The sequence below is a fragment of the Nerophis ophidion genome, linkage group LG02, assembly GCF_033978795.1.
Source record: "Nerophis ophidion isolate RoL-2023_Sa linkage group LG02, RoL_Noph_v1.0, whole genome shotgun sequence".
NCBI lineage: Eukaryota > Metazoa > Chordata > Actinopteri > Syngnathiformes > Syngnathidae > Nerophis > Nerophis ophidion.
The window spans coordinates 31,327,577-31,399,665 of record NC_084612.1 but is presented as its reverse complement, the minus strand read 5'-3'; the positions used below and the strand labels follow the sequence as shown (position 1 = coordinate 31,399,665).

At 41.3% G+C, this 72,089-nt stretch overlaps 1 protein-coding gene across 1 annotated transcript; it reads left to right on the top strand.

The window, feature by feature from the left end:
• The first annotated feature begins 15,720 nt into the window (after positions 1-15,720).
• LOC133548234 (stereocilin) lies at positions 15,721-69,164 on the top strand. Its single transcript, XM_061893553.1, has 29 exons — positions 15,721-15,793; positions 15,872-16,990; positions 19,683-19,707; positions 19,789-20,341; positions 24,601-25,485; positions 25,557-25,619; positions 25,696-25,821; positions 30,526-30,692; positions 30,764-30,950; positions 31,032-31,147; positions 31,379-31,511; positions 31,586-31,768; positions 42,555-42,593; positions 42,677-42,853; positions 46,478-46,627; positions 49,091-49,149; positions 51,567-51,687; positions 51,794-51,881; positions 51,974-52,107; positions 52,417-52,622; positions 54,467-54,557; positions 54,644-54,815; positions 56,290-56,453; positions 61,608-61,763; positions 61,844-61,986; positions 64,549-64,697; positions 64,908-65,005; positions 66,853-67,000; positions 68,643-69,164. Exons 1-29 carry the CDS (start codon positions 15,721-15,723, stop codon positions 68,717-68,719), a joined length of 5,802 nt encoding a protein of 1,933 aa, XP_061749537.1. The 3' UTR covers positions 68,720-69,164.
• The last annotated feature ends 2,925 nt before the right edge of the window (positions 69,165-72,089 follow it).

Here is a 72,089-nt window from a genome sequence, read left to right as displayed (position 1 = left end):
GGACTATAATTGTTGGACTTAATCAGCTGTACACAATGTATTATTAGAAATGTATTTAAAAATGTATTTAATTCGAAGGTTGCAGAAGGAGTGCATATTTTTTTCCATAAGTTTTTTTATACAGTATTCAGATAACGCAGGTGCAAGAATATCATTTGTGGATGTTGCCATCGTGAATTCCCGAATTCGTAACTGGAAGGCTTATATCTCGGCTGTGATGTCATTCCCAGCTCCGACTTCCAACTTCCAAGGTTAATGGAATGCACCACTAAGTCATAATACATGTAAAATTGAATATAAAAATGTTCTATTTTAACTATGTTGAGTTTCTAAGGAGATGATCAAAGACACTTTAGATGCCTACAGGAAGTCGCTTGTTATGTGTTTGTTGTGCTATAATTTTTGTGTCTGCACCGTTCCAGTGGTATTTAGTGTTCTTTCTCATGGGAAACTAGGGAATTAAGTAAAGGGCCACTAAATATCAGCCCGGTGGCCGCGAGTTTCATACAACTGTATTGTACCTAAAATATGTCTGAATATAAGAAAGTAGACACATGTCTATATGAGGTTCTTAGTGATTATATTCCCATTAAATATATGTATGTAATATCCATTAAAGTGCATGTTTCTGAATACATCACATTCATCGATTACAATTACATTAAATTTCCTTTAGAATTTAAATTGCAATTTGACTTCCCGTTTTAAAATTCAATTGAAATTAATGGAATTTAATTGGAATTTAATAAACAGTCTCAATTCAATTTTGTTTTTTAAATTCTTGCCATAGCTTCAAAATGAGGCTGATTGGCCTAATTTCACCCCTGTAGATGTCACGAATGAAGTATTTCTTCAGTAGCAGTTGGCTATTCATGTTTTAATAAAACTGCATGTTTCCTAAGTCATTTAGTGACTCCAAGGATATGGTACACGTTAGATGACAGCAGTCACAAATCCTTTGAAGATGCTTCAATTAGTCATGTGTCATAAATAGAGTGACAATCAGGTTGACATCACTGGGACCAAAAACCTTGGAATGAACCCCAGGATTCCAATCTCAACATCTCGTTGCTAGTGGAGCTCAGTGGAGGGTGGATCTAGTTGCACATTGAATATTCCTGCAGTCAAATGAGCTCGGTTGCATTGAGCGATTGCTGTTCCTTTTAGTATTAATAATAAAGGAGGAAGTTATTGTCCCTGAGCATCACAGTATCATGCAGCTACAGCAAGTAGAACAGGGGGGAGGGGGTCTGGGGTCCTTTTACTCAGGCCTCTTGTGTTTCGGGGGCCTGCGGGGTTTCGGACTCAGGGGAGTCGGCTGCTCTTACCTTTTGCACAGGCCTCAATTGTAAGGCTGTCTGAGCAAGTGAGAACTGAGTCCAAGCGGTGACAGCCTGCTCAGTACTGCTGGCCAGGGACCACTCAGTAAGTCTACACCCCCAACAAAGCCCAACTCTCACGGAGAGCCACTGCCGACAGACAGCCCAATAAAGAATTAGTCGCTGGGAGACTTCAGACAACGATGGATGTCCTGAGTCAGATTAAATCCATCCAGATTTAACCTGTGCTGTGATCTTCTTATAAACTGACCTTCTTATAATCTTTATTCAGCATAGACTAACCAAACAAAATTCACGTTTTGAAGACATGTTTATGTACATTCTACAAAATCCATCATGCCGTGGGAATAAAGAAGTCAACCAAGATGGCTACCTGCAATTAACACCTGCACCAGTGGGAGGGAGTTGGAGGGAAGACGAAAGAAAGCGAGTCTGGTGGTGTAACAGAGAAGGTGTACTCAGACAGAGGCCAGCTCCTAGATGTTGTTACCTCCATGGAACAATCTTTTCACTTCAAGAAACCAAGACGTGGGTGAGTTCTTTCTATTCCAAATATTTCTAACATACAACACAAACAAGGCTTGCCGATTTTTAAACTTCATTGCTTGTGTCGGCAGTTGAAATGTTTTGATATTCCAACATGATTGTTTATCCAAATATTTACCTGTGTTAATAGATTTGACTTGATCATAATTAATACAAGGATCTACGGATAAAAAAATATTCAAGGTGCTTTCACACATATTTAGAAAACATCAACGCAAAAATAAGAACAGAAAATTAATGCCTTTTAGAGGAGCCTGGTTAACCCCCTGTGTAGAAACTAAGCATGGCCACAATAACTAACTGTATGGAATCTGTTTGATTGTGTGGAACTGTTTAATCATGTCTTGCAATCAGCAGCCAATTAGTGCACAACGAGACATAGAACTACACGATTACTTTATAAATCCCCGGGGGATATTCGGGTGTTATTGATTTTCACGTATACAATATTAGGAAATTTAAAAAAAAATAGTAAAATGAGCAATACAATGAACAAAAAATACAAAGTACTATGGTATGTACAAGAGAGACTATATATATATATTTTTTTCTAAATACTTTTATTGAATTTTGCAGACAGTACAGTATAGTGAGGCATTTGCACATTTTAAGATATGAAACATAATAAACTCAAGATATATAACAAACCTTCATCAACCTTTCAGTACCCACCCACTCAGTTTCCCAGGTAATTGTCCCCTAGTGCCGATATCAGATTTAAACACAAAAGAATATATGCAAACCTAGATTTAATCTAACAAAGTCCAGTATATGAAAAATAAATGAATTCATAAATAAGGTAAAAAAATAAAAATAAATTAAAAAATAATAATAATACAAATATATAAAACAAAATATGTAAAACACAAGGAAAAGGGGGTCGGCACCGTCAGGGGGTCTTTCTCCAACGGTTAACTCTGTCGAAATTGTGCCACTCACATCATTTGGGGTAATAACAAGCTTGTCTCTACAAAGATTGAAGAGATGACTCCAAATTTTATGGAAAGATGTCACAGATCCTTTCTGCGAGAACTTAAGCTTCTCCAATTGTAGACATCGCAAAACATCTTGTATCTAACTGGTACGACTCGGTGGAGCCGCAAGTTTCCATTAAAAAAAATTGTGCGCCCAGCCAGTAGAGTTGTTAACGCAATGACATGGAGAGCGGTTGCAGGCAAACAGTTCATAGCCCCACTCCACCCTGTCGAACGCCTTCTCCGCATCTGCATCCATACAAGCTAAGGAGTATCAGACGGTGAAGAGAGAACTATATTTAACAATCTTCTGGTATTAAAAAAGGGATGCCTCCCCAGTGTGAAACCTGTCTGATCAGCCCAATTTATTGAGGGCATAACATCTTTTATATATATATATATATATATATATATATATATATATATATAGAGCGAGAGAGAGAGAGAGAGAGAGAGAGAGAGAGAGAGAGAGAGAGAGAGAGAACTTTCGCCAGAATCTTACAGTCTACATTTAAAAGTGAAACCGATCTGTAGCTACCACAGGAGGTAGCATCCCTGCCCTTCTTAAGAAGAAATGAAATAGAGGTTTCCGACAGAGTCCTTGGTAAGCGGCTGGCTTTAAAGGAATCATTGAACAATTTTTCTAAAATGGGGGCTAACAGTATTGAGTAAGAATTGTAAAATTCAATCGTGAAGCCATCAAGGCCAGGCCAATTTCTATTTTGCATGGATCAAATTGCTTCCCGTATCTCTGGGGAAGATTCTACTTAGTTCCCTGGCAATGTTTATATCAATGCAAGGATATGTTAATGAATCAAAGGGGTTGGGGAAAATTGTGGGAACATGGGAGAGCTCAGAAGTGTACAATTTTGTAAAAAATCTGGAAAAACACCAGTCAATGTCAACTGGGTCGGAAGTGTAACTACCAGTGGATAGTCTAATTTTGAGAATCGACCGCGAGGTGCTCCCAGCCTGTTGTGCTATTAGTCGGCCGGCCTTATCTCCATGTTCATAGAAGCATTGTTTGGATTGCTGTAGTTGTCTACCTACTGTGTACGTCATAAGCAAGTCAGGCTCCAAATGTAACAAAGGATGCTTCTTATACAGGGAGGGCAATGGACAGTTGGTGTATACACTATAGAGGTTGAGGAGTTGTTTTGCAATTTCCCCCAGCCTTGCCCCCTCAGTCCTTCTCACCTGGTAAATATAGGATATCACCTGTCCTCGGATAGTAGCCTTGAGTGCCTCCCACAAAGTGCTATTCCCAATGTCAGAAGTGTCATTAAACTCATATAAGCACACATTTCTGCTTCAACAAAATCGTTGAACTTAATATCTGAAAGCAAGTGAAAGCTGAACCACCACATTGTGTGGCCGGTTATACTCTGCGGAAATTTAATTATCGACTGAGATTGGCACGGTTTTTGGGTGGTAATTGCATGCATTAACACAACATGAGAGATTGTTATCTATTGAAAATGAACAAATACAAGAAAACGAATGATGCACGTGCGAGAAGAATGATATTCCCTTCCCATGCGGGTTTCTGAATCTCCAGGGATCCGAAAGTCCTACTTGGTTTGCATAAGTTGACACAAGCTTTGCTGCTTTGGATAGTGTGTTTAGGCGGTGGGAGGATCTATCAAGAACTGCATCCTGGACCAAGTTAAAATCCCCACCCATGATTATGCGGTTGCTATCAACGTTAGGGATTTTGGCAAAAAGTCTTGTGAAAAATGTGTCATCATGATCCCAGTTCGGTGCGTACACAGAGACTAAAATCACTGGTGTGTTATGTAACATGCCCGAAACCACAACATTATCATTATCTTAAAAAATCATCATTTTTTACATGATGATTTAAGCAGATGAGCTGTGTGAAACAGGTATTAAACATAAAAGTGTAGTGGAAAGATTGCACAGTTAATAAATATGTCCAGCTTAATAGACTAGTGTCTAAGACTCTTAAAGTGATATGTTGTAAAGTTTGATGGCCACAGGCAAGATTGACCTTCTGTGGCGTTCTGTTTTGCATCGTGGTGGCACTAAGAGTGCTTTTGTGTTGACTAGCACTTGGTAGATTGGGTTTGGGACATTGTCCAAGATGCTACGCACCGTCGACAGCATCTCTCTCTTTGACACTGTCATCAGAGAGTCCAGCTCCCCCGCAACAATGTCACTTGCACATCAGTTGGCGTCTGTTTAAGTCCGCAACCTTCAGCCTGCTGCCACAGCAAACAGGATTCCACTGACCACCACAGACTGATAAAACATATTCAGCATCGTCCTGCAGATGTTAAAGGACTCAACCACCTCAGGCCCCTTCTTGTAGACGGCTTCTGTCTACAAGGCTGGTCCAGTTTATTGTCAGTGTGAACTCCCAGGTATTTATAATCTTCAACAATGTTCACATCGACCCCTCCTCCCAAATAGAACCAGGAGCTGGTGCCTCCCTCATTCTCAGATCCACCATTATTTCGGTTGTGTAGTTGAAGTATTTGTGGCAAAAATAATAGTCCCCATTATATTTTACCAATAATGAAATCCCAATTATTAATCCCGATTATTTATTGTTTGCAGTAGTTGGATCTCATGAGTGAGAGTGCCGGGGGGTTTTGAAGGTGACGTCGTCATGTAATTTGTTATGAAATAGTCTAATATATAAATAAACCAAACACCAAATAAATATTATTCATCCAAAATGTAATCTTTGTGTTTTTGTTCATTATTAGTATTTTATATATATATATATATATATATATATATATATATATATATATATATATATATATATATATATATATATATATATATATATATATACATATATATATATGCATATATATATGCATATACAGCTCTTTTAGCTGATACCTTATCGTGGTAGGGGAGTTTGCGTGTCCCAATGATCCTAGGAGCTATGTTATCCAGGGTCTTTCATGCCCTTTGGTAGGGTCTCCCAAGACAAACAGGTCCTAGGTGAGGGATCAGACAAAGATCCGCTCAAAGACTTCTATGGATATACAGCAAAGTGGACTCAGATTTCCCTCGCCCAGACGCGGGTCACCAGGGCCCTGCTCTGGAGCCAGGCCCGGAGTTGGGGCACGATGGCGAGCGCCTCGTGGCCGGGCCTGTCCCCATGGGGCCTGGCTGGGCACGGCCCGAAGAGGCAACGTGGGTCATCCCTCCAATGGGCTCACCACTCATAGGAGGGGCCGTAGAGGTCGGGTGCATTGTGAGCTGTGCGGCAGCCGAAGGCAGGCCACTTGGCAGTCTGATCCTCGGCTACATAAGCTAGCTTTTTGGACGTGGAACGTCACCTCACTGGGGGGGGGAAGGAGCCTGAGCTAGTTGCACGCAGTGAGAGGCGACGAGCTGGGGTGGGAATTCTTGTTGCCCCCCGGCTCAAAGCCTGTACGTTGGAGTTCAACCCAGTGGACGAAAGGGTAGCCTCCCTCCGCCTTCGGGTGCTGGGACGGGTCATGACCGTGTTTGTGCTTACGCACCAAACAACAGTTCAGAGTACCCACCCTTTTGGGCACACTTGAGGGAGTACTGGTGAGTGCTCCACCGGGTGATTCCCTTGTTCTGCTGGGGGACTTCAACGCTCATTTTGGCAACGACAGTGAAACCTGGAGAGAAGTGATTGGGAAGGATGGCCGCCCGGATCTGAACCCGAGTGGTGTTTTGTTATTGGACTTTTGGGCTCGTCACAGATTGTCCATAACAAACACCATGTTGGCAACGACAGTGAAACCTGGAGAGGCTTGATTGGGAAGAATGGCCGCCTGGATCTGAACCCGAATGGTGTTTTGCCATTGGAATGTTGTGCTCGTCACAGATTATCCATAACAAACACCATGTTCAAACATAAGGGTGTCCATATGTGCACTTGGCACCAGGACACCATAGGCCGCGGTTCCATAATCGACTTTGTAGTTGTGTCATCCGATTTGCGGCCTCAGGTTTTGGACACTTGGGTGAAGAGAGGGTAGAGCTTTCTACTGATCACCACTTGGTGGTGAGTTGGCTGCGATGGTGGGGGAAGATGCTGGACAGACCTGGCAGGCCCAAACGCATTGGGAGGGTTTGCTGGGTAGGGCTGGCAGAGTCTCCTGTCGTGGCGGTAATCCGAGAACCCGTTGGTGAACACCAGCGGGAAGGGATTCCGTCAAGCTGAAGAAGGAGGCCTATCGGGTCTTTTGGCTTATAGGACTCCGGAGGCCGTGTACACAGGTACCGACAGGCCAAGCGGTAAAAACTCGGACATGGGAGGAGTTCGGGGAAGCCATGGAAAATGACTTCCGGACGGCTTCGAAGCGATTCTGTACCACCATCCGTCGCCTCAGGAAGGCGAAGCAGTGCACTGTCAACACCATGTATGGTGAGGATGGTGATCTGCTGACCTCGACTGCGGATGTTGTGGATCGGTGGAAATAATACTTCAAAGACCTCCTCAATCCCGCCAACACGTCTTCCTATGAGGAAGCAGTGTCTGGGGAATTTCTGGTGGGCTCCGCCATGTCTGGGGCTGATGTTGCCGAGGTAGATGAAAAGCTCCTCGGTGGCAAGGCCTCGGGGGTGGATGAGACCCGCCCGGAGTTCCTTAAGGCTCTGGATGCTGTGGGGCGGTCTTGGTTGACAAGATTCTGCAGCATCGCGTGGACATCGGGGGCGGTACCTCTGGATTCGCAGACCAGGGTGGTGGTCCCTCTCTTTAAGAAGGGGGAGCGGAGGGTGTGTTCCTACTATTGTGGGATCACACTCCTCAGCCTTCCCGGTAAGATTTTTCAGGTGTACTGGAGAGGAGGCTACGTCAGATAGTCAAACCTCGGATTCAGGAGGAACAGTGTGGTTTTCATCCTAGTCGTGGAACTGTGGACCAGCTCTATACTCTCGGCAGGGTTCTTTGTGGACTTGGAGAAGGCATTCGACCGTGTCCCTCAGGAAGTCCTATAGGGAGTGCTCAGAGAGTATGGGGTATCGGACTTTCTGATTGTGACGGTTCGCTCCCTGTACGATCAGTGTCAGAGCTTGGTCCGCATTGCCAGCAGTAAGTCGGGCACGTTTCCAGTGAGGGTTGGACTCCGCCAAGGCTGTCCATTGTCACCGATTCTGTTCGTAACTTTTATGGACAGAATTCCTAGGCGCAGTCAATGCGTTGAGGGGTTACGGTTTGGTGGCCGCGGGAATAGGTCTCTGCTATTTGCAGACGATGTGGTCTTGATGGCTTCATCTGGCCGGGATCTTCAGCTCTCACTGGATCGGTTCGCAGCCGAGTGTGAAGCGACCGGAATGAGAATCAGCACCTCCAAGTCCCAGTCCATGGTTCTCGCCCGGAAAAGGGTGGAGTGCCATCTCCGGGTTGGGGAGGAGACCCTGCCCCAAATGGAGGAGTTCAAGTACCTAGGAGTCTTGTTCACAAGCGAGGCAAGAGTGGATTGTGAGATCGACAGGTGGATCAGTGCGGCGTCTTCAATAATGCGGACTTTGTATCGATCCATTGTGGTGAAGAAGGAGCTGAACCGGAAGGCAAAGCTCTCAATTTACCAGTCAATCTACGTTACCACCCTCACCTATGGTCATAAGCTTTGGGTCATAACCGAAAGGACAAAAACACTGGTACAAGCGGCCAAAATTATTTTCCTCCGCCGGTTGGCGGGGCTCTCCCTTAGGGATAGGGTGAGAAGCATAGCCATCCGAGAGGAGCTCAAAGTAAAGCTGCTGCTCCTCCACATCGAGAGAAGCCAGATGAGGTGTTTCGGGCATCTGGTCAGGATGTCACCCGAACGCCACCTTAGGGAGGTGTTTAGGGCACGTCCAACCGGTAGGGGGCCACGGGAAAGACCCAGGACACTTTGGGAAGACTATGTCTCCCGGCTGGCCTGGGAACGCCTCGGGATCCCCCGGGAAGAGCTGGACGAAGTGGCTGGGGAGAGGGAAGTCTGGGCTTCCCTGCTTAGGCTGCTGCCCCCGCGACCCCACCTCGGATAAGCGGAAGATTATGGATGGATGGATGGATATATACTCAATTTATATATCAATCAATGTTTATTTATGTAGCCCTAAATCACAAACGTCTCAAAGGACTGTACAAACCATTACGACTACGACATCCTCGGAAGAAACCACAAAAGGGCAAGGAAAACTCACACCCGGTGGGTAGGGAGAATTCACATCCAGTGGGACGCCAGTGACAATGCTGACTATGAGAAACCTTGGAGAGGACCTCAAATTATGGGCAACCCCCCCCCTCTAGGGGACCGAAAGCAATGGATGTCGAGCGCGTCTAACATGATACTGTGAAAGTTCAATCCATAGTGGCTCCAACACAGCCATGAGAGTTCAGTTCAAGCGGATCCAAGACAGCAGCGAGAGTCCCGTCCACAGGAAACCATCCCAAGCGGAGGCGGATCAGCAGCGTAGAGATGTCCCCAACCAAAAATCAGGCGAGCGGTCCATCCTGGGTCCCGACGAGCGGTCCATCCTGGGTCTCGACTCTGAACAGCCAGTACTTCATCCATGGTCATCGGACCGGACCCCCTCCCTGTGGAGGGGGGCACATAGGAGAAAAAAGAAAAGAAGCGGCAGATCAACTGGTCTAAAAAGGAGGTCTATTTAAAGGCTAGAGTATACAGATGGGTTTTAATGTGAGACTTAAATGCTTCTACTGAGGTAGAATCTCGAACTGTTGCCGGGAGGGCATTCCAGAGTACTGGAGCCCGAACGGAAAACGCTCTATAGCCCACAGACTTTTTTTGGGCTCTAGGAATCACTAATAAGCCTGAGTCTTTTGAATGCAGATTTGTTGCCGGGACATATGGTACAATACAATCGGCAAGATAGGATGGAGCTAGACCGTGTAGTATTTTATACGTAAGTAGTAAAACCTTAAAGTCACATCTTAAGTGCACAGGAAGTCAGTGCAGGTGAGCCAGTACAGGCGTAATATGATCAAACTTCCTTGTTCTTGTCAAAAGTCTAGCAGCCGCATTTTGTACCAACTGTAATCTTTTAATGCTAGACATGGGGAGACCCGAAAATAATACGTTACAGTAATCGAGACGAGACGTAACAAACACATGGATAATGATCTCGGCGTCTTTAGTGGACAAAATGGAGCGAATTTTAGCGATATTACGGAGATGAAAGAAGGCCGTTTTAGTAACGCTTTTAATGTGTGACTCAAAGGAGAGAGTTGGGTCGAAGATAATACCCAGATTTTTTACCGAGTCACCTTGTTTTATTATTTGGTTGTCAAATGTTAAAGTTGTATTATTAAATAGAGGTCGGTGTCTAGCAGGACCGATAATCAGCATTTCCGTTTTTTTGGCGTTAAGTTGCAAAAAATTAGCGGACATCCATTGTTTAATTTCATTAAGACACGCTTCCAACTGACTACAGTCCGGCGTGTTGGTCAGCTTTAGGGGCATGTAGAGTTGGGTGTCATCAGCATAACAGTGAAAGCTAACACCGTATTTGCGTATGATGTCACCTAGCGGCAGCATGTAGATGCTGAAGAGTGCAGGGCCAAGGACCGAACCCTGGAGAACTCCACATGTTACCTTAACATAGTCCGAGGTCATACTGTTATGGGAGACGCACTGCACCATGTCAGTAAGATAAGAGTTAAACCAAGACAGGGCTAAGTCCGACATACCAATTCGTGTTTTGATACGCTCTAATAAAATATTATGATCGACGGTATCGAAAGGAGCGCTAAGATCGAGGAGCAGCAACATAGATGACGCATCAGAGTCCATCGTTAGCAATAGATCATTAGTCATTTTTGCGAGGGCTGTCTCAGTTGAGTGATTTGCCCTGAAACTGGATTGAAAGGTTTCACATAGATTGTTAGACGCTAAGTGTTCATTTAGCTGCTCTGCAACAATTTTTTCGAGGATTTTCGAAATAACGGGAAGGCGAGACACCGGTCGGTAGTTTACCATGAGGTCAGGATCTAGGTTAGGTCTTTTAAGGAGAGGATGAATAACCGCTTTTTTGAATGCTAGGGGAACAGTGCCCGAGGAAAGTGATAAGTTTATAACATTTAGCACTGATGGACCTAATAATACAAAAAGCTCCTTGATAAGTTTCCCAGGAAGTGGGTCAAGTAAACATGTTGTTTGTTTTATTCCATTTACACATTGTAACAATTCTTCTAATGTTATTTCATCAAAACGAGAGAAACTATTTTGGATATTTGCAGTATCCGCCGTATATACAGTCGTATCTGTGTTACTATAACCCAGTTGTAGCTGGGACGCATTGTCTTTAATCTCCTTTCTAATAAGTTCAATTTTCTTATTAAAGAACTTCATAAAGTCATCTGCCGAATGGGTGGAGCTACTGGAAGGAGTCCCTTGTTGGGTTAGCGATGCTACTGTACTAAACACAAATTTTGGATCGTTTTTATTAGGCGGATGATATTTGAGTAATAATTAGTTTTAGCTAAGGTAAGCATGCGTTTATAAGTTATTAAACTATCACTCCATGCTTGATGGTGCACCTCAAGTTTAGTCGTGCGCCATTTGCGTTCCAGCTTTCTACATAATAATTTCTGAGCTCTACTTTCTTCAGTAAACCATGGCGTACGCCTTTTTGGAGCCTATTTGACTTCAGCGGTGCTATACTATCAATGGTTTCGTGCAGGGCGTTGTTAAAGTTGTTAGTGAGGTTATCAATAGAGCCCACATACTTTGGGAATGGTGCCAATACCGAGGGCAGTAGGCCAGCAAGAGTCGTCGTTGTGGCAGCATTAATGTTGCGGTTGCTATAGCAGTTATTATTATTATTAGCTTGCCGAACATGAGTCTGAACTTCGAATTTTATAAGGTAATGATCGGACATTACTTTAGTATACGGGAGTATCATAACTTTGGAAACGGTGATACCTCTGACAAGCACTAGGTCTATCGTATTACCGCTGCGATGCGTCGGTTCATTTATTATTTGTGTAAGACCACAGCTATCAATTATAGTCTGGAGCGCCACGCACGGTGGGTCCAATGGGGTATTTATATGGATATTAAAGTCCCCCATTATGATTATATTATCGGCGTGCGTCACTAGATCAGCAACAAACTCTGATAATTCACTGATAAAGTCCGAATAGGGCCCTGGGGGGCGGTAGATAACAGCCAGGCACAGAGGCAGCGGTGTGGCAGACTTCATAGAAAGCACCTCAAACGATTTATATTTATTATTTAAGTTAGGACTAAAGTTTAAGTTTTCGTTGTATATTAGTGCGACCCCCCCTCCCCTTTTAAGGGGACGAGCAATATGCGCATTCGTATAGTTAGGAGGAGATGCCTAATTTATCGCAAAAAAGTCGTCTGGTTTAAGCCAGGTTTCGCTAAGACCGATGACGTTTAGGTTGTTGTCTCTAATGACCTCATTAACTAATAACGTTTTGGGAGACATAGATCTGATGTTTAGAAAGCCCATATTATAGGTAGTGGGCTGTTTTAAGGAGTTGATAAAATTATCCATAGTAGCAATATTAATAATGTTGCGTTTATTATGCGCAGTGCACTTAAAATAATTACGACCATATCTAGGAATTGATATGACGGGAATTTTCAGATTGTCTACTTGGTGCTGTGATAAACTGAACGCATCATGATTTACCACCTCAGTAGAACGCATGTCTAACTCTGACATAGTCACAGTCATGGCAGAAAAAACATTATGTGAGTTGTGTATTATTCTAAGAAAATTGCTATGTGTACAGGGATTATACAGCCTGACGCTGGCTAGTTCTAACTTAACTGACTCCATACCCAGGCTAGCAGGCTCTGTAATTGCCTGTGACCGGGCTTGCTCTAGTGCAGTTAGTCAAATGTGGCTCAATGCGAAATTTATGTTCCGAGACAAGAGGATAGCGCCTTCCTGGTTAGGGTGAAGGCCGTCTCTCCTCAGCAAGCCAGGTTTGTCCCAGAAAGAGGGCCGATTATCAATAAACGTAAATCCCTGTTGTCTACAGAAGTTATTCCAGCCACTTGTTAAGAGAGACTAATCTGCTATATCTCTCATCATTGCCTCTCCCATATGTATGTGTGTATATATGTAAATGTATATATATATATATATATATATATATATATATATATATATATATATATATATATATATATATATATATATATATATATATATGTATGTATATGTGTGTGTGTATATATATATATATATATATATATATACACATTATATATATATATACAGTGGGGAAATAAAGTATTTAGTCAGTCACCGATTGTGCAAGTTCTCCCACTTAAAATGATGACAGAGGCCTGTAATTTTCTTCATAGGTACACTTCAACTGTGAGAGACAGAATGTGCAAAAAAATCCAGGAATTCACATTGTAGGAATTTTGAAGAATTTATTTGTAAATTATGGTGGAAAATAAGTATTTGGTCAACCATTCAAAGCTCTCACTGATGAAAGGTTTTGGCTCAAAATATCACGATACATGGCCGCATTTATTCTTTCCTTAACACGGATCAATCGTCCTGTCCCCTTAGCAGAAAAACACCCCCAAAGCATGATGTTTCCACCCCCATGCTTCACAGTAGGAATGGTGTTCTTGGGATGCAACTCAGTATTCTTCTTCCTCCCTCTGGATGTTGTTGAGAAATGGCTTTCGCTTTGCATAGTAGAGCTTTAACTTGCACTGAGAGATGTAGCAACGAACTGTATTTAGTAACAGTGGTTTTCTGAAGTGTTCCTGAGCCCATGTGGTGATATCCTTCAGAGATTGATGTCGGTTTTTGATACAGTTCCGTCTGAGGGATCGAAGGTCACGGTCATTCAATGTTGGATGACTATTTGCTCACACAGTTGTGGAAAAAGGGGTGTACCTCGACCCATCCTTTCTTGTGAAAGACTGAGCATTTTTTGGGAAGCTGTTTTTATACCCAATCATGGCACCCACCTGTTCCCAATTAGCCTGCACACCTGTGGCATGTTCCAAATAAGTGTTTGATGAGCATTCCTCAACTTTATCAGTATTTATTGCCACCTTTCCCAAATTCTAAAGTTAATGATTATTTGCCAAAAAAAAAAAAAGTTTATCAGTTTGAACATCAAATAATTTTTCTTTGCAGCATATTCAACTGAATATGGGTTGAAAATGATTTGCAAATCATTGTATTCCGTTTATATTTACATCTAACACAATTTCCCAACTCATATGGAAACGGGGTTTGTATTTCAAGGATTAAGGTGTTAAAGTGCATAATCTGTATTGCATGTAATGCTCAGGTACAAACGTACCCAGCTTGTTATTTCATCTTGTAATGTCAGTGTAGAAAAGTGTAGCGCATTTCATTTCAAAATCAAATGGATTATGAAAGGCAACCTGTCATTACCAGCCTTGAAGCAAAAGCGATTTAACCACATTTTCTAAAGCCAGGTGCAAGAATGACAACAGTAAAGAATACCATTTACCAGGCTGGCTACTTGCCAAGTCCAATGAATTACACTAAGAACATTAATGCAGTCGTCTCTCGTCCATTGCAGCTAATTGGGTTCAGGCCTGGCAGTGGTTAATTAATTTCTGTGAAGTACGATTGTTATTATTAAATTACAATATCAAATATTTTCAGCCCTGCGATGAGGTAGCGACTTGTCCAGGGTGTAACCCACCTTCCGCCCGATTGTAACTGAGATAGGCTACGGTGCCCCCCGCGATCCCAAAGGGAATAAGCGGTAGAAATGGATGGACGGATGGATGGAAGGAAATATATATTCATAGTTCGAGCATAAAAAATGGTTTAGGAATTTCTACACACTGTTTGTTTTTAACATAGAGTCCTTGAAACATAAAATAATAGCCATCCCCATATAGCCATGGGGACGGCGTGGCGAAGTTGGTATAGTGGCTGTGCCAGCAATCTGAGAGTTACTGGTTCAATCCCCACCTTATACCATCCTAGTCAGGTCCGTTGTGTCCTTGGGCAAGACACTTCACCCTTGCTCCTGATGGGCCTTGGTGAGCGCCTTGCATGGCAGCTCCCGCCATCAGTGTGTGATTGTGTGTGTGAATGGGCGAATGTGGAAATACTGTCAAAGCGCTTTGGGCTCTTTAAAAAAAAAGGGGGTAGAAAAGCACTATACAAGTACAACTCATTTACCATATATTCATCTTTACACTTTTTCACCCAATCTAGCAGCCTGCATACTAGGGGTGCTCCAAATTGCAATTTTAATTCTGAATCAGTTCACCTTTTCGAGAATGGATTGAAAGAAAAACAATATACACATTTTTTTAAGAATACATTTTTATACAAAAAAACCAACAACTATTATTGATATTATTAAGATGAATAATACTGTTGATTTTATACATTTTTGGTTTTCTTTTTGTGTCTAATTATATTTTGTACATTTTTGTCATTTGCTTTGTAAATATATATCCTAAATTTTGTAACGCAGAGGTTGCTCTATTTTTGGCCCACGAGGAGGCGCTTGCGGCCCAATAATGGGCCACGGCCCTATGGTTAAAAAACACTGTCTTAATCAGTTGCCATGACATAATATTAGAAAAATAAGACACATACTGCATTGTAATACGTATAAGACATAAAAAATATTTGATTTAACACCTAATTTAGGCCACAAATTGTGGAATTTGTTTTAAAAATCTGTGATGTAGGGAAGCCACAACATTTGAGGCTGGCTGGGACTGTAGATGGTACAATGATATGGTAGCTTGTCATTATTAAGGTGTAGCATGTCTCTCTATTTCATGCTTCAAGTTCATCTTATCAGCGAATCAAAAGCAAAAAGATGATGAAGGGAAAGATGCGACTGTGATTTACCGAATGAAATAAGGACTGCAGACAAAAGGCCAAGCATGGCCATTCTTCATTCCACATGCATCCTAGTTTGTGCTATTTTACTCGGACAAGGATCCTCTGAGAAAACAGGTAAGTGCATTCATAATATAGATCTATTTTGTTCTGTTTTTAACACCTTTACATATTTCTTAATGGAAATCATTTTAGGAAGGAGAAGAGAGCTCCAGAGAGATGTCATTCTGAAGGAGCTCCTATCAAAACTTAGTAAAGAAGGTGCTTGGAATCCGCAACAGAACCCTAAAGAAGCAGTCAAGGATGTGTTTCTGCACCCTTGGTTGAATAGTCTACTTGGGGGCCTCCAAACACTAAGTGGTCTACTTCCTGGTAAGAGTTTGGCTTCACTAAACCAGCCAATTGACCGACATAGTCTTTCTGGCTTCCTCTTCAACATTTCTCAGTATCTCCAAGATATGAGTGCAGGACTAGAGAAGGCTCCCGTAGATACGGATGATGACCAGCTATGGGAAAAAGTGCTGTATTTTTTTCTTCAATCGGAAGGGAATGCTGCTCAGAGCCAATGGAACGGCCGAATGCCGCCTCGACCCAGCATCCAAGTAAAGGATTGGTTTCTGTCCCTGAGAGGCAGCCCGCACTGGGACTGGCTTCTGGCGCTGCTACAGAGCCTGACAAGCCTCTTTCAGCGTCAGCCTCACAAGCCCCTTCTGACTTTGTTGTCTCAGCACTGGAGGACAGTGAGTGCCGTGCTGGAGGCCGCTCTGCAGGCACTGATCAGTGGGACGTACGGACAGGCCAGCGCAGGCCTGCAGGGTTTCATCTGCGAACTGAAAGGACGTACCGACTGTCCCTTTGGAGTGAACTGGCTTCAGTATGTCCTGCGTCTCCTGGAAACACTCAACTGGACGCCCATGGTCAGTTTGCACTCAGCTGGGGAGGGTGCGGAACACAGGAAAGGCTCGAGTGGACGCATTAAACCCTTCAGCTTGCCTCCTGAAGCCATGAGGCAGGATTTATTACCAGAAAATACTTTTTTGGAGGACACAAAGGGAACGCAGGATGATCCAGATTCCATGCGGCGCTTATTCCTGCAAGCACTGTCACGTTCGAGTGGAGGCAACTTGGGACAAAAAAACATAGCACTGGTGCAAAGTTTGGATGGGCTTAGGACGGGCCTCCTGCACAGGGTAGGCAGTTCCGTGTACGGTAACTTGAGAAAGAAAGTGTCACAAGTTACCATGGCTATGCTTGAGGATGTCAGCAGCTTGGTGGACGTGCCGCAGTCAAATGCAAGAGGACAATGCTCAGCAGGTGAGGTTATGCACTCATGAAGAGATATTATTTAAAAATATAGAGCTATAGCCACTCAGGTTATATGATTTTTGTTTGCAATTTATTTGAATGCCTCCCAGTGCAGTGCAAATCACATATATTGCTTGTATTGATAAAATCTAAAGCAGGGGTGCCCAATTTATTTGCTTCTACGGGCCAAAGTAAAAATGTGCTGGTGGGCCATGGGCCAAACACAGAGGAGTTTAGCTTCATGCCGCCATGTAGTGAAGATTGTCACATTTCATACATGGCAACTTGCTAGCCTTACAGATGTAGCCGGGACGGGTCGGCAATGTCCCGACTACGCTGTTTGTGTGTAGTACTCTGCGTTCATTCAATGACATGGGACACGGGGATGGTTCAACTTCTCACATTCAACTTTATTCCTGTATGGCAGTGACATGAGACACAATTTGAGTGCAATGGTCATCTCCTCTCCACATAACTCCTCTCGCAGTGAGGAACGGCGCAGACTGGCCACTCACTACTACATTTTTACGTACAGTAAAGTAAACAAACATTTCTAACATAGCGGCTAAACACACACATACCTGTATGACAGTGACATGAGACACAATGTGAGTGCAATGGTCTTTTCCTCTCCACATAACTCCTAACACACACACACAAAAAAAAATAAATTGAGCATGTAGGCTACAACATGGAGGACACACACGCACGCGCTCGCTCATTCACTCACACACATACAGGTAAAAGTCTCGTCAAAACAAACTTTCCTTCTCTCGCTCAAAATGGCTCTTTAAAACACGCCACTAAAAAAAAACCTCCATAAACATATCTCGAAACATTTGCACACCAACATTCTTCTGTTAATTTTGCATTTAAACTCAAGAAATATGATTTGTTAATCCCAGAGCAAAACAACATACCTCTCGCAGTGAGGAACGCCGCAGACTGGCGGTAAAGGTAGCTACGCACTGTCATATCCTCAAACTTTCAAAATAAAACCTCAGATTTGTAAAAATAAAAGAAATACAAAAATAAATCCACAAAAACTTGAATTATATTTCTGATAATCCATATTTAAAGTAAAAAGAAACTAAAACATATCATGTGAGGGATTTTGGTGAAATTAATAACAATAATATGAAATAAAAAAATACCAACATATGCTGTTTCCTTTTTCTATCGGTTACATTGACATGCCATTGATGATTGTGAGTTTGAAAGAGGTTAGTACGAACATGTATTAGAGTAAATTTGTGAAGCCATCCTTCGCTGGGCTCCACTTTGGGCAACCTTGACATAGAGTTTGTTTTGTGTCAATTAAAAAGATGACAGGGATAATTAGATACATCTTTAATTATTTAAATGTGCCGATAGTTACTGTAATTCTAATTAATACATAAATAAAATAGTGACCATACGACAACTTGTCGTTTATTAGTAAGTAAGCAAACAAAGGCTCCTAATTTAGCTGCTGACATAGGCAATAACATATTTTGTCATTTATCATTCTGTTATTTTGTCAACATTATTAAGGACAAGTGGTAGAAAAGGAATTAATAATCTACTTGTTGACTGCGTGGGTTCCCTCCGGGTACTCTGGCTTCCTACCACCTCCAGAAACATGCACCTGGGGATAGGTTGATTGGCAACACTAAATGGCCCCTAGTGTGTGAATGTGAGTGTGAATGTTGTCTGTCTGTCTGTGTTGGCCCTATGATGAGGTGGAGACTTGTCCAGGGTGTACACCGCCTTCCGCCCGATTATAACTGAGATAGGCTCCAGTGCCCCCCGTGACCCCGAAGGGAATAAGCGGTAGAAAATGGATGGATGGATAAATGTTTTATTCAATGTGTCATTATTTTTTCATGTAAAATTGACTAACAACAATAAAACATTGAATATGTTTTATTATTTATATTATGCCACAATTCAATTAATTATGTTGTAATTGAATTATTTTACCATTAAATTTAGAATTTAAGACTTTGACGGCTGATTTTGACAGATAAAATGAATTTATGAAGCACTGACGATGGCCGAATCGGACAAAATGAAATACATAAATCAATGGGTGACTAAATACCACTTTAAATAATTAAATTAAATCTATCATTAATTAATTAAATAAAATAAATAAACAATTAAAACAATAAATTATGAAATAATTGAATCTTACAATGAATTTTACATTTATTACCACATTTTTGTATTTCATTGAAATTATAATTACTTAATGACACATTTAAGTAATTATTTGAAAATGTATTTATTTAATTTTGACATTTGGCCCTCCATAAATATTGGTACACTACTGTATTAAAATAAAAGTCCCTACAGGCTGGGTTCAGTCATTGGAGTTCAAATAAAAAGCCTGAGGATATTTTTTTGGAATAAAATATTCATTGCTTTTTACTTTCTCACAGCCTGGTAATTGGGCTCCAAAACGTGTTTAGGACATAGGATTATATTGTAGTCTATTTGGTATATATGTAGATGGAACATATTTAGGTCACTGAAAGTGGGCTCCAGTAGTTGTATAGAAAAGAGATCTACAGCATTTATGATTACTGAGAGCATCTTACATTGACGTTAATGTTTTTGCCCTTTTATTGTTGTAAGTAAATTGAATCTAGGGATTTGTCTCATCTATAGCTTTTTCCAACTCATACTCATCAAACTTGTTTTCCTGTCTCTCCAAAAGGCAATCTGAGGCAGCTGATCTTATGGTAATGTACTCCATATGTTTAGCAACAAGTTGTCCGAGTGAGATAACTGATGCTTTTCCTCATGTGTTTATACAAATGCAGGGGTATAAGACATAATGTGACATGGAACACCCAGGCTCTAGGTGTTAGCACCCATGGTCTCCCAACAACGCTGCCATTCCTGTCTTGTCCCCCCGATGAAGGAAACGGCTACAGACAAAAGACTGCCAACTCAAGTGTTAAATCTTCCCAAAAAAGTAATCAAAAACGTCTTCGTGTTCTCCCTGGCACACGTCACCAACACCTACCCACTAAGCCACGAACAAGGAGGGAAACACAAAGAGAGATGGAGTACTCATCCACTGCAGAAATCCTAGAGGCGGCATGCAATGACTCCATCCCAGGATTGACCGGTGTCTCCAACTTCACCGTATTCCTCTACTGTAAACTGTTTGAAGGAGAGAATGGCTCAGTGAGTCCTGTTGGGGCTGAGATGGGTCTGGACCTGCTCGCCACCTGCTCCGAAGCAGCTTGGTACGTGTCTGCGGCCGAGGAGGACTTGTTTTGGGTCCATGTGTGCAGTGAGTACTTTGCTCATGAATTCAACAACACCGTGTGCACCAACTCCTCTTTCTGGCTGCAGAGAGCACACCAGGTAAGGACCGTCTCATATGGACTCTACTTTGCATATGCACCCAGCCGCCACACCATGATGTACACCTGTAGAATGACACTGTTAAACGATATCACCCATTTGCTAGTCAAATATATTAGAAAAACAATATGACAAAGTGCTGTTTTGCATCACTACTGAAACTAAAAATACATTGTTGAATTTTCACAGGACACGTATTTGAAATACTGGCAAATTCAACATTTACTACAGTATGTATAGTGGTTTACCAGCAAAAAGTATGTTGTACCTTTAAGAAGTTTTTAAAGTAATACAATTGTTTTGGTTGATGGCATGACCACAGGATGCAAAGACAGAAGCCGGTGTTCAGGTCAAATTCTTTATTTCTTTACTTAGAGTGCAATAAAAAGCAGAAACAAAAGGCTAGTGCGAGGATATTATATTATTTGCACACGGACAAAAAGGCAATAAACCAGCACTGGCAAGGAGCAATGGCTGGGTCTAAGTAGAATTGTTTTTTAATAAAAAAACAATGCGCTGGAAGAAACTAAACAGATATTGAAGGTGCAGGAAAACAAGGAGTCCAACAGAAAGTAAAACCAAAATAAGAGCACCAGGATAGGAAATGATACAGCCTGAGTAAAAATAGTACAAATCAGAAAGTAATACCCCAATTTACAAGCTTAATTGGTTCTGACGGCTCTTCAGGCCAAACATGTGTCTCTCAAATGTCTGCCATCCATCCATCCATCTTCTTCTGCTTATCCGAGGTCGGGTCGCGGGGGCAGCAGACTAAGCAGGGAGGCCCAGAATTCCCTCTCCCCATCCATTTCGTCCAGCTCCTCCCGGGAGATCCTGAGGCGTTCCCAGGCCAGCCGGAAGACATAATCTACCCAATGTGTCCTGGGTTTTCCCCGTGGCCTCCTACCAGTCGGACGTGCCCGAAACAACTCCCAAGGGAGGAGTTCGGGTGGCATCCTGACCAGATGCCCGAACCACCACATCTGGCTCCTCTTGATGAGTTGGAGCAGCGACTTTACTTTGAGCTCCTCCCAAATGGCAGAGCTTCTCACCCTATCTCTAAGGGAGAGCCCCGCCACCCGGCGGGGGAAACTTATTTCGGCTGCTTGTACCCGTGATCTTATCCTTTCGGTCATGACCCAAAGCTCATGACCATAGGTGAGGATGGGAACATAGATCGACCGGTAAATTGAGCGCTTTGCCTTCCGGCCCATCTCCTTCTTCACCACAACGGATCGATACAGCGTCCGCAAATGTCTGCCATTGAAACATTATTGAGATCAATTTATTTGGCGTTTGGCGCCCAAAATAGAACAATGTAATGCCTATTAAAGAGAAAAACAAACTTTGAGATAATAACTATTGTGTGAAAAAAATACATAAAAATGTACTTCTAACAACTACAGTAATATCAATCAATCAATCAATGTTTACTTATATAGCCCTAAATCACTAGTGTCTCAAAGGGCTGCACAAACCACTACGACATCCTCGGTAGGCCCACATAAGGGCAAGGAAAAATTCACACCCAGTGGGATGTCGGTGACAATGATGACTATGAGAACCTTGGAGAGAAGGAAAGCAATGGATGCCGAGCGGGTCTAACATGATACTGTGAAAGTTCAATCCATAATGGATCCACATAGTCGCAAGAGTCCAGTCCAAAGCGGATCCAACACAGCAGCGAGAGTCCCGTTCACAGCGGAGCCAGCAGGAAAACATCCCAAGCCGAGGCGGATCAGCAGCGCAGAGATGTCCCCAGCCGATACACAGGCGAGCAGTACATGGCCACTGGATCGGACCGGACCCTCCACAAGGGAGAGTGGGACATAGGAGAAAAAGAAAAGAATCGGCAGATCAACTGGTCTAAAAAGGGAGTCTATTTAAAGGCTAGAGTATACAAATGAGTTTTAAGGTGAGACGCAAATGCTTCTACTGAGGTGGCATCTCGAACTGTTACCGGGAGGGCATTCCAGAGTACTGGAGCCCGAAATGAAAACGCTTTATAGCCCACAGACTTTTTTTGGGCTTTGGGAATCACTAATAAGCCGGAGTCCTTTGAACGCAGATTTCATGGCGGGACATATGGTACAATACAATCGGCAAGATAGGATGGAGCTAGACCGTGTAGTATTTTATACGTAAGTAGTAAAACCTTAAAGTCACATCTTAAGTGCACAGGAAGCCAGTGCAGGTGAGCCAGTACAGGCGTAATGTGATCAAACTTTCTTGTTCTTGTCAAAAGTCTAGCAGCCGCATTTTGTACCAACTGCAATCTTTTAATGCTAGACATGGGGAGACCCGAAATAGTAATATACAGCTTGTAGAGCAGTCTTCAAAGTCATTTCAATTGCTTCTCACTCCCCAAAAAACCACCAGCCACTTTCCCATATTTTACTGGAAGAATGGCCGATGTTTAGATATATATTTTTTTAACATTATTGACATTAGTGAGACTTATCAGTATGGTGCAGACTAGCAGTGCTACGCTTGACTTTCTTCGCAAAGTTGGTGACATGCAAGATCATGTTTTTGATTATTTCTTTCTTAAATTCAATGGATATCATCTATTGCAAGTAAGACTAGATGGTTTGGTTAGATCTTACGGGGTTCACTGTGAAATTGACTGTCAACTAATGACGGGGATGCTTGTAGCTCAAATGTTTGCTTGATCACAATAAGCCAAGGGACAGCTCTTATCTCAACACACTCTTAAATTGAGGTACCACTGTATTGTTATTATTATAGTGCCACTGCTGCTACTACTACACTTAATAACAATACAAAACATAATCCAATTAATTAATATTTCATATGTTTTGTCATTTACAATGTAAAGTATAAACATGGTTACTTGAAGGCCTACTGAAATGAGATTTTCTTATTTAAACGGGGATAGCAGGTCCATTCTATGTGTCATGCGTGATAATTTTGCGATATTGCCATATTTTTGCTGAAAGGATTTAGTAGAGAACCTCCACGATAAAGTTCACAACTTTCGGTGCCAAGAGAAATGCCCTGCCTCTACCGGAAGTCGCAGACGATGACGTCACAAGTGTGGGGGCTCCTCACATATTCACATTGTTTTTAAAGGGAGCCTCCAACAAAAAGTGCTATTCGGACCGAGAAACGACAATTTCCCCATTAATTTGAGCGAGGATGAAAGATTCGTGTTTGAGGATATTGATAGCGACGGACTAAAAAAAAAAAAAAAACACAAATGCATTGGGACGGATTTCAGACACATTTACTAGGATCATTCTGGGAAATCCCTTATCTTTCTATTGTGTTGCTAGTCTTTTAGTGAGTTTAATATTACCTAATAGTCGGAAGGGTGTCTCCACAGGTGTCTTGACGCCAATGTCTCAGGGAAATCGACGGCAGCTTCATGGACGGCCCAAGCTCAGCTTTTCTCCAGTAAGAAGCGACTTTTTAATCACAATTTTCTCACCGAAACCTGCTGGTTGACATGTGGTCGGGATCCATGTTCACTTGACAGCGCTCTGATCCATAGTAAATTTTCACCTCCGGGAATTTTAAACAAGGAATCACCGTGTGTTTGTGTGGCTAAAGGCTAAAGCTTCCCAACTCCATCTTTCTACTGTGACTTCTCCAATATTAATTGAACAAATTGCAAAAGATTCTGCAACACAGATCTCCAAAATACTGTGTAATTACGCTGTTAAAGCAGACGACATTTAGCTGTGTGTGTGTAGCGCTCATACTTCCTAAAAACGCGTGACGTCTTGCGTACCGTCATCATTACACGACGTTTTCAAAACTAAACTCCCGGGAAATTTAAACTTGTAATTTAGTAAACTAAAAAAGCCGTATTGGCATGTGTTGCAATGTTAATATTTCATCATTGATATATAAACTATCAGACTGCGTGGTGGCTAGTAGTGGGTTTCAGTAGGCCTTTAACTGCAATAAATACTCTTGTATCTTTTATTTTATAATTGCAGAATGTATGATACAAGAGATTCTACAGATTGTGCAGGTGTACCTAATTTATGGCTGTTGAGCACAGGGTTTAGTTGACAACTAAATAATTTTACTTACAAAAAACAATAAAGAAGAATATGCATTTTTAGGGATGAAAACGTAATCCTAATTGCTTCGAAATGATGGTCAAATACAGCATTTTCAACACAACATGTCATGTTGTGATGTGTTTGTGCTCAAATAGGCTGATATATAATTTTCTTCTATGAAACAAATGGATCCAAACAATAACAGTTGTCCCTCACTAATTGCAGGCTGCCAGGGCAGACAATCTGTTTAACCAGACGAGTATAGAGCAGTTGTGTGTGCGCCTATCAAGCGGTGCGGCGGTAAGTCGAGTGCCTGTGGAAGGATGTCTGACTCAGTTGGGCAGCAGCAGGTTGGTGAGTGCCCAGACTTTCAGACGCTGCTTTTTGCCCAACAACTCAGCCCTTATCTCAGCTTTGTGTGGAAGAGAACCACTAGAATCCCACCGGTCCTTCCCAGAGGGCAGCTGGGCTGCAGCGTTCTGCTTCAGACAACACAACACCTCCATTACTGATACCCCTGACAGGACTTGCCAATACCAGGAGTGGCCTGCACTGACTTTTCTCAATTTAACCATACTGGAAGTGTGTGGGACCACACATGGACTGAGAGAGTACATGTGCCTGAACGCATCACTCTACCATCAGCTGCTGGAATCGATGCCCCACTTGTTTGACGTCTGTGCAGATCTCCGAGCACAGGTAGAAAACGATAAGTGCTTACTTCAGCGGTTCTTTGACATGCTCCCTGCACAATATGATTTTGACACGTCACAGCTGTGTGTGGACCCATCACCGCTGATCCTGGAAGTCTTGCACAAACTGAGTGTGTGCCAGGTAGATGGAGCGGAGAACCAAGGGTTTTTTGTGGCACTTGGTTATGTGTTAAGGATGCTGGACTTCATGGTAGGCCTCTCTTCTGGTCTGGATGAGGGCGAGAGGGAGGCCCGACAAGGTTTGGGTCAGGCCATCCTCCTCTCCAGTCTTCTTGACAACAGATCCTGGAGCTCATTGCAGCCAGAGGCCTCCACGAGCGTCCTTCACACCGTGGAAGTCTTCCTTCGCCGGGAACGGGACTCAACTCTTAAAGAGGACCTATTAAGCTGCTTCAGTGTAAGACAATTTATGCACACACTTTCCTGAAGGAGGCACTAACTTCCTAATTTTGGTCGTTTGCACATCAGCCTGTCTTATGGGACCTCATTCAGCAGGACAACAACTCATCTGCTCTAAGAATTCTTCTGCAGGTGCACTAATGGGAATCTACTGTACATTCCATGCACTGAATTTGCTGTTTGGGTGAATTATTCAATCTCATTATAGGAATATCTGCAGATGCCAGGAGAGACCATTCGCACTCTGGTGATGTCTGCAGAGAAAGATGCAGTCAAGAGGTTCCTCTCTCATATGCATCGAAGCTGGGATCACATTCAAGTTGAAACCAGTCGGGTTTGTTTGAATGCTTCAGTTCCTTTTTAATTCATGTTATTCAACTGCTGGTTCGCATGCCAAATCTTGCCCTCAAAGTCAAACCAACTTGAAAATTTAGTTAAAGGGGAACATTATCACAATTTCAAAGGGTTAAAAACAATAAAAATCAGTTCCCAGTCGCGTGTTGTATTTTTTGAAGTTTTTTTCAAAATTTTACCGGTCCCGGAATATCCCTAAAAAAAGCTTTAATGTGCTTGATTTTCGCTATTTGCGATGCGATGATCCATTTCTCTGTGACGTTATACAGTGCTGCCAATGTAAACAAACAATGGCGAATAGCACAGCAAGATATAGCGACATTAGCTCGGATTCGGACTCGGATTTCAGCGGTTTAAGCGATTCAACAGATTACGCATGTATTGAAACGGATGGTTGGAGTATGAAAGTATTAAAGAAGAAACTGAAGCTATTGAGCGAATAGCTATTGACGCTATTCAAAGCCATAGAATGGCCGAATAGCTGCATTAGCATCGCCGGTAAAATGTGCGGACCAAACAATCAGGACTTTTGCATCTTGTGACACTAGAGCAACTTAAATCCTTCGATTGGTAAGTGTTTTTTTCGCATTACATGTGGGTGGAAGGAAACGTAATCCATCCATCCATTTTCTACCGCTTATTCCCTTTTGGGCTCGCGGGGGGCGCTGGCGCCTATCTCAGCTACAATCGGGCAGAAGGCGGGGTACACCCTGGACAAGTCGCTCCCTCATCGCAGGGCAGGAAACGTTATATAGTTGCAAATGCATCTGCAGGTTATCCATACATCTGTGTGCCATGTCTGCTTTAACACTGCCGGTAAATAGCATGTTAGCATCGATTAGCATAGCATGTTAGCATCGATTAGCTTGCAGTCAACATCAACAAAACTCACCTTTGTGAATTTGTTGACTTTATCGTTGCAAATGCATCTGCAGGTTATCCATACATCTCTGTGCCATGTCTGCTTTAGCACCGCCGGTAAATAGCATGTTAGCGTCGATTAGCATAGCATGTTAGCATCGATTACCTGGCAGTCACGCCGCAGCCAAATATGTCTGATTAGCACATAAGTCAACATCAACAAAACTCACCTTTGTGATTTCGTTGACTTTATCATTGCAAATGCATCTGCAGGTTATCCATACATCTCTGTGCCATGTCTGTCATCGCCGGTAAAATGTGGAGACACTTTGGTACATTCAATGGGGGTCTGGCGGCAGACAATTTCGCATCTTCGGGCCAGTGGTGCAACTCGAATCCCTCCCTGTTAGTGTTGTTACACCCTCCGACAACACACTGACGAGGCATGATGTCTCCAAAGTTCCAAAAAATAGTCGAAAAAACAGAAAATAACAGAGCTGAGACCCAATGTTTGCAATGTGTTGAAAATGAAAATGGCGGCTGTATTACCTCGGAGACGTCACGTTCTGACGTCATCGCAAAAAGAGCGATAAACAGAAAGGCGTTTAATTCGCCCAAATTCATCCATTTAGAGTTCGGAAATCGGTAAAAACAATATATGGTCTTTTTTCTGCACCATCAAGGTATATATTGACACTTACATAGGTCTGGTGATAATGTTCCCCTTTAAACATTTGGGATTGACTAACATTCTTGTTGCAGTTCCTAAAAAATAGGGCACTCCCATCAAAAATAAATTATTGGAATATAATTTTTTTACGTCAGTCCTTAAAAACAGCAGAACTCTCCTGTCATGTAAGGATCTTTAACAAATGTTTTGTAGTAGGTACTCAAAACAACAGAATGCTTGTGAATAGAAGCTCTGACACACAAACATATTGCTTCTGTTTTAAGTGGTGCTGCCAAACTGTAATACATTTTTTTAAATCAGATTAATCACCGGGTTGGTGTGGATTAATTTTGATAATTTGGGATTAAATATACATTTTTAATCTATATGAATACATGTTTTGTGTGCTAAGAGACCCAAGAAAGAAGAGTACTGAATGTATATTATTGCAAAAATGATCACGTTAATCATGTATATACGCAGAGTAATCACAATTTAGTTTGACGGCACATTCAGATGGTTACCTGAAAGGCAGCACAGGTTGTCCAAAATACAGTAAGAAGGGAGATTTATATGGCCCCAATCGTCTTGACTTAAATGACACATGAAACGTGACAAATTGGGGGAGTGCGCTATCCACTTTATCCACAAGAAGAAAATATCTTAAAGTGTGTTTTGTTTCAATTCCAACTTTGACCACAGGATCAATTGCATTTTCAGCAACTCCTTCTCTTCCTCTCATGCAAGATCCGCCCAGGATTGGGGTTGTACACCCCTTCTGGACTTTAGATTAAACTATTGAGCAAATGATGTGCATACAAGTAAAACATTTAAAAATGTTCCTGGATGACATACTAACAATATAATTGTGTTTGTGTCCAAACAGTCTTTTTGGAGTTAATTGAAATTATGCAAACAAGTACTGTAATAGCCTGTGATTAATTCAGATTAATCCAAATTAAGGGGAATTGCACTTTTTGGGGAATTTTGCCAATCATTCACAATCATGTTAGACAAGAACACATCTGTTTTTTATTAATGCATGCTAAATGGAAAATAAATGCGATGAAAAGTCTGCTTACAATGGAGCACATGTGAGTCGTTCTGTTCTGCCTATAAAGTGCTCTAAAAACATCTAAACACGTCCATTAGGTTTTGAACACACACTAACTATATATGTAATGTAATAAATGGCAAAGTTATAATAACATGTAATATTGACATATTTTGATCAGTTTAAGAATTTAGTGGCGCATTCATTTAAAAAAAAAAAACATCACAATGTTCGCATTTTCCTTTGCTAAAATCACTGATTACCAGTCATTACAGGCATCATGAGTGACAACAAATATAATCAAACATCACTTACTGCACACTGTCTGCTGTCAGTACAGAGCCGACTGCTAGGATGTTTATATATTTCCATTTAGAAAAATGACTCATAATACTCACAAAGAAAAAACGGGGTGGAGCTAAGCGCAGACCAAGCGTCTCTTTGTGTCTTTCTCACCCTTTCTGAGTCTAAGTTGGATTAAATATGATTAAATTTAAGAGAATGTTCAAACTACAAGTGCTCACAAAGTACAAAGAAGAACAATTATGATAAAAAATCTTGAACCTTTGAAAAAAATAAAAATAAAAAATACATAATTAATTTAGGCAAACCATAAATTACTTAACTGTTCTTATTTATGAGTACTTTAATTATTGCGTATGTTTGGCTAATACTTGGTTAATGAAGTATTGTTGCTGCTTTTTGGATGTTGTTTAGAGGTCTAAAGAGCGTAATAGAGGACCTCCCATTGATTTAATTATAAGCGGACAATTATTTGTGTTTTTTTACGAGTTAGAATGCATGAACATTTTTTTATATAAATACGTCTGTCTTCTTGTCTAATATAAGAATTGTGTATTGACAAAAATTTTATATTTGGTCTGGTGGATTATGTTATTTTTACAATTATCATACCTTTTTTCACATTTAATCTCTTGGGAAAAGACACGTTTTTTTCAATGCATTTTATATATTTGTTATTTTAGTTGTTTATTTCTAACGTACTTGACAAATTTACAAGGAAAACGTCATCTTTTTCAATTCCACTTTGCACAATGGAAAATGCCCAATTGTGTAGATATTTCATAAATAGTCATTGTCATATTTTTGTGAAACCTCTTAAAACAAAATTAAAAACAAAAATGGAAAACCACATTTGAGTGGAGTTGAGTTTGAATTTATTTTAAACATGCATGCATATAATATGATACATCACAATTTCCAGTTTCTGTATTCAACATGTTCGAAAAGAAGTAGGAAGAAGCAAAGCTTATTTAATCCTACCCCTTTTCCTTTACATAGCAGTTGCTAAAACTTTTGTTCATTTCCTGTTCTCAATTTATTCACAATACACTCCATAAGTAATAACAATAAAAATAAATCAATAAATACATAATAATTGGTGAAGTAAGATAGTTATATTTCATATGGTGAGATGAGTAAGATTATCTTGAAAATGAATGGATGCATTAGATCAATTCAGAATGTTTATCATGGTTCTTCTTCTTTGTACTTTGTAAACTCTAAGTTTGAAGAGTTTCTTGAAGTGGATGATATTAGTACATTGTTTGATTGCGTTCCTTAATCCATTCCATAATTTAATTCCGAAGGTCTCAAGTGGCGTGGCGAAGTTGGGAGAGTGGCCGTGCCAGCAATCTGAGGGTTACTGGCTCAATCCCCACCTTCTACCATCCTAGTCACGTCCGTTGTGTCCTTGAGCAAGACACTTCACCCTTGCTCCTGATGGGTCCTGGTTAGCGCCTTGCATGGCAGCTCCCGCCATCAGTGTGTGAATGTATGGGTGAATGTGGAAATACTGTCAAAGCGCTTTGGGCTTCTTTAAAAAGGGGTAGAAAAGCGCTATACAAGTACAACCATTTACCAAGTGTGATACGTACGTACTAATATTTTAAATTTAATTTTTCTTTAAGATTATATTTCTCCTCTTTTGTTATTGTGGTGTTAAATAAAGTTAAAATTTTCCAAATACATCTGGGCTTAACTTTAGACTCTCATGTGGTTAATCAAATTTGATTGTATAACCAGTGATCTTTTTTGAACCCACATCTGTTTTGTCCTGTTAATTTCTCCCCTGCCAGGATTCTCAAAAAGAGCTGCAGGCCTTGGAAACAATGACTGCTGCTTTTATCCATAAATTCCCAAAAGTGACCCCAGAACTCTTCGTGGACCTGTCCCAGTTCATCCCTTTCATGTCTGTCTCTGACATCATGAGCTTCCCAGCCTCTCTGATGGCCAACGACAGCGTGTAAGTTGCTGACTACGCAAAGGTTAGAATCAGTGTCTTCCTGATAGACTTTTTTTGTCTTTGTTTTGAAGGCTGACTGCTATTCGTGACCACAGCTCAGGGATGAAGTCGCCACAGAAAAAGGCATTTGTGAAAAGACTCCTGCAGTCTAGTGTGTTGGGTGATGTCCCCACCTGGCCACCATACTTCCTCAGTTCCATTCTCCCTCTTCTGCCTTTCCTTCCTATCAGTTGTTTTCAGCAACTGATCTCACAACAGGTTGGGGGATGCTAGCACTCCTTCGGTATGTTCCTTTAGCGTCAGCCATTTCAAAGTAATATGAACTATTTTCTATCTCAGCTCACCCCTTTGGTGGAGTTGCTAGGCAACAGTAGCCTGGATGGTGTGAGAGGACGCCACGTTGTTCGGACCATTTTTACCAAGAATGAAAATCTCACAGATAACGATGTTATTAGGTGAGGCAGTTCAGTGTTCGCACATTTCCATGGTTACAAGTTACAGAACGACTATTTTGTTGAGTATGTTTTCAAAACAAAAGTACTCCTTTTTTACCTGTGACACTTTTACAGTTTGTAATGAATGGTTCCTGGAAAATGAATACATGGTTACATTTAAGTGTAATACAGAAATGAGCTTACATCATACCTTCAGTATGTCTTGGTCATAGTTTGAATGTTGTTTTGCAGACTTGGCGTCCTTGCATGCTACCTAGATCCAACTGACCTGCATTCATTTCTTCACGACTCAGCTGTGTCGTCCACTCTCCAGAGGCAGCTGCTCAAGTGCCTCTCTGAGGGCATCATTAGTGCCAGTGGCAGGGTGAGTGCATCTGCAGAAAAAAAAAAAAACATCCTCTGAATGTTACTACATTTTTGACTTTGCCATTTGGATAGCTTTCGTCCTGGTTGATACCGACAGTGCAGACGCTGAATGCCAGCATTATGGCTCCTGAAGACTTGACTGGTCTCAGTCCTCTTCTCCCCAAGTTAGGAGCCTCCTTTTCACTATCGCTTCCCTCCCAACAACTCCTGGAGCTCCTCTCCCAACCTGGAATACACAGATATTCTTCAGCACAGGTCAGCAAGAAGGTTGTTTATTCCCCGTATTGTTTTTTTACGAGTTTCCACCTTTACAGAATCTTAGTGTAACTGTGTCAAAATTAACTGAATCGCCAAGGAAGAAATTATGTATGGGACTAAGTATATTTACGTTCATCAATTTGTGCACATGGCGCAACATCTACAGCAGGGGTGTTGAACTCATTTCAGCTAGGGGCAGCATGGAGGAAAATCTATTCCCAAGTAGGTCGGAATGGTAAAATCAGGGCATGATATTTTAAAAATAAAGACAACTTAGGTTGTTTTCTTCGTTTTACTTTGGCTAAAAATAGAAGAAGCACATTCTGAAAACGTACAAATCACAAATAATTCTCGGCAGAAAATGGTAAATGATAAATGTGTTATACTTGTATAGCGCTTTTCTACTTTCAAGGTAGGGCTGGGCGATATGGTCTTTTTTTAATATCCCGATATTTTTAGGCCATATCGCGATACACAATATATATCTCGATATTTTGCCTTGGCCTTGAATTAACACTTGATACATATAATCACAGCTGTATTCTATGTGTCTACACTAAAACATTCTTGTTCATACTGCATTAATATATGCTAATTTTAAACTTTCATGCAGAGAAGGAAATCACAACTAAGTAAAATGACCAAAACTGTGTTTATTAAATAGTTATTAAGCAGTGGCCCAAACATTCATGTCATTTCCAAAACAGAAAGTGCAAGATTGTCAGACATTTTAAGTGTCAAATAAAAATGAGCTGCATAATAGGAAATCAAATGGTGTTTGTCCTTCGCTATGTGGTAGGTTGCTTCGGACGTTATTAAATTCTTTTGTTGACTATTTTTTTCATACGGTGTTGATGTGGAAATTGTTGCCTCGGCATATTGTTGGTGTGGCACCGAATGGTGATGTTTACATGCGGAGTAAGCACCCTTCATTCTCGAGCAGGCGACTTTTCAAATGATGCTACATATTAGCAGTAATGCTACTTTTGGTAGCAATGCTTTTGGCCCACACTTGACAAATTACGGTTGCCTGTTCGACTTATTCCCACTTGAAGCCAAACCACCACCAGATGATGGACCCCTGCTGTTTTTCTTTGGAATTTATTCTTCCTTCATTTGCACCTTTTTCTCTCTCTCGTATTACCACTCGCACGGCTCTGCTAGCATCACAGTTAACATTACACAGTCTGCTACCTGTCTGCTCCGCGAGGGCGTATACTGTATGTATGTGACGTATGACGTGACAGTATGTGACGTGTGTAAGAAGGTGCGCTTTCTGTCTGTGAGAAGGAGAGACAGAAAAGAGCAAGAAGACCCTGTAATGTAATGCCCGCAGCTAAAAGTAACTGCGTGAGCACGTATACTCGAATATCACGATATAGTCATTTTCTATATCGCACAGAGACAAACCCGCGATATATCGTATATATAGATATATCACCCAGCCCTACTTTAAGGTACTCAAAGCGCTTTGACACTATTTCCACATTCACCCATTCACACACACTTTCACACACTGATGGTGTGTGAAAGCTGCCATGAAAGGCCCTAACCATGAACCATCAGGAGCAAGGGTGAAGTGTTTTGCTCAAGGACGCAACAGACGTGACGAGGTTGGTTGTAGGTGGGGATTGAACCAGGAACCCTGAGGTTGCTGGCAGGTCCAGTCTTCCAAACGCGCCACGCCGTCAAATTTGTTGTAAATTCTGAGGAAATTGGTGCAGTTTCACAAACACAATGAGCTTAGACTTCGTCTGAGTGAGAGCTACTGTGTTCTCTTTACAGATTAGTTGCCGATAAAAACAACCACTGTAAACAGAATACGAGTTCAGAAACGCTCACAATAATTGAGGATAAGGGACTAGATATTGTCGGCAAACGACGCGTGCAGACGCCTATAACGGGCAATATCATTGGTTGATTAAATAAGAACGATCTTCCATTTGTTCACGTTGCTTTAATAAATTATAGCAGTGAAATACAATAACAAAACATGTTATCAACGTATTCCTAAGTGCCGTCTGGCATAACTTCTACACGTCATCCACTTCCTGTTTGCGTGTGTGTCACAATAATAGTACCGTGGTGCAACATTCTCCATCTCCCCCTGAGCCTTTAACATATGTAAACCAAGGCTGAAAAGTAATAATAAGCAGAAATTATGTGATAATCATTAGTGAGAACATAACAAATGGTGATGAGGAACATAGAACTAAAATTCACCACCCATAAACCCCTTAAATGTTACCCCATCTCATAGTCTTTATGCCAGGCAGGCGCGCCGGGCTTCCTGGTGGACCGGCGCAGGCCCACGGCTGATGGTGTAGCGGGCGACTGGGGAGAGGCAGTCGATGGGGCCGCAGGAGCAGGCGACGGCCTGGCGGGGGTACTGCGATTTGGGGTCGCAGGCGCGGTGGACCTCTCAATGAGTTGGGAAGGTGGGCCGTGATGATACAGGGGGTTTCGACACCTTCGCAGGTAACGCCAAACTACTCAGGGGGTCAGGCAGCAGAGGCAGTGCAACAGGTTGCGGGATGCCAGTATGGGTTGCCAGGTCGTCATGAATGGATCGGGGGGTGGGCAGTTCATCGTGGACAGGAAGGAACTTGCTCAGGAATCTCCGGTTCCGAGGGGAGACCCTGCCCGACCCATCAATCTTGACGACGTACTGGTCATGCTGGCGCACCTCAACGACGCGGCCAGTCCTGTCCCACCTGTTGGGATGAGGCCCTGTCTGGTTCTGCACGCGTACGTGATCCCCCACTTTGAGGGGTGGCAGGCGCTTAGTGTGCTCCCCCCAACTGTCGGCTGTACGGATGTGGCGTTTGCGGAGGGCCTCCTCTCTCAGCGTCAGTGTCTCACGCCATGTTGCATGGGGCCTGTACCTCCCGGGCGGGATCGGGATGAAGTCCCGTATGGGCTGGCCAAAGATGCACATCGCAGGGGAGAGCTTTGTGACAGGGTCGGGCGTGTTGCGGTAGTGTAGTATCGCCCTCTGCACAGAGTCAGTGTCCAGCTCCCCCTTCGGGCCAGTGTTGTCCGTGATCAGCCGCTTCATAGTCTTAACGCCGATTTCCGCGCGGCAGTTGTTGTAGGGGAAGGCTACAGACGAAAGGCGGTGGTGCAAGCCCCATCTGCATAGAAAGGATCTGGTGTCGGCAGAGGTGAATTCCGGTCCACCGTCAGATGCTAGCTCCTCAGGCGTCCCATACGTGGCAAAGGCTCGGCGCAGGTGGCATATGATGTCTGCTGCGCCGCCAGTCGACCTGGATATGAGTGGCCAGTTGGAGTAACGGTCCACGATTACTAGGTAGTGTACACCCCTATGGACGAAGAAGTCTGCGCATATAGCTTGGAAGGGGTACACAGGTAAAATGGGGGGAATTGGTGGCGCCGCAGGCTGAGAAGGTGCCATACGGTCGCAGTGTTCACAGTTAGCCCGGGTTGTGAGGATGTCGGTCGTCATACCTGGCCAGAACACAGACGATTCCGCACGGGCAGTCATCATGGAGACGCCCTGGTGAGCGGCGTGTAGGGCATCGAGTACTTCGTCGCGGAGGGAGGGTGGTATCACTACTATGTCCCCGTACAGCACTACTCCGTCCATCGACGTGATGTCCTCGCGGTACTGGTAGAAGCCACGGATCGCTGTGGGCATCTCTGTCCTGGACTCCGGGAAGCCGTCCATCGCTATCTCCTCTAGCGCGCGCATATCGTCATCGCTGCTGGTAGGCTCTCTGACGCGGTCCCATGTCACGGACCGTATTTAGTCGAGTCCTGCAGCGCACCAGGTCAGGTCGCCACTCTCGTCATCACCGTTGTCATCCTCATCGCCATTGTCTGCAGTCCCTGTCTGTCGTATGAGGGACAGGATGTCGGTGTGTGTGCTGGGTGGAAGGTGGCCCATCATGGCGACACTGTCGTCCGGCAAGACCATGGGTGATGGGTTCCGAGTGCCAACTGGTCTGCGTGACATCGCGTCAGAGGCTCTGTTCTTCATGCCTGGTATATGTATCATGCGGAAGCGGTAATGCAGGGTCTTTTCCTTGAGGTTCCTAAGGCGGGGGTTGGGTATGTCGTCCAGCGCCCTGTCGCCAAGGAGTTTGAGGAGGGGCTTGTGGTCCACAGCTATGATGAGGTCTTTGCAGCCCAGCACGAAGTATCGTGATTTATCCAAGGCGTCGGCGACTGCCAGTGCCCCGCCTTCTATGGGAGCGTATCTGGACTCAGCTGCGTGGGTAAATCGGCTGCCAACTAGGGTCACCTTCCAGCCATTAGTGCAACAGAAGGCATAAACAATGCTTTTGGAATAACCAGAAGCCGACCCCTTCCTTTGACCAGTCCGTCGCGAGGCATGTGGGCTTGGATTTGTCAAAGATGCGGACGCCTCGCTCGATCTCCTGGACGATCGTCGCCTTGGACTCGCGGAAGACCTCCTCCAGCTTCAGGGACCACTCGAAGCGCACGCGATGCTGCAGGAGCTTCCGGATCGGTTGCATGCGCTCGGCCATACTGAAGGCATAAGCCACCTGGTTGACAAGGCCGAACCATGACCTGACGTTGGTGATGTTTCGTGGCCGGGTAAAGTCTCTGATTGCATCCAGGTAACGACTGCATGGCCGTACGTCGGTCATGGTGATGGTGAAGCCGGCAAAGTCCACTGTGGGAGAGGCGAAGACGAACTTCTCAGGGTTGAGGATGATGCCATTCCTGCCGCAGACGTCGAGCCATCGCACGGCCTGGAAGTAGGCTTTTTCAATGTCGTCAGCCCACAGTAATGTGTCGTCCACACACTTGGTCTTGTTACCAATGTCCGTGACTACCTCGTCATATCGCCGTGAGTAGCCGTCTCCTGACGCTATGTATCCCTGCGGGGCTGAGAGGTATCAGTACCTCCCCCATGGGGTGATGAACGTTGTCTTGTGGCGATCATCCTCGTGTAATGGGACGCTGTGGTAGCCATTCCAGGCGTCGAATACAGTTTTGTACATGCCACTGGGCACCTGCCTCGCCTGGTGGAAGGGGGACTGTGTGTGGTGAGTTTCACGAACAGCATGTTTGTTCAGGGCTTGGAAGTCAACTGTGCGCCGTGGCTTTCCATTCTTTTTTGCACATATTACCATGCGGTGACACCATGTTACCGGTGTGCCAACCGGCACCTCCTCCAGTACGCCGAGACGAACATCTTGGTCGAGGCCAGCCTTCACCTCGCTCTGCCAGTGTATGGCTACTGGGATGGGTGTGTGGTGGGCCACTGGCGTTGCCTCGTTATCGAGAATGAGGCAAAGTGGTGGGCCAGACATCCTGGGCAGGGGCTGGTGAGGGCATGTGTTAAAAGTACTCTGAGCATACAGCTTCAGGAGGTGCGCCCGTAGCGCCTCCCTGTTGGCCTCTGTAGCTTGCATGGGGAGTGTGACCGGAGGCTCTGCGCGTCAGGGGCAGTTACATGGCTCCGAGGTCGCCAGGTTGACCTCACCCAGAGTTGGGAACTTGTCAGATATCATGGCGAGATCCACGCAGGCTGTGCGAGACTGAAATATGCGGTCTGAGGTGTCGGTCACATATGCGATCTGGCGCGTTTCCAGCCTCCGGGCGTCGCTGCTCCTGCCGGCGAATCTGATGATGGCGGCCCCAAGGATGCGTATACCTTCATTGTTCGCGGCTCTCATGGTCATTGATACAGGGATGAGGTCGTCTGTGCTCAGACCTAGTTGCTGGGCGACCTTGACGCCGATCAGACAGCTCTGGCACGCTGTGTCAGCCATGGCGAGTAGGGTTACAGCGCGGGTGTGCTTTCGAAGGTCGAGTCCCAGCGCTTTGTAATCTTCACGCTCGATGGCGAGGGTGAGGCGGATGTATGGCTGTGGGTTGGATGGGCGTTTCGTCCACTTGTCGCACATATCATCATAAAGGTGGTAGGCCAAGGGCAGTGTGCAGATCTTGTCGTGGGCGCTGTCCATTGTGAGTGTGCACAGTTCTACGTGCGCTGCTGTCTGTTGTTTCTCGCGCGCCCCATCAGCCTCTTCTGGTGGGGGTCTGGATGGGCGGCCGCCCAGACAGACTCTGTCGAGGTGATTTTGCCGATTGGATTTCTTGCACGTCTTGCCATATGCAGGGCATTCAGCGCGCAGGACGCGCCACTGCGGTGTCTTGCCATGACCTGTTCCACCACAATAGACACAGGGCTCCTCAGGTTTCGTTTTAGTTTTTTCTGCCCTTTGGCCCCCTTTGCTGCGGACGTCTTGCTGTTTCCCTCGCCGATATGAACTGCTGATCGAGTCTGTATTTTGGGCGTCAAGCAGGCGTGAGGCTGAGCGCTTCCCTGATTCTTTAGCTTCAATGTACTCTGCCATGTCTTTTAATGGCATATTTTGATTTTTCTCGCCCAATAAATCCAGCTGTATCTCTTGGTCTGCTATGCCCCGAGCGATCACATCGCGCAGTATTTCCTCTGTGAAATCATTCATTTGGCCACAGTCCTCTATTTGCATGTGCCAGCCTGCCCCTTTAAACGAGCGTGGAATGACCTGATGTGCTCCTCGTGTCCCTGCCGCATGTTGGATAGGGCCACCCTGGCCACCATGATGTTTTCTGCACGGACGGCGAGTGCTTTCATAGCCAAAAGAACATCCTTTTCATCACTATATACGAGGCTTTTGCCAGCTGCGCGAGTGAGGTCTTTTCTTAGCTCCTCCTCGCAGCACTCGAGTAGTTGCGTGACTACGTCAGAACCGGTTAATTTGGTTCCTCTTTTGTATTCATCCCAATGGGTTAAGAAATATGACCACGTCTCGGCCGTTCCCGCCAACGCGATGGAGGGTCGCTTGAGCTTCTCTACCTTAGCATTCATGTGTGGCTCCCTGGGGGCTGCAGTGTGTGTGGTCGCATGGATGTTCAGCATCGCCGCCACCACTCCCGCCTCTTTGTGCCGAGCCGTGTATTCACAGTTTGCGATAGGGCAACGTACCTCCATTGTTGGTTTTACTGGTTTGCGTTTCACCTTCTTTGTTTTGATGACTCACTCACTCTTCGGTCAATGGCGTGAATGCATTCGCCGCTCGCTCATGCGTTGTTTGCATTCCGATGTCGGCAAACTCCGTTTGATAAAGTCCATGTTTTGTTATAAATAAGAACGATCTTCTATTTGTTCACGTTGCTTTAATAAATTATAGCAGTGAAATACAATAACAAAACATGTTATCAACGTATTCCTAAGTGCCGTCTGGCATAACTTCAACACGTCATCCACTTCCTGTTTGCGTGTGTGTCACAATAATAGTACCGTGGTGCAACATTCTCTATTGATGATGTCAGCTGATAGTAGAGCTAGCCAATCTGGTGCCTTCACACATTGGCATTATATTTTTCGCTGGAATTCTCTGCCTTGTACTGATAACTAGGTCAACGCAGAGACAAAAACCAAGAGTACCTAACCCCCCCTACAATTTTCTCCCCGGATTTAAACGGTTCACAGAAATTACCCTGGCGGTGCCAAAATCGGCGGAATTCCGCGGATCCGTGGAAAATTCCCATCCCTGATTATCAAGTTTTGCCTGCAAAAATAACAAAGTTAACAGGAAAAAAAAAAAAAAAATTGTCCTGCTTAACTTAAAACAGAACAAATCAATGTTCATCTTTATGAAAGAACATATCTCCTACGTTCATCAGTATGAGAGCAACATTGACAAAAACAAAGGAGAGGTGAGCTATATGTCTTTGGATTATACTGTTTTCCATTTCACTTGTGCTTTATTCATGAAGCAGATCTCCACTCATTGTGTTTATGCTAAATTGTGGTAATTATTACATTAATTAAAATAATCATGTCCAAACCGAACACTTGTAAAATTACAAAGAGTAGAAGGAAATATTATTTGACGTTTTGGTGAGTTACTGTATCACCAGTTACCTGTAGTGTCACTATCATAAAGTGTAGTGTCTCAATCGTGATATAAAGTGTCACTATCATAAAGTGTAATGTCAATATCACAAAAAGTAGTGTCACTATCATAAAAAGTAGTGTCACTATCACAAAGTGTAATGTCACTCTTATAAAGTGTAGGGTCATTATCATAAAGCTGGACACAGTATGTTTATGTTCAACAACTTAGATACACAACAAGTGTTTTGAGGACAAGACATTATGATGACAACAAGAGGTTTGCTAAATGACACTTTTAAAAAGCGAGCTAGCACATACATGATCGCCTCATGTAGCTTTGTCGTTGAACAAAAACAATCTCTGAACATCCGCACACATTTGGAATGATTGAATTGATTGCCCGTTAGGCGGACAACTCTTGCTCGCTGCCGCCTGGCAAAGACCCATTGAAAGCCAAGACAAAGCTATTGCTCAAAGATGTCGGAAAAGTCAAACAGCAATGAGACGCTGGCATCGATTGGCTTACTTCTTAGAAGCTGTTGTCATTCAGTATTTATTGATATTTGTCAAATAATTAATTATTCTTCCATCCATCCATTTTCTACCGCTTATTCCCTTTTGGGGTCGCGGGGGGCGCTGGCGCCTATCTCAGCTACAATCGGGCGGTAGGCGGGGTACATCCTGGACAAGTCGCCATCTCATCGCAGGGCCAACACAGATAGACAGACAACATTCACACTCACATTCACACACTAGTATGGCCATAAAAATACGGGACACAGGGCGTCCCTTGACGATTCAATATGGGATGATTCCGTTTTTCAAGGGACAGTTAGCAACCTTGGGCCTTACTGTACTGTAATGCACCTTCTTCTAATTGGCTGACATGAAAAAGTGTAACATTAACGAGAGGCAGTGCGGCTAAGTCCACTATGAGTGCTTCATTAAAATATTTCCCGGCCAAATGCTTGAGCTAGTGCCAAGTCTGAAACTGGTTGTGACAACAAAGGTATCAAAAAATGGCACCATTTATTTTGAGGTAAATCCGCTAGGAATTGGGTACCCATTCCTAATTGTATGCTACTTTTACAAAAATGTATTTCTTGTAAGTAGGGCTCGATATATCGCGGGTTTGTCTCTGTGCGATATTGAAAATGAGTATATTGTGATATTCGAGTATACGTTCTCACACAGTTGCTTTTAGCTGCTGGCATTAGACTACGGGGTCTTCTCACTCTTTCTTGTCTCTCCTTCTCACAGACAGCAAGCGCACCTTCTTACACACTTTAAATACTGTCACGTCATACGTCACATACGTGTACGCCCTCGCGGAGCAGAGAGGAAGCAGCATGGGTAAAATTAGCTGTGTTGCGAGTGGTAATACGAGAGAAAGAGGGTACCAATCTGGTAACAAATGAAGGAAAAATGAATCCCCAAGAAAAACAGCAGGGGTTCCATCGTCTGCCGGTGGTTTGGCTTCAAGTGGGAATATGTCGAACAGACAACCGTAATTTGTCAAGTGTGGGGCAAAAGCGTTGCTACGAAAAATAGCATTACTGCTAATATGTAGCATCATTTGAAAAGTCACCTGCTCGAGAATGAAGAGTGCTTACTCCGCATTTCAACATCTCCATTCGGTGCCACACCAACAAAATGCAGAGGCAACCATTTCCACATCAACATCGTATAAAAAAATTGTGAACAACATAAAGAGATAACGTCCGGAGTAACCCACCATTTAATTGTTTAATTTCCTTTTATGCAGCTCATTTTTATTTGACAGTTATTGCAATATCTTGTGTGACATCTTTTGTGCATGGCGGGCAGTATACCTCGGTTGGTAGAGTGGCTGTGCCAGCAACTTGAGGGTTCAAGATTCAATCCCCGGTTCTGCCATTCTAGTCACTGCCGTTGTGTCCTTGGGCAAGACACTTTACCCAACAGCTCCCAGTGCTCCCCACACTGGTTTAAATGTAACTTAGATGTTGGGTTTCACTATGTAAATGTGCTTTGAGTCACTAGAGAAAAGCGCTATATAAATACAATTCACTTCACTTTAGTTGTTTTAAACTTTTGCAGTGGCTTGAGAGAGTGGCCGTGCGCAACCCGAGGGTCCCTGGTTCAATTCCCACCTAGTACCAACCTCGTCACGTCCGTTGTGTCCTGAGCAAGACACTTCACCCTTGCTCCTGATGGGTGCTGGTTGGCGCCTTGCATGGCAGCTCCCTCCATCAGTGTGTGAATGTGTGTGTGAATGGGTAAATGTGGAAGTAGTGTCAAAGCGCTTTGAGTACCTTGAAGGTAGAAAAGCGCTATACAAGTATAACCCATTTATTTATTTATTTATTTAAAAAGTGCACTTTAATTTAGTGTTGTTTTGATATGTCATCTTAGTGACATCATGCACAAAAGTGCACTTATAGCTTGTTTTAAAATGTCTCTGACAATCTTGCACTTTCTGTTTTGGAAATGACATAAATGTTTGTGCCACTGCTTAATAACTGTTTAATAAATACAGTTTAAGTCAATTGACTTAGTTGTGATTTCCGTCTCTGCATGAAAGTTTAAAACGAACATATATTAGTGCAGTTATGAACAAGAATGTTTTAATGTAGACACATAGAGTCATCATACTGCTGTGATTATATGCATCAAGTGTTCATTCAAGGCTGAGGCAAAATATTGAGATATATATCGTGTATCGTGATATGGCATAAAAATGTCAAGATATTAAAAAAAGGCCAAATCGCCCAGCCCTACTTGTAAGTCAATAAACTCTGTCCGAGGACTAAAAGTCTGTTTTTGGCTTTCACTTGAACTAATCCTGACTAAAGATGATGAAGGCATTTTGGATGAAAACTTTTCTTTCTGGTTTGATCCCTATCTGTAACATCTTTCCAGGCTTTTCAAATACTGTCCAAGATTTCCAAAGACACTAATGTAAGTATACATTTTGGAGAACGTGTTTGCAGAACACTAGTCAGCTTCCCTCAGAGTGTCAAGTGTGTTTTCCTTCCCGGCAGCTGACAGTGGAAACTTTGTGTAAACTGAAGCCTTTACACTCTGGTCTATCCCCTGCTGTGCTGAGCAACCTCCACTGGTTTGAGATCAATGAAAGCCCCCACTGCCAGTGTTGGAAAAGCATGCTGACTGAAATGAAGCCTGGCCATAAAGCAATGCTGTACCATGCAATGCAGGAGGTGATGCTATTTACTTTCTCTACATCAGTGCTTCTCAAACTTTTTTCCACCAAGTACCACTATAATGACCAATATTGACATACAGAAGCGTATTGTTGAATATTAAAAAAAGACTTTTGAAAGAAGAAAATACAGTAGCGTAGTAGGCCTCGATAGTCATTAAAAACAGGGCGGCGTTTTTTTTTTAAATATGTGTGTTTTATGCCCTTTTTTGTCAATGAAAGCTTAGAATTTTTATATGGAAAACCAAAATCCCACTAAAATGATGGGAGATCCAAAAGGACGACGCTCATAAAAGTGTTACAAATAAATCATACATATTTTTACTTCCAACGCTTAGGTCTTTAGATCAGTGGTGTTCAAACTTTTTTCACCAAGTAGCACGTCAGAAAAGACCTGGCCTTCCACGTACCACCATAATGACCAACATTAAAATACAGTAGTGTGGTAGGCCTAAATCATCAAAACAAGGCAGAAGTTTTATTTAACAAATAAATTAATATTTTGGGCCACTGTAACATTGCAGGCTATCCACATACATCAACAATGATACTCCATATACAATACATATTCACAGACTTCTTTGAAGTATTACTAAGCACAGTTTGCGAATCACTGCTCTAGATCCACTTCCGATCAATCCGTTGATTACAAGTTTTTATTATTTCTTTATATATTTTTTATTTGTTTGTTTTATTCAATTTTTGTCAAAGAAAACTTAATTTTTGTATGTCAAACATACACAGTATGCAATATTTTCCTCCCAAAAAATTAAAAGTGGAACATTTGATTTGAAGTAATTGGACCCTTTAATACAGGGGTGTCAAACTCAAATACAGAGTGGGCCAAAATTTAAAACTGAACAAAGCCACGGGCCAAGGTTGAACAAATTAACCTTTTAATAGGGACCCAAACAAGTTTTGCATTGAATATTAAACAAGCAAGGCTTATATAACTTTATGGTCACATGCAAAATTGAGTTTCAAATTATAATAAATATCAATGGCATATCAAATAACATTCAAATAAAAATTGGGGGATCGGGGTTCGGTGGTAGCGGGGATGTCTATTGTAGCGTCCCGGAAGAGTTAGTGCTGCAAAGGGTTATGGGTATTTCTTTTGTTGAGTTTATGTTTTGCTACGGTTCGGATGTTTTCCCGAAATGTGTTTTTCATTCTTGTTTGGTTTGGCTTCACAGTGTGGCACATATTTGTAAAAGTGTTAAAGTTTATTATACGGCCACCCTCAGTGTGACCCTTATGGCTGTTGCTCAAGTATGTATTGCATTCACTTGTGTGTGTTAAAGCCGCAAATATTATGTGACTGGGGCGCCACGTTGTTTGTATGGCGGAAAAACGGACGTAACGACAGGCTGTAGAGGACGCTAAAGGCAGTGCCTTCAAGGCACGCCCCCAGTATTGTTGTCCGGGTGGAAATCGGGAGAAATTCGGAAGAATGGTTGCCCCGTGAGATTTTCGGGAGGGGCACTGAACTTTGGGAGTGTCCCGGGAAAATTTTGAGGGTTCGCAAGTATAGAGTATCAACGGTGAATGCAGTGTTACAGAGGCATCGCCGCTGTATATACCGGAGGGCCAGATCTAATCTTAATTTGATATTACCTCAATGGCCAAATGAAATTACACGGCGGGCCAAATTTGGCCCGCGGGCCAGAGTTTGACACCCATGCTTTAACTGGTCAATAATTCAAAATACCAATAATTCAAAATATTAAATTTATTTATAATTTTTTTTGCGAAAAAAATATCCGACTAAAATTTTGGGGGGTCTCAAAGGGCTCCACTCATAATAGTATTAAAAATAAGACACACATGTTTTTACTTTCAACGCTTAAGTCTCTAGATCAGTTTTTCTCAAACTTTTTTTTTACCAAGTACCACCTCAGAAAAATCTTTGCTTGCCAAGTCCCACCATAAATACCAACATTAAAATACTGTATTGTGGTAGGCCTAAGTATTCATTAAAACAAGGCAGAAGTTTTAAGTATATTTTTATATTTTTTCCATTGTAACATTAGACACAATGCACAAACATCAACAACAATACTCCATATACAACACATATTTACTGACTTCTTTGGTGTACCACTAAGCACAATTTGAGATCATTGCTCTAGATCCACACCATATACAGTAAATATTTTACTGTCTTACTCGGGGTACTACTAGATGGAGCCTGCGTACCTCTAGTGGCACGCGTACCACATTTATAAATATAAAAATATATATTTACTGATATAAATGATACAAATTTGTCAGACAATAGTGCTTTTAATACTATTGTTATATGATGATACTGCTTCCTACTGCAGTTTGAGAATCACTGCTCCACATTATTTAACTGTCCAGCTTTTAAGAGGAACTGCACTTTTTTGGGAAATTTGTTCACAATACTTATGAGAGACAAGTAGACAAAAGGTTGTTTTTTTTTTGCGCATTTTTACATATAAACATTGGCTCATTCTAGGTGGCTAGCAATGCAGCTAACGGGGGCAATCAATTCTACCTCCAAATCACTTTGAAAATGCATTCGAAACCCGCCAACAATACTTTATTTACATTCTGTAACCTGTATAATAACCAAACTGTACCGACATAGTTAATGTAAGAACTAACACTGAGGAACTGTTTTTCTAGCATGCTATGGTATTAGCCTTGAGGTAGCTACGGCGAGACATTAGGTAGCACCCGAATCGTGTTTGAGTTTGTACTGCGCAACCCAATGTTGCCAATCTGTACTCACTGAAAAACATGAACATCCATATTACAGTATCTGTAAAGTATTATTTCATGTTTTGATTTTACATATCTAGCTTGACAGCCTATGTAGTTGTAATAACACGCATGACGTGCTTTGTATATCATAATCCCTTTTAAAGTCACTCCCTTGATTGATAGTTTGCAGGGTCGTTTCCAGTTGATCTTAGTTAAGCACTCCATTTATGTCGAAAAAAATTGGCTCCAAGTTCCACATTTTCAGCATCAAAGTCACGCCGACCTCACTTTATCTTCTTTCGTCTGCTCCGTCTCACCTTCTTTTCATGCTCACTTTTACAAACGTTTATAGAAGCAGGAGTTCATCCTTCGCATATTCAGCTTCCAAAAGATAAGGTTGCGAATCGTCATTTGTCCAAAAATAATGAACCTTGTTGTTTAGTACCAATTCTGCCATGATTAGAACACACTTGGGCTTGTTCCCGGAAGTAGGAACAGACATTTGTTGCCGGATGTTTGAACTGCGCTGCTATGGAAAGGGAAATAAATACCATAGTTAGACATTAGTTCCGGCAATGCATAACATGACCAAATATGTACTGTTATGAACCTGTCTGTTACTACATTATATATATATATACTTGCAGTGTGTATACAAAACGGTGATGGAGGGTTTTGAAGTGGTTTTATAGGGATTTGAAGGTTACAACGGTGACTACCATCAGCCGCATCTTCCATGCATTTTTTTTATCCTCTTTAAAATCATTTTTAAAAAAAAGACGTGTGTTCTTGTCTCTCATAATAATTGTGAACGACAATTCCAAAAAAACGTGCAGTTCCCCTTTATTGATGTTTTGTGGCTCTTGTTATGTGTTCTATTGTCTACCAGCAGGCTTTATATCGACACTCGCTAAACATCACTCAGCATGTAAACTGTCTCCTGCCATTGATCCCTTTGAGGAAACTGAGTGAGGCCGTGCAGAGGCAACAGCTCCCCAAAGACATCAGTTTGTACAAAGACATTGACTGGTCGTCACAGCAGGTGCACATTAAACTTTATCTTGTGAAACTTTTTTTGCACATATCAATAGGCTCCCACACGCTTGTACAAATGAGGAAAAAGTGAACAATTAACTCTCGTAGCTTCACTCTTATTAATCTGCGAGGCATTGGATATGCTTCAGATGAGCCTTCCAGGATATTAATGCTCCGTCGGCGCCAGTCTCCATCACGCTAATTAGTTTGGCTCTGACACAGAAGTGTGAAGGAATGTACTATAAATTAATAATAGCAAAGTTAAATAGCTTTTTGTCACAGCCAAGGGTCTATTAGGCTGCCTTCACCACCTGTACGGTAAGAGCTGACAGGACTTCAAATCGCAGGTGATAATTTATACCATACCAAGCATGAATGTATCACATATGTAACACAACAACTCTAACATGTTATCGGGTGAAATATTTTGTCCACCAGAAAATAGGGGTATTGGAACCCAAATGTTTGTATCATTGGTTGAATAAATTTAAAGTTGTTTTAGTTGCACTCAGCCCCCAAAATGAAGGTCATGCATACAGTAACACACAATTACAACATTATTACAATCCTTAATAAATCAATCAATCAATGTTTATTTATATAGCCCTAAATTACAAATGTCTCAAAGTACGGTACAAACCATTACGACTACGACATCGTCGGAAGAACCCACATAAGGGCAAGGAAAACTCACACCCAGTTGGACACCAGTGACAATGATGACTATGAGAAACCTTGGAGAGGACCTCAAATGTGGGCAACCCCCCCCTAGCAAAATACTTTGAGTGGATGGAATACTGTAAACATATATTTTTGTCGCTTCTTAAAATCAGTACGGACAAATTACCATATGTCTTATAGTTAGCCAGATTTGTCTATGGTAGTGTACAATAATAATTACGGATGCACTGCAAACCTGCATTTCCAAAATAATGAAATACCATATTTTCCGAACGATAAGCCCCACCTACTAAATTTTAGGGGAAACTTTTTTTTTTTTTTTCATAGATTAGTTGCCCCGAACTATAAACTACAGATGTATACCGGTTTATAGTCTTCATACCAAAGACTATAAAAAATGGGACCCATTATCTCCCTGCTTGGCACTTAGCATCAAGGGTTTGAATTGGGGATTATATCACCATAAATGATTCCCGGGCGCGACACCGCTGCTCACTGCTCCCCTCACCTCCCAGGGGGTGATCAAGGTGATGGGTCAAATGCAGAGGACAAATTTCACCACACCAAGTGTGTGCGTGACAATCATTGGTACTTTAACTTTAACTTTTTATTAAGGTTCAAGATGTTTATTAAGATTATTCAGTTCCTTGTACTTTGTAAACACTTTAAACTTGAACAGTTTCATAAAGTGACTCATTTCACTACATTGTTTGATCTATTCCTCAATTAAGCTGTTAGCAAATAAAAATCCATAGTTTAGTTGGACCTTATTATAAACCGCCGGGTTAAAAACTTGGGTAAAAAGTAGCGGCGTATACATTTTTGTACTGTAGTTTGGGTATCATAAACTTAAAGGTTTAAACATAAGTTGTACTAACTTAAATATGCTGAGTTTGTGTAGGATCCATCCATCCATTTTCGACCGCTTGTCCCGTTCGGGGTGGCAGGGGGTTGATGGAGCCTATCTCAGCTGCATTCGGGCGGAAGGCGGCGTACACCCTGGACAAGTTGCCAACTCATCGCAGAGTTTGTGTAGGATGTACTTTTTTAAAGTACATTAAACATCGATTTTTTCCAGGTTGTTAACTTATACATTACCTCTTAACATCCAATAGCTGTCTTGTTCTTAGTGTGAGGATTTACAATTGGATCATAAAACACTGTGGATAATTATAAATATATATATGAAGGAATATAATCATGAAGTGTATGCTTATTCTAACAAGTGTCTAGTTAGCATGTACTAATTATTGTGCTTTATTCCTTTAGTACCAAAGTACAATATTGTAACTTAAAAGAAATACATTTTCAAGTGAAAATACAGGTACAGATTTTAAAAACACAAACAAAAACATATTTAAAAAAAAACTACTCTATTACAGTAACAACAGCACATTTAATTCAATACTTCCCAGATCTGGTCATTAAGTTATATAACAAGGTGTCTTTTTTCACTGTGAGTGCTTGTTGAATTTTAAATGAAACCCCCTAGTAGTGTGAAAACTGGCGTAAGCTTTTGAAACATTTTTGAGGACAATACAAAAAATAATAATAAAAAAAATAAAACCCCCCCAAAAAATAAATAATAAAATAATAATAATTAAGAAAAAAATTCATATATATATATATATATATATATATATATATATATATATATATATATATATATATATATATACTGTATTAATACTGTATTTGGTATATTATTACAAAGGTTCTAATTAATTATGGCCTCATAGTAAATATTGTTTGATTTTATTCATTCAAGACACCTTTTCTGTCTGTGCAGGCTCAGCTTCTATTTAAATGGATGCATCATTTTAAAAACATCACCAGCAGTTTGTTGAGGTAAGTCTCTCGTCTTAAATAACGTTTTCAACTAAAACGGAACCATCCACTCTGCCCTGTATTACTGTGACACTCCAAAAAAATTGTAAAATGTAAATGGGTAATGAATATACAGTAAAACAGGGTGCTTGATATGAAATGTTGGTAAGCTTGTGGGTGAAAACAATCGGGTCAACAAAGTGCCCCTTATTTATATTCCAAGGTGTTGTTAATAGTGAGAGCTGGTTTTGAAGTTTGGTTGTCTTACAACCACAATAGGAAATAAATAAAACAACTGTATACCTTTCTGACATTGTCGAAGTAAAATATCATAATTTTGAAAGCGACCCATGATGATTTTGATATGCATTTAAAACGCTTCCTTGTGGTCTATATTTTAGTGGTTCTCAACATTTTTTCAGTGATGTACTCCCTGTGAACATTTATTAAATTCAAGTATTTCCTCTAATCAGAGTAAAGCATTTTTGGTTGAAAAAAGGAGATAAAGAAGTAAAATACAGCACTATGTCATCAGTTTCTGATTTATTAAATTGTATAACAGTGCAAAAGATTGCTCATTTGTAGCGGTCTTTCTTGAATTATTTGGAAAAAAAGATATAAAAATAAATAAAAAGTTGTTGAAAAATAAACAAGTGATTCAATTATAAATAAAGATTTCTACACCAAGAAGTAATCATCAACTTAAAGTGCCCTCTTTGGGGATTGTAGTAGAGATCCATCTGGATTCATGAACTTAATTCTAAACATTTCTTCACAAAAAAAGAAATCTTTAACAACAATATTTACGGAACATGTCCACAAAAATTAATATTGCATTGTTGCATTTCTTTTCACAGTTTATGAACTTACATTTATATTTTGTTTAAGTATTATTCAATTAATATATTTATAAAGGATTTTTGAATTGTTGCTATTTTTAGAATATTTTAAAAAAATCTCACGTACCCCTTGGCATACCTTCAAGTACCCCCATGGGTATACGTACCCCCATTTGAGAACCACTGCACTATATAATATATCTATTGGATATGCATTGGTGTAAAGTTTGAGTAAATTTTGCTCCGCAGTCACTCTTCTAACTTCTTTTTTGAGTCTCCCTGCAAGATGTTTATTCGTAGTGACGTTCCCAGATTGCAAATGAAACAATACCCCAACCTCTTCAAAAGTATCCATTTTTATGTTTTTGAAAATGTACACTGTTTAAATAAGAATGCAACTCAGTATCCTTCTTCCTCCAAACATGACGAGTTGAGTTTATACCAAAATGGATACATGGATGATGCAGCAGAGGATTGGGAGAATGTCATGTGGTCAGATGAAACCAAAATAGAACTTTTTGGTATAAACTCAACTCGTCGTGTTTGGAGGAAGAAGAATACTGAGTTGCATCCCAAGAACACCATACCTACTGTGAAGCATGGAGGTGGAAACATCATGCTTTGGGGCTGTTTTTCTGCTAAGGGGACAGGACGATTGATCCGTGTTAAGGAAAGAATGAATGGGGCCATGTATCGTGAGATTTTGAGCCAAAACCTCCTTCCATCAGTGAGAGTTTGAATGGTTGACTTAATACTTATTTTCCACCATAATTTACAAATACATTGTTTAAAATTCCTACAATGTGAATTCCTGGATTTTTTTTCACATTCTGTCCCTCACAGTTGAAGTGTACCTATGATGAAAATCACAGACCTCTGTCACGATTTTAAGTGGGAGAACTTGCACAATCGGTGGCTGACTAAATACTTTTTTGCCCCACTGTATCGAACATTGTAACAAAATGTATCAATCAAACAGATTAAAGTCATCATTTGGTCTCCATTAATGACAAACTTTTTTTATGCAGCTCTTGTACTTGATATTATTAGATTGTGCAAGTGTTCCTGCTAAGAGTAGACTTTGTTTTTCAGCAATCCATAGCATGGGCCCCTCAGGCTAACTTGGGGCCCAAAGCAGAATTTTATTTTGAGCCCCCCCCCCTTTTCAATTTGTATTTCTCCCTTTTTTATTTAAGGATTTATTTTTATACTTTTTTAATCAAGCGTGAATTTAATTAGGTGCATATGTAGCACTAAAACGATTTCATAATAGAGGAATTGTTCAATATTATTTTTTTTGTGCAAAATAACAAAATTATAAAAAAAATCAAAAAAATCCTGACACATCTAGAATCGGGATTAAAACCCACTGCGCCCACTTACAAGACCAGCACTAACAATGCACAACACAGGGCACAGTAAGAGGCAAAAAGGGGCTAGGAATATATTTGCTTTAAAATAGTATATGAAGCGCCCTGTCATTCATTAATTGTCATTTCACATGAGCTTCTTCATGCAATTGCAGTGTCCTACGCGCAGCGCGTCTGTGCAAAGCGAGTGGCGGGCAGTAATACAATAACAACTTCTGTGCTTGTAGAGAGCTGGCTATGTTGGAGGCGGGATGACATGTGACTTTCTGAGACTTAGGAGCAATGACAGTGATTTTGCAGCGCTGCTCCACTTTGTTACTATGCTGCCAGGACACCTTCGACCTGCTCTGGTGAGGGGCCAAGTGCTCTACTCAATATTGTTCACTCGATGAGAATCCTGTTAGATTGACAAAAGTATCTTCACTACTAACTTGTTTCTGTTCTGTTTGTTTTAAGCGAAAATGTGTCATAGAAGAACTGAGAGAACAACCTGAAGTGGATCTCAACGATTTGAGCCCTTGGTTTTCTGCAACATTTACCGCAAGTGTTTCCTTATTTGACATGTCATATAACTACTTTGCATTTTTTTACAGTTCATCTAAAAACATATACTGCTTGCTATATTCTCTCTCAGAGTGACAATGATGGATGAGCTTTCCAACGCATCCTTCAGGGCTGTTCTGGACTATGTCCAGGCACACTTTGCAGATTTCCTCCTCCTACCCCGTTACAAGCGGACAAACATAGCCGAGGGGGCCCTAGGCGAACTGGTAGACTACCAAATCATACACTCTGTACATCATACAACTGCATTAAGTATACAACAACACATTTAAGCATCTTTCAAACTAAGCTGCCTAATGCATTCACCCTTTGAGCATTGAAAGAAATATTGAGTGATGATGAAGTAATTGGAATCAATAAATACACATAATAATTAGACCTATTAGGGATGTCATAATTTGATGAGAATATAAACGTTTTTTGGACACACATACCAATACCGGACGTGTACTTTGATTCACATTTGACATCTAATCATCTATTCATATTCATTATGTGACTGTGGGTCTCTACAGGACTCTTCCAGGCTTATCGGTGGTGTGATTGATGGTGCAACTCTGGACTTCCTGGGCCCTCTTCTGCCTTTCTTGGAAAGAGACAGTCTGGATCTGGTAGACAGAGGTGCTCTGGCTTTGCGGCTGGAGGAGATGAAAAGTTTCTGTCTTCCCAAAGAATCCCTGAGAGATATCAGCATGATGCTCACCCAGAAAGACATGATAGGGTAAATTAGAGTGAAAAAAAAGTTTTGCAAATTTGCATGAATTACTTTAAAGTATAAATCCAAACATTTTAATTTAAAGATCATATTTTGATTTTGTTCTACATTTAAAGCACTTCCTCGTGGTCTTAATAATATGTATAGGTGTGTTTGGTCAAAATGTTGCATATATACTGTTTTACAGACCATCTTCAAGCCGCTTTCTGACCGTTTCTTCAGGGAGCGCTATTTTGTGGTCTTATTTAAGTGCCTCTGCATTGACTGTGTCTTCTCCCCGCCATCTTTGTTGTAGTTTCAACCACTATCACATAGAGACTAACGACATAGTATTTCAAACTATACACTACTCCAGGGGCCACCAAACTACGGCCCGCCAGTGTCCAAAATCTAGCCCGTGAGAAGTCCCAAGTTGAAATTTAAAAAAAATAATCTTTTTTTTAATGTTTTTTTATCATTCCATTCATTTTTCCTACCGCTTATTTCCTTCGGGGCCACGGGGGGCTCTGGAGCCTATCTCAGCTACAATAGATTATTATTGAAAATCTGTTCTTTCTTTTCCATTTTCTACTGTTTGTTACTCTCGGTGTCTCCTAGCTGCTCAGGCAAATCATATTGTCTAAAAAGGCATTTTCCCATTGATAACGTGACATCATCGTGCTTGCGCCGCAGTGCAAGTGCGTGCTCTTTCAGTCAATTAGTGCACAAGGAATATATATATATATATATATATATATATATATATATATATATATATATATATATATTATAGGCTACCCCGCCTTCTGCCCGATTGTAGCTGAGATAGGCACCAGCGCCCCCCGCGACCCCAAAGGGAATAAGCGGCAGGAAATGGATGGATGGATATTATAGGCTCCAGCCTGGAACTTAATTTGTTTCCTTGTGGTTTTAAATCAGTCTGAAATTTGACTTGTTGAAACCTGCAGAGACTCTGCTTTTGTAATGATTACAAGGATACCCAGAAAACGGTTGCAGCGGGCATAGAATACAAACATTCACAAACAGATGTATGTAGGATTCTCAGTTAATCATCTGCCTGGTTCTTTTCCCAGACAAATTATTTTCACAAAAGGCTGCTAGCCAATATGCACAATTTCTGCTTGATCGGATTCTGCGGCCGGTATGAGTAATGCGTATTTATTATTATTTTTAAAAAAACTTTTTGAAGTATGCATTTTTTGGCGTCTTGAGCACAGTAAGTGCAGCCTCTCTCCCATGAGCACACCTTCAGCTCTGAGGGAAAAAAAGAGGGTTCTGTTGTAAAAGCACTTTGGACTGTGTCTAAAATGCCCTTAAAAAGTGGTATATTTCTCCTGAATGTTTGAAAACATATCAATCAATCAATCATATATTTTATTTGTCCCCGAGGGAAAATTCTGATTTTCAGAACGTAGCAAACATCACAGGGAGGTGTGTGATTAAATGATTGTGCAGTGAATGATGGCGTGTCTCCGTGGTGATGTCCCGTAGTACATGCAAAATTTAAATAAGACGGTCTGCACCACCTTTGAATTGTACACACAGTGTTAGTAGATCACACGCAACATGCCAACTGATAGTACACACAGTTTTGTATGCTGTTTAGTGTGTGGTAATAGTAAATCAGGCCCAAACAGCACAAGGGTCACACTGAAAACTACTATGCATATTTAAATTACTTAAATGTGTGTAACTATGATTCAAATCAAATACATATGAAATTAATATTAATTTAATTTATTTTGATCATTTTTTTTCTCATTTGGCCCTCAATAGTTTTCAGCGTGACCCTAATTCTCTTTATGTAATGTGTAGTGTAATCTGTGAGAAGTGACATGTTTGTTTTCTAGGGATCCATCCAAGTGGAAAGTGGGAGATGTTGAACATTTGGGAAGGCTGCTGTTTTCTTTGTCCACAAAGCAGATTAACTCCATCCCGGTGGTGAGCACCCGACACCACCGACCAAATGAAATAACAACAGATGCGCCGTCTTAAATGAGACTGTAACATATGTTACTCTTGTTTAGACAGTGTTGAACGAAGACACAGTGGAACAGGTCCTTGTGGGTCAGGAACGCTGGCAGGACAGTGTGGTGAGTGGAGTCTGCTTGCAGCGCTGCATGGACCAACATCACCAACGAGAGACGACAAAGAGTCTCATGCGAGGGATCGTAAAAGCAAAAGGCAGGGATGCAAAAAGTTCTGCATTTTCATGTACTTTTAGGGCAGGGTTTCTAAAAACAATTTGGTTTCTTTGTTTCGTGTTGTACATTTAACCACTTTATCAAGGACAAAACATCAACAAACAGGAATCAGGCCCACTGTAGGTTTGCAAACAATAACTACACATTGTTGAAGTCACAAAAAATTGATTTTCTGACATTCGTCAGTCACGGAATTAATACGAATTTTCCGAAATAGGTCTTCACCTTCAGTTTGGGAAACCCTGACATAAATTGCTAAGAAATTGTTTAATGAAATGTAAACTTTTTTGAGAGGTTTTAAAGGGGGTAACTGCACTTTTAAAAAAAATGTTTATCCATCATTTGTGAGGTAAGAACAGAACACACGTCTGTGCGTTCTAAATATTGAAACTGCTCGTAAGACTCAGCTAACAATGCAGATAATGAGAATACAATTGATTCTGCCTATAAAACCCCTTAGAGCAGTGGTTCTCAAACTTTTTTCAGTGATGTACCCCCTGTGAACATTTTTTTAATTCAAGTATCCCCTAATCAGAGCAAAGCAATTTTGGTTGAAAAAAAGAGATAAGTAAAATACAGCACTTTGTCATCAGTTTCTGATTTATTAAATTGTATAACAGTGCAAAAATTTTCTCATTTGTAGTGGTCTTTCTTGAACTATTTGGAAAAAAAGATATAAAAATAACTAAAAACTTGTGGAAAAATAAACAAGTGATTCAATTATAAATACATATTTCTACACATAGAAGTAATCATTAACTTAAAGTGCCCTCTTTGGGGATTGTAATAGAGATCCATCTGGATTCATGAACTTAATTCTAAACATTTCTTCACAAAAAAAGAAATCTTTAACATCAATATTTATGGAACATGCCCACAAAAAATCCGTCTGTCAACACTGCATTGTTGCATTTCTTTTCACAGTTTATGAACTTACATTCATATTTTGTTGAAGTATTATTCAATAAATATATTTATAAAGGATTATTGAATTGTTACTATTTTTAGAATATGTTTTAAAAATATCACGTACCCCTTGGCATACCTTCAAATACCCCCAGAGGTACGCGTACCCCCATTTGAGAACCACTGCTCTAGAGCAGCTCAAGCTAGCCAGTAGGTAATAGCTGGCTACTCACTAGTGGTCGAAGTTTGAGTGTGGCGATAGTTCACGATGCCAGAAAAGTAGTTCCTCTGTGTTAGTTCCCCCCTTTTAATATGCTGCTCACAGCATGTAAATAGGGTATCGCTGGCATTTTTTGGATGTTTTAGACAGCTTCATGGGCGGAGTAGATGAATCCTGCATTGTTAGCCACCTCATACTAATAGTTTTTCACTATTTAGAATGCACAGAAAAGGGAAAGGCATGTGTTCTTGTCTCGCATAAGGATTGTTAAAGTTGGGCAACATTGCCACAAAAAGGTGGAGTTCCCCTGTAATTAGTGTTGTTTGTACATCTTGGTGTATAGTCCCACGCTGTGCAGACATCAAAGGTACATTCCCTTCAGCGTGGACATCATCTCAGCTGAGGCGCATGTCACAAATGGATATGAGAGACTGTGTCCATGTCTTTGGTCAGGACGCCTCACTAAGCTCTGAGCAGCGCAAGGCACTGTGGGTCAAACTTCGGCAGGTCAGTAATGCTGCACACTCACATGACTTTAATTTGCTTATTGTTAAAAGTGTTAAACGTGTTATATGTTTAATAATATATTTGTATTCTGGCTAATTAAAGTCAAATTTTATTTGGCTGGAAAGCTAGAAAGGACACAAAAATGTGGCAAAAGACTCTGTAAACCACTTCTCGCCAATGTTGGCGTCACTCATGCAGCCCCATAACATTACGCTATCATCATCATCATCGGCGGTCACTCGTGGTCGAGTATGACTGTCCTCCTTCCTGGTCCTTGTGGGTCTTCAGGTGGGCGTGGAGGCCGATTCTGGACCCGATTATTCTGGGGCAATGTGGACAAGGGAATGTAGTGGTGGTGGGTTTGGGTTGGGCCTGTTTGGTGGATGCTCTCTCCTCTCTTAGTCTGCGCTTGTCTTGTGCAGCATGGCGGAGGTCGTGATTATATTGCGCGACACCCTCACGGACAAGGTTTCTCCACATCGTCCTGTCTGTTGCCTTGACATCCCAAGACTTAAGGTCTATGCGACACTTTGTCAGGTTTGCCTTGATGTTGTCCTTAAATCTCTTCTTTTGACCTCCCGGGGCCCGTTTCCCTTCAACAAGCTGGGAATAAAGGACTTGTTTTGGGAGGCGAGAGTCAGGCATGCGGACTACATGGCCAGTCCACCTGAGTTGGTTTCGGGCAATCGTGGCAGTGATGGTGGGCAAGCCAGCCTCCTCCAGGACGCTGGTGTTGGTGCGTCGGTCCTCCCAGCTGATCCTGAGGATTTTTCTGAGACATCTTTGATGGTAAGTCTCGAGTGCCTTTAAGTGCCTGCTGTAGGTGGTCAAGGCTTCTGACTCATACATAAGGGTCGGGAGCACGACTGCTTTGTAGACCAGGATTTTGGTCTTTGCTTGGAGGTCACGGTTCTCGAAGACTCGCTTCCTCAGCCTTGAGAAGGCCCCGCTGGCACAGCTGAGGCGGTGGTGAATTTCATCGTCAATGACAGGTTTGGATGACAGGAGGCTCCCAAGATATGGGAAGTGGTCCACATTTTCCAGTCTGATTTTGTCAATTAAGAGGTTTGGGGGCAGGACAGGCGCACTACTGTTTGGTGGTGGTTGGTGGAGGATTTGGGTTTTCTTTATATTGATGGCAAGACCAAGCTGTTTGTATGCCTTCGCAAAAGCAGACAGAGTGCACTGTAGGTCCTCTTCTGAGAGGGCTACGAGGGCATTATCGTCTGCATACTGCAGCTCCATGATGGATATGGTGGTGGTTTGACCTTTAGCCCTGAAACGGTTGATGTTGAGGAGTTGACCGTCGGTTCTGTACATTATTTCGACTCCCTGAGGCAGATGTATGTTTGTGAGATGGAGGATAGCAGCAACAAAAATGGAGAATAGTGTTGGAGCGATGACACATCCCTGTTTTACACCTGTGTCTATCCTAAAGGGTTCTGTTTCATCTCCACTGCCACTGAGCACTGTGGCTGACATGTTATCATGTAGTAGTCTCAGTACCCGGATGTATTTGTCTGGGCAGCCAATCTTGGACAGAACCAGCCAAAGGGCCTGATGGTTAACCGAGTCGAAGGCTTTGGTGAGGTCTATGAAGGCAATGTATAGTGATTGGTTTTGTTCCCGGCATTTTTCTTGCAGTTGTCGTGCGATGAAAATCATGTCTGTGGTGCCTCTGCTTGGACGAAATCCACTCTGAGACTCAGGAAGCACGCTTTCTGACAGGGGGGTGAGTCTGTTGGCCAAAACCCGAGCGAGGGCTTTCCCTATGGTGGACAGGAGAGAGATGCCACGGTAATTCCCTCAGTCTGCCTTGTCTCCTTTCTTAAATATGGAGACAATTAGGGTATCTCTGAGCTGTGCTGGGATTTCCTCTTCTTCCCATATTTTGAGAAACAGGGCATGAATGTGCTTGGTAAGATCGGGTCCGCCTTTCTTCAGGACCTCTGCTGGAATGCCATCGGGCCCAGCAGCCTTGTTGTTCCTCATCATCCCAATGGCATCCTGCAGCTCATCCAAGGTAGGTGGTTCTCCCATGCTTTCATCTGTGGGTTGTTGTGGGAGTTGGTCAAGAGCCTCCATCTCAGGTATAGTGTCCCTGTTTAAGAGGTCCTTATAGTGTTCTTTCCACCTGTTTGAAATTGCGTCTTTGTCCTTCAGCAGCAGCAGACCATCCTTTGAGCGAAGGGGGGTTAGGCAGAGGTGGCTGGGACCATACACCGCTCTGGTGGCATCGAAGAAGCCTCTCGTGTCTCCAGAGTCAGCAAGCTGCTCGATCTCTAGAGCCTTCTTTGTCCACCACTGGTTCTTCAGTTTTCTAACCTGTGTTTGGACAGCTGCCTTCGCTTTGGCATGGGCTACTCTTTTCACTTTGCAGTGGATGTTGTTTTGCCAAGTGATGAAAGCTTGCCGCTTGTTGTCAATTAGTTGCTGGATCTCAGTGTCGTTCTCATCAAACCAGTCTTGATGTCTCCGCTTTTTGAGACCAAGGATATTTTTGCAGGATTTCATTATGGCAGTCGAAAGTGTGCTCCAGTGTGTTTCCGTATCCTCTGGGTACTGTTTGGGCAACGCTGCGCTGAAGGCCTCCTGCAGCTGTTGCTGGTAGGTGGTGTCACTCAACAGCTCGATGTTAATTCTTGGCCGGCACTGTCTTTTCTGCATCCGTCTTTTCCGCATTAAGCGGATGGACATGATGGAGCGAATGAGGCGGTGGTCGGTCCAGCAGTCGTCTGCACTGGTCATTGCTCTGGTGTTTAGGACGTCGCGACGGTCTTTAGAGTGGACAATAACGTAGTCAATGAGATGTCACAGTTTGGAGCGAGGGTGCATCCATGATGTTTTGAACTTGGTTTTCTGACGGAAAAGTGTGTTGGTGATGACCAGGTTGTGCTCAGAGCACTTAGTTAGCAGTAGTGTGCCATTAGAGTTTGTATTTCCGACCCCTTCTCTCCCCAGCGTACCCCTCCATAGGTGGTGGTTTCGTCCCACTCTGGCGTTGAAGTCTCCGAGCAGGATTAACTTGTCCTCCCTGGGGACTTCAGATAGAACTTTGTCCAGGTCAGCATAAAAGGGCTCTTTAACTTCAACCTGTGCATCAAGGGTTGGTGCATAGGCACTAACGACCGTGGCCATATGACTGCTAGCAGGCATAAGGCTGAATAGGGCTGCTCAGTCATGGGTGCAGCTGCCGAGAAGCTCTTCTGCCTCAGTCCATGAGCTTAACGACTGAATCCAACACCCACCGCCTGTGTGCCAGGTTGTGGCTAGGGACTGCCAGACTTCACTGTCCTGCCCCCGTTACCACTTCACGGTCGCCAAAGGACTTTGAAGTATCCGGGATGTAAAATGGATGGGTTCCCATTCGGGAGGACGCCTGCGCGTGACGTCTTTTAGCGTGGGGAGACTGATGCGCCTGCAGCCACCACACGGTCCTTGGCAGAGAAGGGCCTTTATCCAGTGGCATGGATCCATGACGACTGGAGACGACCCTCTGTTGCAGCCTTCATCCGCCTTCAGTGCCGTTGTGACATGCAGTGTCATCCTCCACCACTTCCACCGTTGAGGTCTTTGGACCGCACTTTGTCTGGAACCTCCCCCTCGACCTTACCGCCATGGTTAAACCTACCAGGAGCAGAACCTCCCGACGGCATCGCTCTTAGGTTCATTGGAACACGCAAGGCTCTCCACCACGGCAAGGTGGCGGTCCATGGAGACGCTATCAACACCATACTTGACTGTACACAAGACATAATTATCTTGTTCCTTATTTTTGGGTTGCTCCTCAGACATTAATGGCTGACAATATTGCATCATTTTCAGTGGATAGTGAAACTATTTTGCTGTGTAAAATCTACATTGACTTCTCTATAGTACATCCACATTTCTCCAATAAGATATTGCTTCTTGAGCAACAATTAACTGTAATACAATTTTATGGCTAAAAGAGAGATGTGCACAATTTTGTAGAATACTGTATATAAATACAACAAACCCTAATTTATTGCTGGTAATTGATTCTGGGCCTGACTGTATCGAGTTAATTTCCGCAAAGTACGACTCATTACTTATAAACCAAATATTTTCATAGCTCCAGTACAAATCATTACTTATAAACCAAATATTTTCATAGCTCCAGTCTCTAAAAAAAACCGTCACGACTTTCTAAATATTTTGTAGGTTTTAACATTATGAGAACCCTAGATACAGTATGAGAAAACGGCCCCACTGTCATTTATACTCTCTTTTAATCTGTTTAAAACAATTAAGTAATGCTGTCGGAGGCTGAACCAATCAGCGGCCATGATACTGAACAGCACGCTCCAATTAGTTTTGGGAAAAGCACGCTCCGATTGGTTTTGGTCGCCAATGCTACCGTAGTAATGATATTTATTGTTCATGTAGCCTTGTTTATGCTTGAAAATGCTTCATTTAGGCCAAAAATACAAACAAAATGCTTTTAAATAACAACTAAAAAATCCACGCGAGAGTGAAGAGACAAACTTTGAATGCGGTCATCGGGAGACGACTGTATCATAAATAATATTAAAAACCTGTAATTAATTTATCAGATAATTAACAACTCTCAATTAAATTTGATTATGTTTCTTGGGTTTACGAATTGATTTAGAAACAATTATTGATGACAACCGATTCTCACATTGTACAGTATTATGTGGTATATAAAAAATATAATATAAACCTGTTTAAAAATACGTGAAAAAGGGCTTACTTATTTAAAAAAAATGTATTCCTGAAAATTATGAACCAATTCAAAATCCTCCAGCCATCCATCAAAAATCTAAATCATAATAAATAATAATCGTGATTCGGATGTTAATTAATTTTTCTGGCACCTCTATAAAATATAGTGATTATTTATTTATTTATTTATTTTTTTAAATATGGAAATTTAAAAATTAAATTATTTTAGTTTTAAATTTACACCTTCCTGTTTGTATCAATCTAAACCAAACTAAACTCTCTACACAGCACAGTGTACCTAATGATGTGTCCAGTAAATGTTGCAGTCCATTAGGTCTCCTTGACCTGAGAGCCAGAAACAGATGGTGGTGTTGCCTAAAGCTGTGTGAAGTTTAATTACCAACATCTGTCTGCGACTGAAATGTTGCTGTTCTCTGACCACTGCAGGCGTTCAGTCCAGTGAGTGAGCTCAGAGCAGATGAAGTTTTGGCTCTTGGCTCTCTGGTGACTGAGATGACAGTCAGAGAACTGCATGACATCTCTTTGACTGATGACAGTTTTTGGGCCCATTTGGGGACTCTGACACGGTGGAGCCCCAGGAAGGTAAACTGAATGTGGACTTGAAGTTAATGCACATTGACTCATACAGAGGCAAATGCGTGTGTTACTGTCTGGCTTTTCAGATGAGAGCTGTCATTTCGGGAATGATGCGCAACCGCAACTTGAAGATTGAGCAGTTATCTGGCGTTGATCTGGCGACATTTGGCCATCTAATCTGTGGGTTTTATCCCTCAGAAATGACAAGACTGGACCCTTACAACCTCAGGTCAGCCAATTAATCACTGCATGATTGTCAACGTACGCACAGACACATTTAGAAAGACACTAAGCTGTGTGAAGGCTTCAGCCAAGGTGGATAGAATGTGGCCTGGATATTAACACTATGAGCCTGATTTACTCATCAATCAAAGTTTACTTATATAGCCCTAAATCACGAGTGTCTCAAAGGGCTGCACAAGCCACAACGACATCCTCAGCTCAGATCCCACATCAGGGCAAGAAAAAACTAAACCACATGGGATGACAATGAGAAACCTTGGAGGGGACCGCGGATGTGGGGAACATGTATGTATATACAGTATGTATGTATGTTTATATAAATATAAATATAAATATGTATATATATATTTACATATATATACTTATGTATATGTAAATATATATATATATATATATATATATGTATGTATGTATGTATGTATAAGTATATGTATATATAAATGTACAGTATGTGTATGTATATGTATGCAAAAAAGTATTTAGTCAGCCACCGATTGTGCAAGTTCTCCCACTTAAAATAATGACAGAGGTCTGTAATTTTCATTATAGGTACACTTCAACTGTGAGAGACAAAATGTGAAAAAAAATCCAGGAATTCGTATTGTAGGAATTTTAAAGAATTTATTTGTAAATTATGGTGGAAAATCAGTATTAAGTCAACCATTCAAAGCTCTCACTGATGGAAGGAGGTTTTGGCTCAAAATCTCATGATACATGGCCCCATTCATTCTTTCCTTAACACGGATCAATCGTCCTGTCCCCTTAGCAGAAAAACAGCCCCAAAGGATGATGTTTCCACCCCCATGCTTCACAGTAGGTATGATGTTCTTGGGATGCAACTCAGTATTCTTCTTCTTCCAAAGAATATGTGTGTGTATATATATATATATATACATATATATATATATATATATATATATATATGTATATATATATATATATATATATATATATATATATATATATATATTATGGATGTCCCCAAAAAATGTATATATACTTTAGATAATTGTAAAGTAGGTGTTTTGTTATGATCCGCCGGTCGGATTATATATAGTTTTTGAGTCCTTTTGTGTATCTTATTTGTTCTTGGACTCTTAAGTTTCTTTGTTTGTGCACTTCCTTGTTTGTTTTGTCACCAGGGTAACTTAATTTTCACCTGCTTTGACGCACATCTGTGTTTATTAATCACGTTCTGTATTCAAGCCTGCCCTTTCCGTTCACTCGTTCTCTCCTTGTAGTTTGTGTTACACACTGTTTGTGTTCACAAGTGACGACTCGGTTTCTGTATTTGGACTCGCTAGCTTCCACGCTTAGCCTTTTGTGTTTTCTAGCTCATATGCTAGCTCTTTGTTTTACCTGTTGTGCCTCGTGCAAGTGTTTTGTTTGTTTCTTTAGCTCACATGCTAGTAACTATTTTTTCGCCTTTTTCTGCCTAGCACCAGTGTTTTTGTTCTTAGCCTGTTTTTAGTTTTGATAAAACAATACTTCTTACCTTCACGCTGTGTCCGTGCCCGATCTGCACCCGGAAAGAGCTCCACCCCCATAACGATGCCAGCCAAGCGTCACATGTTTATTACATACTATATATATATATATATATATATATATATATATATATATATATATATATATATAGGCAAATGTATATATTTGTATGTATATACATATATATATATATATATATATATATATATATATATATATAGGTAAATGTATATATTTGTATGTATATACATATATATATATATATATATATATATATATATATATATATATATATATACATATATATATATATATATATATATACACATATATATATATATAATGTATGTATGTATATGTATAATGTATTTATGTATGTATTGCAGTTCACCATCGTAGTGTCAACGTCTCCCAGAGCGTAAAAAGTAGGTTGTGTTTCAGATTGCACTGGAAGAGCGCTTTGCTCCACAAAAAGTGACACAGAAAATAGTTGTCCGCTGCAGGATCCAGAATGAAACAAAACACCACAGGTTGCAGCATGGAAACATTTGTGTGGAAGCAGATGAGTGTCTCTGATATGACAGCCTGTAGAACACTCAAAATCATTTAAGTAAGTAGGGTGATTTGCACAATGTTTGCACTTGTTATCAATTGTGCAAGCGGTGTTAGTAGATCACCCATAACACGGCCACTGACAGTATGCACAATTTTTTAGTTTGTACATGCTGTTAAGCAACTGGTATTTTCGATCTTTGTAGATCAGGCCTTTAGTCCTAGCAAACAGGAGTTTAAAGAAATGTTGCATCTTTAAAAATGAAGACAATTTAGATAAAACTTCTCCATTTTACTAGATTTTAATTAGATGTGCATTAAAGTCTAAATATGCCACCTATTCTGAAATTTTCATGTATATTTCCTCTGAACGCACAAACTAGTTTTAAGCTGAAACTAACAAGGCTAAAAAAAGAAATTCCAATATAGTGGAGTACACAAGCTTCCTGTAAATATTTTGCATATGCTCAGAGGACTGAATGCCCAAACTTTCTTTTTGAAATGGCAGCATGGCGGTCGGATTCCTGCGAGAGATGTCCCTGCCATGCACAGAACAGCAGATGGAGGCTTTGACGAACCGTTTGTCCAGAGCTGAGGCCTTTGGTCCAGCAAATGCTTGGGGACCTGAAGTTTTCACTGAAATTGGGACACTGGCAGGTACAGATGAATGTAATGTCCCAAAGGATGCTAACTTTTTGTTGCCAACCTTTGATGGTTACTTATCCAGAGTGAGGAAGAAGCAAGAAGAAAATGACGTTTCTTTGATGGATTGAAACAATTATAGAGAGTGGAAACATTGAGAACATTTCTACTTCGAGCCACATTAATTATCTAACTACCATGTTTGTGAAACTTTTGTATGCCCAGCGGGCCTGGAAGACATTGTTTTGTCAGCTCTGACACAAGAGCAAGTGGAAGGAATCACCACTGAAGCAATCAGCCTGCTGTCACCAAAAAAGATGGCAGTGAGTTTTACCTTTGACTTGTCTTTGGAAGGACTTAATGTCAAGCAGATGTTTACTACAGGACATGTCAAGCCTTTGTGTTTTGAACACCTGGTGGGAAATCATTACCAATCCCTATGTGGGACAAGAACACACATGTCGTTCCCTTTTCTGTATATTCTAAATAGTAAAACACTGCTAGCAAGAGGCGCCTAACAACACAATCGACCCTGCTAACACTACTCTAGAAAAAAAAAAAACTTTCATTACTTTTATATACATGATGCTGTAAGTATGTTTATTGTGTAGTAACAGGCACATTCACAATAACATGTCATATATTTACAGTATTTTGCTCATTTTAAGCAAAACTTTAACTTCTTTCCTGGTCGCATTGATTTCACATAGTGCGTAGCAATGGTGGCATTTGTTGCTAAGTTTCAAATAAGACTTAGACTTAGACTTTCTTTTTATTGTCATTCAAATTTGAACTTTATGGTACAGATAAGAACAACATTTTGTTGCACTAGCTTGTTGTAGTGCAGCATAAAAGAGCAATAAGATGCAGATATAAATAAATAGATTACTGTACGGATAAATATATTACACTTTTGCTTATGCATCTACGTTATGGATGTATGTTATATTGTCTTCATAGTCCAGCTAGTTAATTTGTTTTTTGGGGGAATCGAGGGGATTATTATGATGCGTTCAAGAGTCTTATGGCCTGATGGAAGAAGCTGTTACAGAACCTGGAGGTTCTGCTACGGAGGCTGCGGAACCTCTTTCTAGAGTCCAGCAGTGAAAACAGTTCTTGGTGGGGGGTGGGAGAAGTCTCTGCAGAGTTTCTGAGCCCTGGTCAGGCAGCAGCTTTTTGCGATCTCCCGGATAGGAAGAAGAGGAGTCCTGATGATCTTTTCCGCCGTCCTCACCACTCTCTGCAGAGACTTCCAGTCTGAGTAATAAGAACATGAAACAGTGACTTACAGTATTCACTCCCACTGGAGTGCTGACTGGTGGAAAGCTTGTATATTTATATTTTAGCTCTTGTGCTCTCCTTGAACGGTTAAATTTAGAATAATCCTCACTCCTCAGATAAAAAATGCTCCCTAGCGACGTTGCAATGATCTTATACTGCGTTCTATTTGTTGAGAGTGCATTTGAGAGCCATATAGTATCAATTTGGAAGCCTATGGATTTTCAAACCTGACCAACTTCTCAGCTTGGAGCCACTACATTCAACTATACAGATGAGATCAATGATTTAAAACCCAGCATTACCTTTTACAAAGGCAATACAGCAGAAGCAGCTCAAGTTCCTTCTTCTTCTTTATTTTATTGTGGTGCGTAACCAGGGAGGAGTAGTGTGAGCAAGGCGATGTGTCACAACTCATAGAGTAGTTCTGTGTTAGCTCCTACAATAACAATGTCGCAATAGCTTGGTTAATATGCAGGTCCATCCATCCATCCATTTCCTACCGCTTATTCCCTTTTGGGATCGCGGGGGGCGCTGGCGCCTATCTCAGCTACAATCGGGCGGAAGGCGGGGTACACCCTGGACAAGTCGCCACCTCATCGCAGGGCCAACATAGATAGACAGATAATATGAAGGTCACGGCGTGTAAATGAAGCTTTGTTGGCTGTTTTTTGGTGTTTTTTTTAGAACGCATTATAGGTGCAATCGATGAATCCCATATACTGTACCTGCATTGTTGGCTGCCTCACGCAAGCAGTTTTTCACTATCGCACTAATGCACGGAAAAGGAAAAGACTTGTGTTTTTGTCTCACATAGGAATTGTGGATGATGGGCAAAAATCCCTAAAAGTGCAGTTCCCTTTCAAGGGGTAATGTTGACTTAACCTGCTAGGTGGTGTTTAGTGCCATCCAGTTGTCCTGGCTGAGTGCCGAGCAAGCGTGGGCCATCACTGAGGAGCACTGGACTGAGCTGGACAACGCACAAAGACACGCTGTAGGACTGGCTCGGTATGAAGGAGATGTTCTGCTAGAGCCAAGAGGTATCTATACTACCGCCTAAACAATGGTGATAAAAACTCATTCAACCTTTATCATAATAGTGTTCATATCATAGGCGCCAATCCAGTGGGTGCTTTGGGGCCGGAGCACCCACGACCGCCTAAACAATGGTGATAAAAACTCATTCAACCTTTATCATAATAGTGTTCATATCATAGGCGCCAATCCAGTGGGTGCTTTGGGGCCGGAGCACCCACGTCGGATCAATGGCAATTTTTAATCTTTAAAATAATTTCTGAAAATAAATCTTGTTGTTGTTAATTTTGTGACGAGGTTGGTCCATTTTTACATAATTAAAAAGTCTCAAATCATACAGTCTACAATTACCAAAGATTAACAAAGATTATATTGTGCCCAATTATTAACTAGTCACTTAATCTTTTTTAATGTGACCACACTGCCCCCAAACAAATGAAGGGCATACTTATTCAACAGGCATACATGTCACACTAAGGGTGGCAGTATGAACAATACCAACACTGTCATAAACAAGTGCCATATAGTGAAACCACATCAAACAAAAATTAACTAACACATTTTGGAAGTACATTTGCACCGCAACACACCATAAAGACAATAGAACAAATTCCCAGGATTCCCTGCAGCACCAACTCTTCTGGGATGCTGCAATATAAACAAACGCCATTGGTGGATCTTCACCTAACACCCACTCTAATGATACCATGTACAATAGTGTATCTAGTCAATACTACTATGATTACATTGATGTTTTTCAACATCACACAATTATTCTTTCGTTTAAAAAAAATATATATTATGTTTAGAAACTCAGGAAATATGTCCCTGGACACATTAGGACTTTGACTGTGACCAATGTATGATCCTGTAACGACTCGGTATCGGATTGGTACCCAAATTTGTAGTATCATCCGAAACTACTGAACAACAGAAGAAAAACGGATTATTACATTTTAACAGAAGGGTAGCTAGAACATGTTAAAATCAATCAATCAATCAATTTTTATTTATATAGCATTAAATCACAAGTGTCTCAAAGGCCTGCACAAGCCACGACTACATCCGCGGATCAGCACCCACATAAGGGCAAGGAAAAACTTACAACCCAGAGGGACGTCGTAAACGAAAAGGTAAGCAGGTATTTACAGTAAATGAACAAATAGATTAATAATTCATTTTCTACCGCTTGTCCTCAATAATTTTGACAAAATAATAGAATGATAAATTATTCAAAATGTTACTGCATATGTCAGCAGACTAATTAAGAGCTTTTGTTTGTTTACTTACTACTAAAAGACAAGTTGTCTTGTATGTTCACTATTTTATTTAAGGACAAACATGCAATAAGAAACATAAGTTTAATGTACCCTAAGATTTTTTTTTGTTAAAATAAAGCCAATAATGACATTATTTTGTGGTAAACTTTATTTAGAAAAGTACTGAAAAGTACCGATATACTTTTGTTACCGGTACCAAGATATTGGTATCGGGACAACACTAATAAACACACTTCGAGCACCCACTGGCAGAAATGTAGATCGGTGCCTATGGTTCATATAACCTGAAATTTGTCTCTAAGCAACGACTGTCATTTTTTGTGTTGTGTGAAGCCAGTACTCATGAATGTTACCTCCGCCTCCGCAGGGAGAAACTCTGCTGCAGCAGCCCTCAACACTTTAAGCTTTCTGGCCCCAAGTCTCTGGTTATGGCATCTATTTTGAAGTGGAATTAAAATACTTTTAATCACATTTAATCAGCACCTGACCCACCTGACCCCATCCACAGATTTGTACTGGAAATAAATACTTTGGAGGCTTCTGTTGCTTGTGTGTATTGGTCATTTTAGTTTATTATGTGCATTATTATTTTGGTAAAATGTTATTTAAATGCTAGAAAATGTAATGATTCAATGTTTGAAACACATTTAAAAAAAATTACCACTGTAATCTTTTTCCACTGTTGAAATACACACAGTAATAATTACCAGGATTTCACAGCATTTAAAAGTATTTTTCATAGAAAAATACTGTAGTCCAATTTACTGTAACATTACAAGACATGATTCTAAAATTATGATATCATTATATTTCCGGATCGTTAGCTGTCATTTCACAGTAAACACTGCAATCATACAATTGTCATTTGTAATATTAGACTCCTTTTCGGTAGGGCTGTAATGAAACAACTGGAAATGTGTGATGCATTACATTGTATCGTTGTATGCATGTTCGAACCAAACTGACACTGAACTGAACTTAACAATAAATCATTGTGAAGTAAACTGATTTGTCTAAGGTGTTGTGTGAACTACATTGCACACTCTTGTTCAGTAAGTGGCAGTATGCTGTCAAAACGAGAGAGTAATAACTTTTAAAAATCCATTTGGGAAGTACAGCATTTAACTGTGACTTTACTCTGATTACCGTAAAATCCCAACTCTGCAGGTTCAATAAATTGATGTAAAATATATTTCACAGTAAAATACCGTAAAAGTATTGCAAATATTAGCCACTAATTTGCCGTGACTATACAATGAAAATGTTAGCAGTGCATATTAGCTATTTATTTTGTGTTGGTTACACATACAACTTTATTCAAAAGCAAGTTGGAACTAAGTTTTGTCAAAATACATTGAGATGCTGACGGATACAGAATTTTCACATGTTGTTCTTAAATGGAATAAAAGAGTTGATTTTGTCACTGCTAAACTAATTGTTTGTGTAATTTCTCTCGAAATCAGTGTTCTCAAATAGCGTTCCAATTCCAGATCTCCTATAGTCATTAAAGTTGCAACCTATTTTTATTCAAGTCCAAACCAGGCATTTTTTGGTAACCTTTCTTAAAGGGGAACATTATCTCCAAACCTATGCAAGCGTCAATATATACCTCGATGTTGCAGAAAAAAGACCATGTATTTTTTTTAACCGATTTCCGAACTTTAAATGGGTGAATTTGGGCAAATTAAACGCCTTTCTGTTTATCGTTCTTTTAGCGACGACGTCAGAACGTGACGTCACCGAGGTAACACACCCGCCATATTCATTTTCATATTACAAACACCGGGTCTCAGCTCTGTTATTTTTCGTTTTTTCGACTATTTTTTGGAACCTTGGAGACATCATGCCTCGTCGGTGTGTTGTCGGAGGGTGTAACAACACTATCAGAGAGGGATTCAAGTTGCACCACTGGCAAGAAATCTGCCGCCAGACCCCCATTGAGTGTCTTCACAATTGACTGGCGATGCTAAGACAGACATGGCACAGAGATGTATGGATAACATGCAGATGCATTTGCAACGATTAAGTCAACGAAATCACAAAGATGAGTTTTGTTGATATTGTTGACTTATGTGCTAATCAGACATATTTGGTCACGGCATGACTGCCAGCTAATCGATGCTAACATGCTATGCTAATTGATGCTAACATGCTATTTACGCTAGCTGTATGTACATTTGAAACTAGATACCCACATTTAATGCGAAACAAACACCAATCGACGGATTTAAGTTGCTCCAGTGTCACAAGATGCGAAAGTCCTGATCGTTTGGTCTGCACATTTTACTGGCGATGCTAATACGGCAGCCATGCTATGGGCCACTTCATTAGGTACACCCACGCTATGGCCAAATAGCATCAATAGCTATTCGCTCAATAGCTTCAATTTCTTCTTCAATTTCGTTTTCGCTATCTGCCTCCATACTCCGACCATCTGTTTCACTACATGCGTAATCTGTTGAATCGCTTAAACCGCTGAAATCCGAGTCTGAATTCGAGCTGTCGCTATATTTTGCTGTGGTAACCGCCATGTTGTTTGTATTGGCAGCCCTGTATGACGTCACAGGGAAATGGATAGTTATTTCAAAGGTAGCGAAAATAAGGCACTTTAAAGCTTGATTTATGGATATTCCGGGACCGGTAAAATTAAAAAAAATTTTTTTTAAAAAAACAACAAGCCACTGGGAACTGATTTTTATTGTTTTTAACCCTTTTGAAATTGTGATAATGTTCCCCTTTAACAAAGAAAGAAGACACAAAACAAATAGGCAAAAACAGAAAACAAAATAAATGTGCAACGTACATTATTTTTTATAAAGGAGGACAGAATTGCATGCATAAAAGTCATTAAAAAACGTATTACGAAAAACATAAAATTGTAGGTATATCCAAGAACAAATATATGTTAATTTTTTCATTTTAAAATGACAAAATACCCTCTGTTTTAATACACAGGGTATTATTTAATGTCTGCGTTCAGTTAAGGAGGAACTGCACTTTCTGGGGAATTTTATACAATCCTTATATAAGAAAAGAGCATGTCTTTCTTTCTTTTATGCATTCTAAATAGTTAACAAATGTGATTAAAAATCCGCTTACAATGGAGCTTATAGGAGTTGTTCTATTCTACCCATAAGCCCTTATTAAAACATCCAAACCATCCTCCATAAAAGTTGTACAGTGTATATGCATGATGTAAGTCTAAATGTAATGTAGTAACAGGCACATTTATAGAAACATTTAATATTTTTTTATTTTGATCCTTTTAAGCATACACAGCACAATTATTTCAAAATCGCATCACAACGTTCGCTTTTTTTTCCCAACATCACTGCAGACTTTATGAAAGCCAACAAACATAATAAAACATCCCTTACTGTACACGCTCTGCTGACATTAAGATTGACAGAATCTTGTCATATTCCCGTTTAGATGACGAATAACTCATAATCCCTGCAAAGGAAAGGGGTGTGGAACAAAGTGTCTTTTTGTATCGTTCTCACCATTTTCGGATCTAAATTGGCCAAAAATTGTCAGATTACGTCCTCGTCCTTCCACTATCCAGGTGAGAGATATTATTTATGATCTAAAATAAAGATTCACGATCAAAGGAAGCGAGGAAGCAGCTCACCACTCGATGATGTCAATACAAGCACACGTGCTAGTGACTACGGCAGAGCTAAAAATAGTTTGTCTGCTTTAGCACTTGTAATAACAATATCCATAATACTGAGTTAATAATCAGGTCGCAAAATGTACATGGAGTATTATTGACACTTTTTGGGTGGTTATATATTGGGTTTTATGAGCGTTA

Coding starts and splice junctions, on each gene's coding strand:
- LOC133548234 (XM_061893553.1), top strand. CDS start 15,721: ATGGCCATTCTTCATTCCACATGCATCCTAGTTTGTGCTATTTTACTC. Junction 15,794..15,871: donor AGGATCCTCTGAGAAAACAG/GTAAGTGCATTC, acceptor AAATCATTTTAG/GAAGGAGAAGAGAGCTCCAG. Junction 25,486..25,556: donor ACCTATTAAGCTGCTTCAGT/GTAAGACAATTT, acceptor TTTGCACATCAG/CCTGTCTTATGGGACCTCAT.